Here is a 72,089-nt window from a genome sequence, read left to right as displayed (position 1 = left end):
CACCTAATCTTGTGTTTTTACCTTCACCACGCGCCAGCAAGCGCCAGGGCACTCACCTTCATTTAGTACTACAGCGAGCAGCGGACCTAGCGCTCACTCGCTGTCTGATACATTTCCCTGCAGAAACCGCCAAGCCGGCGAGAACTCAGGCCACGCCCCCTGAAGGCCACGCCCCCCTGACGCGGTATTTAAAGCGCTGCCTACAAGCGACTTTGAACCACGATCGCGCACTCCTGAGGCGGAAGCCGGGAGATTTTTAAAACTTGCTCATTTCACTGTTGTGTCACCTAATCTTGTGTTTTTACCTTCACCACGCGCCAGCAAGCGCCAGGGCACTCACCTTCATTTAGTACTACAGCGAGCAGCGGACCTAGCTCTCACTCGCTGTCTGATACATTTCCCTGCAGAAAACGGCAAGCCGGCGAGAACTCAGGCCACGCCCCCTGAAGGCCACGCCCTCCTGACGCGGTATTTAAAGCGCTGCCTACAAGCGACTTTGAACCACGATCGCGCACTCCTGAGGCGGAAGCCGGGAGATTTTTAAAACTTGCTCATTTCACTGTTGTGTCACCTAATCTTGTGTTTTTACCTTCACCACGCGCCAGCAAGCGCCAGGGCACTCACCTTCATTTAGTACTACAGCGAGCAGCGGACCTAGCGCTCACTCGCTGTCTGATACATTTCCCTGCAGAAACCGCCAAGCCGGCGAGAACTCAGGCCACGCCCCCCGAAGGCCACGCCCCCTGACCCCTACATCATGTGCTACCACCGGAAGCGCAGCGGACGAGCGCAGCGGGAGCGCCGTTTGCGCGCCGAAGGCGCGCCTAAGGCAAGCCCGTCTGCGCCCGCGCCAGACCGAGCCTAGAGCCCATACCCCTGCCAGGTTCGGAACCGCCTCGATTCAAATACTCTCAAGAAACTCTGCACCTACTCAGAGAACCGTTAAACACCAGATGTATCGGACCTATTACCCCGGAACAGGTGCCTCTCAGGTGCCCAAACTGCGCCTACAGGGCTTCACCCTTATCCCTTTCGGAACCTGCTTGCCTGGAGATGGCCCTGCTGAATTGCAGGTCACTCCCTAAACACCACACGGAAATCAACCTGCTATTAACAGAATCAGACCTGGACGTTCTGTTTTTAACAGACACTTGGCTGTCCGAGAGCTCCGACCCGGACATTATCCAAGCACTACCTCCTGGGTACTTCATTAAAACCCTCAACAGACCGACGGGCACGGGAGGAGGCATCGCGATTATCTACCGCGATAACCTCGCATGTCAATTCAAAGATAGCCCCATTCTCGATAGCGAAAATGTCCTTTTTTCTTTACACCTTCCACCATCTACCACTCTAACTGGGGTGTTAATCTACCGTCCGCCAGGACAGGTAGGATGTTTCATAAACTCACTCATGGATGCCACCTCCTCCCTGGCGTGCGGGACGCCAAATTTCACAATCCTCGGGGATTTAAATCTCCACTTCGACGATCAAGGCAATAAACCTGCCACAGACTTAAAAACTGATCTAAATTCCTTAAATCTACAACTACTCAGCAATGATCCCACCCACACGAAAGGACACCTATTGGATCCCATCTTGTCTAACCTCTCCAAACTCTCTGTTCAAACTCCTCTCCCTCTCCCCTGGTCTGACCACTTCTTGGTCCCTTTCAAACTCCAACTACCAGGGAAGATTGCGGATACTCCCCGCCCCCGGGCCCCGTCACGCCCATGGAAAAAACTTGACACTACCCTATGGGAACACTCTCTGTCCTCCACTCTACCTACTGTCGACCCCGACCCCTCCAAAGCCGAAATCCAATTACACAATTGGATTAGCGACTCTCTTTATACAGTCCTGCCACTCAAAGCCCTTCCTCCCAATAGGAAATCATCCAAACTACCGTGGTTCACTGAGGAACTACGTGAACTAAGACGGAAAGGCAAAAGGCTGGAACGCCAATGGAGAAAGCACTGGAACACCGAAGACAGAAGTGGATACAAGGCTCACATTAGGCTCTACAAAAATGCATTAAAAACGGCTCAGGCCTCCTACTTTGAGGATCAAATAGCAGCCGCGACCAACTCCGCAAAAGAGACCTATCGAATAGTTAAACTCCTCTCCAAAATATAGGAACCCCCTCCATCACCTGACCTGGATGGTACAAAATGCAACCAGATGGCCGAATTCTTTTCGAAAAAAATCGAAAAAATTCTGAACTCTCTCCCAGCGGCGCCAATTGCACTAAGAGACCCCTACCATCCGGCCTCTCAAGACACCCCGAGGTTGCTCTCATTCCCCCAAATCACCACCGAAACGTTTCTCAACATCCTGCACAAAGTCAAAAGCGGCGCCCCATCAGACCCCGCCCCGATCAGTAAACTGAAGCAAGTCGCTTCCACTATAGCCCCTCCTCTCACCAACCTGATCAACACCTCTTTCAAAAATGGCACAGTCCCAGCAAACTGGAAAAAAGCCACTGTGAAGGCTCTCATAAAAAAACCTCATCTTGACCCGACCGACCCATCAAACTTTAGACCGATTTCACTGCTTCCGGCGATTAGCAAAATCGCCGAGAAATTAGCAAATCAACACCTTTCGGAGTTCCTAGAGACCAATCACCTCCTCCGACAAACTCAAACAGGCTTCAGACCTGGACAAGGGACGGACACCGCACTGTTAGCCGTGGTCGAAGAAGCAAGGGGCATACTGGACGTAGGAGGATCAGTGGCAGTGATCCTCCTCGACCTGAGTGCCGCCTTCGACACAGTGGACCACGCAACCCTTGTCCACCGTCTGGGACTGATAGGAGTGGCGGATTCCGCTTTAGCTTGGATCTCATCCTTCCTTGAAGACAGGTCTTTTCAAGTGACTGATGGACACTCCATCTCCAATGCTCAGGCACTCAAGTGTGGGGTGCCCCAGGGATCCTCCCTGAGCCCCACACTTTTTAATGTGTACATGGCACCCCTCGAGGACATTGTCAGACCTTTTGGGATTAAATCAATAATGTATGCCGATGACACTCAGCTTGTCGTCTCCCTCAACCAATCAGACAACGACCCACACCCCTTCCCTGGCCACCATGCATGGGATCTCCACCTTCCCCAAAACCCGAGGTAAAAAGCCTAGGGATATGGTTGGACCAGGATCTGAGTTTTAAAACACAAGCGAGGAAAATTGCGGGAACGTGCTTCGGCCTTATGAAGATGGCACGAAAGATCCTCCATCTTCTCCCCCTTCAATCCAGGAAGCTCTTGATGCAGGGGCTGGTGAACTCCAGATTGGACTATGGGAATGTCCTATATCTGGGGGCCCCAGTCTCTGTAGTACACAGACTTCAATGTGCACAAAATGCGGCTGCAAGAATACTCACAGGAACCGCAGCGAGGAACTCGGCCAAGCCAGCCCTTAGGAGTCTGCATTGGCTGCCAGTTAAGGAACGGATCAACTTCAAGACCCTGTGCATTGCCCATAGAATTCTACACAATGAAGGCCCTCCCATCCTCAGGCCTCTTGTGTCCCATCAACATTCATTCAGACAACTCAGATCCAACTCCCTCTCCCTTGCAAAAGTCCCCAGAATTAGTAAGGCCAGAACAGGCGGTCGCATGTTCTCATACAATGCCCCCAGACTGTGGAATGCCCTCCCACTCTCTCTGAGACAAGAACAAAACCACCTCAGATTTAGGAAGAGATTGAAGACCCTTCTCTTCCCCTGAGCATTCCCCCATGACTTCCCACCCTCCAGGACTGTGGTCACTAGCGCCGGGATGCCCTAGGGTAGCTGTGCGCTCTACAAAACTCAAAATCAAATCAAATCAAATCAATCATTTAATGTATTTGTAAGTCCCTTGTAAAGAAGTACTATAGGGCCTGTAAATTAAATGTTACTATTGGGCCTGCAGCACTCATTTTGCCACCAACTTAAGTAGCCCTTTAAACATGTTTCAGGCCTGCCATTGCAGCCTGTGTTCAGTTTAAAGTGCCATTTCGGACTGGCAAAATTAACGCTTTGCTATGCCTAAACTTCATTTTTACTACACACCAGTCATCCCTTGGTTAGGCCCTGAACCACTCAGAGGGCATGGTGCAGTGTATTTAAATGTCGGACATGTACTTTTAGATTTTACATGTCCTGGTAGTGAACCTACTGCAAGGCCTACCTTTCCAAAAGGATAGCATTGGATTACCTTATTACATTTTTAAAAAGTGCCAGCTTTTAATTGGGAGCAAGAAAGAATGTTGAATGTGGTGTCTAAAGAATTGTAATTTTTTAAAAATGTTTATGGTAAATTCTGATTTTATGACACAATTCGGAAAATGCCACTTTAAGTATGTTGGCATTTTCGTTTCCTAACCATTTTGTGCCTGAAGCGTGTATCCTGGTTCACATGAATTGGGATAGCTGACAGATGGTCTTTGTGTACTGCTCTCAGACAGTGAGACAAAAGGTCATAGCTGTTGGCAGGATGGCTGATCTCTAACTTTATGGGGGAGAGCTTCCACTTACCACACTTACACATCACAATGCCTCCACCTAAGCACATTAACAAAGGGTTGATACTAGTCTTTTGTGCCCCCAGACAAGCTAGGGCCTGTGCAGGGAAGAATGACATTCCAAGCACCTATGGGGATAAAATCCTCCAGAAACTTCTCCTACTTCAAAGATGGCAGAAGATGTAAATATTGGACCCTCCAACCCAACACTTCAGTACTTCTCTGGACCTGTTACAGACTCAGAAGGACTGATGTGCTACTCTTCAAGAAGGTTGACTACCCTGTTGTCCTGCTGCCCTACTGTCAGAGCGAAAAGTACTGGACCAGCTTCCTGAACTCAGGGCCACCAGAGTGCCCCATTATGCGAGTCTCAGGGACAGAAAAGGCTTCAACCATCTTGAATCCAGCACCTGGATTTTTTTGTGAGTGATACAACCCACCTGGTGCCACCCTAGTTCCGGACCCTTGGACGTGAGTTTGAAGGTGATCTGCCAGTCCCACTGTGGTCGTGTATGCAGAACCATTACAGCATGATGCATATCCTCGCAGCCACATCAGAGCCACCACTGTGCGACACATTCCTGACACAGGACCTCGCATCACAGCGCACAGCTTTCTCTGAACCGCTGGCACAAGACTCATCCTCTCATCGCAATCCACTCATCAACGGCATCCTCGATGACAATGCAAAACTTTGCAGAGCAGCCCCGCAGCCTCCTCAGATTTACTTCTATGTGACACATCCTCGACATGGGACCTACCATCGCAAGCACCTCACCCACTGCCACCTCGAGAACAATGCAGGACTCTGCATTGCAGCCCATAGTTTCCTCCAAACCGCCACTGCGAGACGTATCCTCGACATAGTGACTCACAATGCCACACAACTAGGATTTAAAATACCTTTTTTTGTGGGTCTAACATGGTCCCCAATCAGCCCTCCTTTGCCGTCAACATGAACATGTGACTGCCAAGCCAATGGGAAGGCAGAAGGCTCCCCTGGTTCACCTTCCTGTCATTGGCACTCCCTTTGAGAGGATGGGCATTAACATTGTTTGGCCTCTGGACCACAAGGCAGCCCCTGGCAACCGGGTCATCTTGGTCTTGGTGGACCATGCCACCCAGTACCAGGAGACTATACCTCTGAGGACAGTGACTGCACATGCATTGAAGGGGATCTTTACCAGTGTGCTGTTTTGTAAGGAGGTAGTATCTGGTCAGGGTACCAACTTCATGTCAGTGTACATTAAGTCTATGTGGGACAAGTCTGAATAGCATACAGGTTCTCCACAATCTATCATCCCCAAACCTATAGGCTTGTTGAGAGATTCGACAAACCCCTTAAAGACATGAGCATGGGACTGTCTGATTCCTTGAGGCTAAAGCAGGAGATCATCGTTCTATGCCTGTTATTTTTGTATTGACACCCAGTCAGAGGAACAGCCCCCCAAGAAAGTCCCTCAGGTTGTGGTTAGCTACATGTTGGCACTCTGCACCTAGATGAAGCACTTCTAGAAAAGGCAAAGGAAAATCTGGAAGCCATCCAGGAAGGTATGAAACAATGGTATGACCAGAAGGTCACTCTGGTTGAGATTCATCCTGGCAAAAAACTATGAGTGATGGAGCCAGGGGAGCCCCAGGTCCTACCAGACCGATGGACTGGGACCTATAAGGTGAAAGAGAAAAAGGGGGAGCATCTGCCTGGTGATCCTCAAACACCCCAGGAATCCTTTACAGGTCCTGCATGCCAGTCGGATGGGTCAGTGGAGGGTAGCAACCTCTCCCGCACCCTGACTCTAGAACAACAAATGTAGCCAAGTATTGGGACAGTTTATCTCTGTCTTTTCCCAAAACTCAGAGCTCACTACATTATGTACCCATGATATTGACACTGATATGATATGTCACTGAAGAATAAGTTCCACAGGCTATCTTACAAGCCATCATAAAGTGGGAGGTCTGCAAAATGATGGAGAAAGACGTAATTGAGCCCTGAACAGCCCTTTGTCTGGTCAAATGGTGCTGGTCCCCAAGGCGTCCCTTCAAGGTACCAACCCTGAATGCCTGTTCTGCGTGGATCAACAGGGGCTCAATTCAGTCGCTAAGACTGAACCTCACCAATTGCCTGAGCTGATTTCAACCTCCTGCACTGACTCCATGGATCTAGGTATTTTTAAGATAAGAGTGTCCGCAAAGGATAGCTGGAATGGAACACTGCTTTATCGCCTCCCCTGTGCCTAAGACCAATTTCAGTCATCTATTGGTAGAACAAACAGCCATGCATGTTCTAGCCTCAAATACATTTCTCCTCCTAGGCAACCTCCATTTCCATGGGGAAGAACATACAAACTTGGAAGTTAGGAATCTACTAACAGACCTAGAAACATTAGGACTCTCCCTAAGAGTCAGTGGCCCTATGCATACTGCTGGTCACACACTTGATCTAATTGTTTCCAACATAGAACAGCTAGACTGTAAGACACCTTTCCCCCTTACATGGACTGAACACTTTTTAATCACTTTTGTTGTACAGTCCCCCCAATCCCTGGGTATTGCTATGAAGAGCAAACAACAATGCAGTGCCCATAGACTTTGGCACAAACTTACTCCTGAAGCCTTTTGCATCGGCAAATGATAACCCAAAGGTGTCTGAATTGCTGAACTCCTTCAACGCTGCCCTTACGGTGACGCTGGACGCAGCTGGTCCCTTAAAAAATCACAGTTCCACACATCACCGACCATCAGCCCCTGTGGTTCACGCCAGAACTAAAACTAGAAAAAACTAAGTGCAAGAACTTAGAGAGACACTAGCGCAGAAGGAAAGAGCCCCAAGACAAGGATCAGTACATACAAGCACTATCTTGCTATCACCGTAATATCAAATTTGCTAGGTGGAGATTTATCATTTATCAAATCGAATGAGCCGACAACTTCCCCAATATCCATTTTAACATGGTAAATGATTTTATCTCCCCACAAGCGTGCATTCAGTCTCCCGCAGAATCCCAAGACCTCTGAGACTCTCTGACTAATTTTTTCCAGGAGAAAAGTTCTCACATTTACTCAAAATTCCTTACTGCTCCCTTGCAGGAAATAGAGCTCACCATCTCTAAAGAAGAGCAGTCTAAAGAAACCCTCTATGCATTAGACAGATTTCAGTCCATCACTTTAGAGGAAATACACAGTTCCCTGGTTGCAGCCAAGTCTGGGTCCCCCCAGGATCTCTGCCCTCCAAAAATGATGTCCCTGCTAGCTACCTGCTGCACTCCAGTGATCCAAAAGATCTTTAATTGCTCAATAAAAACAGGCATCATTCCGACAGAGTGGAAGGCAGCATGCATAAGGCCCATATTAAAAAAAAAATTGGACCAAAAATCTCTCAGCAATTATCGCCCAATATCCCTATTACCTCTACTGAGCAAACAGCTCGAAGGCCAAATAAACAAACAACTGGGATCCTATCTTGAACTCAACCATATCCTTGATCCCTCACATTCTGGCTTTTGCCCAGGCCGCAGCACAGAGACGGCGCTTCTGGCTGCTGCTGATTCATTGAGACTGTGGGTGGATGCAGGGAAGCAAGTAATACTGTTGTTATTAGACCTCTCTGCAGCCTTTGACACCATCTCCCATTCAAGGCTTTTAGAAAGGCTGCAAGCAATCGGTATACAGGGTCTAATGCTCAAGTGGCTTCAGCAGTTCCTGACAGACAGACAACAAACTGTCCTCCTGGGCCCGTACTCATCACGTAAAATGACCTTAGAAAAGGGTGTCCCGCAGGCTCATGTCTGAGCCCCACCTTGTTCAATATTTATATGGTCCTGCTAGCGAAGATTGCAGAGCACTTCGGCTTTGAGATAATATCATACGCCGATGGCACCCAGATGATGTTTACTCTAGGCAAAAACTTGATAACAACAAAAAAAGTTTCGCATCAGGCATGTTAGCAATCTCCAACTGGATGACCGAGAACTGTCTCCAGCTAAACGCAAAAAAGACAGAGATCACGCTGTTTGGCAAAGCCCCATCCATCTGGCCAGATGATTGGTAGCCTCACCAATTGGAAGCTACCGCGGTTCCGAAACAAACAGTAAAGAACCTGCGGATAAAACTGGATCCAGATTTGACGACAAAAGATCAGATTGCAGTAACTACGAGCCCCTGGTACTACAATCTGCGCCTTTTGCGCAGCATGTTTCCCTTCCTTCCTACCTTGGCCCAAAGAATGTTGGTGCAGGCCATGGTGATAAGCAGACTGGACTATGGAAATGCCCTTTTGGCATAGGCTAGCAAATCGCTGCTCTCCAAGCTCCTGGTCCAAAACACTGTGCCAGGCATATTCTTAATCACCTCTCTGGAACCTCCTCAGCTCCCGTGCTGAAGGAACTGCACTGGTTGCCATTGAAGAAGCGCTCCTACCTTAAGATCTGTTGCCTTATGTTCAACACCTTAAAAGGCAAAGGCCTGTTATATCTCCAGAAGAAAATAGTGGCAATCTCAGATCTGGCGATAAAACCTTACTGTTTGTTCACCGCATACGCCAAACATGCACCAGGAGAAAGGCCTTTTCCTATCTTGCCCCAGGTACTGGAACAAACTCCCCTTGCCCTTGGGATTCTATCTATTCTGAACCATCAGCTACGTTTTTCCTGTTCTGATCTGCAGCAGCGATGAGATGCCCCCGGTTGAATTGCCCTCTATAGCAAATAGCTCAAGCATAACATAACAAAACATAACATGAGCTCATTGACTGGCTAGGGGATGCTATGTTCCGCAGCACAACTGATCTGTTGTCTGGGTGCTTGGCAAATTGCCTTAATTGAGTGGACCAGAGAGAGGTCTGCCAGAAGGCCACTTCAAGTTTTGGGTGATTTCCTGCTTGTTGAAGAATGCCCCTGCTACCTTCCAGAAGTTAGTCAATCAGATCCCGGCTGAGTTAGATAACTTCAGTGCTGCCTACATGGACAACATTGCAATCTTCAGCTCCAGCTGAGAGGACCAGCTGTGCCTCCTCAAAGATGTGCTTCAGGCTTCAGTCATGACTATCAGGGGCAGTAGGTGTCAGAAAAGGAATCGTCCAGTGATCTACTTGGGTCACCAAGGTGGAGGAGGCAAGGTTCACCCCCCCGCGGCCCAGTTACAAATCATTCTTGTTCAGTAAGCCCCCGCACTCCCCAAGCCTCAGACTGAGGTGAGGTCATTCTTGGACATCTCCAGCAACTATAGGATATTCTTGAAGGGGCATGGGACCATTGTTGGTCCCTTGACAGAGCTGACTTTGAAGAACCAAGTCAGACAGGTGATATAGATGGAGGCATGCAAGACTGCTTTTGACCCCCTGAAGAAGTCCATGTGCACCGCACCATGCTTAAGGCTCAGATTTCTCCTAGGAGTTAATTGTGAAGACAGCTGCCTCAGTGCTTGGAATAGGAACCATGCTTTCACAGATAAATGTAGAGGGCTTTGATCAAGCAGAAGCCTACATCTTCGAAAGGTTACTTTTCAGGGAACAGAAGTGGAGTGCAATAGAAAGGGAAGCATCTGCCATGGTTTGGGCATGGAAGAATTTGAGACCATACCTGTTTGGGGCTCACTTCTGAGTTAAGACAGACCACAGACACTTCAGATGTCTATTGCAGATGAGGGGTGAAAACCTCAAAATGTTGAGATGTCCATCTCCGTACACGAAATAGACTTTACGATGGAGCATAGTCACTGCTGATGGTCTCTCCAGGTTCTTCCGGCTCAGTGACGTGAACTCCTGTGAGATGGGTAATTATTGCTTCTTTCAGCGGGGGGAGAAACAAGTTGAACCTGGCATCCTAAGCTTGGATCTCCCTCAACCTTTTGCCTTTCATCCTCCTGTTTTCACTTACTTCGTTTTTGTTGGCTTTTGGACTCGGAGGGGGATATTCTCAAGTATGTGTGATAATCATCACCAAATTAACTTCAAGCAACTCTTCACATCGCAGTCTATTGCGACAAAATAACACTGTGATAATGTTGTATTCGCAACCTGGCAGCACCATGCGATAGTAGCAGGATAATGCGCCTAATGACCGCCTAAAAATTAATGCGACCCCAAAAAAATGTGAAACCCGAACGCGAAAAAAGATGCAATGCTCCAAATCGTGATACAAAAATTAGCGACAACCAGCGACAGGCCTGCAATTCCCATGCCTCATGGGGGAAAATGAACTATAAAAGGAACAAAAAAAAACACCAAAGCTAACTGTGTAGCACCATGGATGCACCCAGACCGTGTGCAGTGGACAACCTGAAGAGAACAACCCGAACCCCACAAGCCCCACAGAGGACCAGGCCAGGAACCCCGTGTACGGGGAAGGGCAAGGAAAAGAGGAAGAGGAAGACAGGGTTCAGTCCGCAAGAAGACCAGATCATCGTCACAGAGGTGATGGAACACTACCAACAACTGTTCGTCACCTCCACTGCGTCATTGGCAACACAAACGGAAATATGGCAGTCCATCCTCAACAACGTTAATGCATTCAAAGTGTCGAGGAGGTCAATGGAGGAGGTCAAGAGGCGCTGGCATGATGTGCAAAGCCGGACCAAACATAAACTCGCCACCAACAGGAAGGTAGCAAAGGTGACTGGAGGTGGGAGTCCTACGCTACAGGAGGAGCTGGATAAGCTGGAGGAAACGGTGGCCACAGTCATCTGTGTGGAGACGGTGCAAGGAGTTGGAGGTCTGACACAGCTTAATATGACCTGACCCAACAGCAACAGGGTGAGTAACCACCAGGGACTGGGTGGTCAGAGAGATGGGCACAATGGCACATATGCACAATCATGTGTAGCAAACTGCACATGCACAATGATAGTGGTACATGTCCCTGATACCCTTGGCACACTGCAGCACACATAGAAAAACCAAGTAGGCCCCCATCCACAATGTGCACAAATGGGCCCCCTCCATATCACCAATGCACAACCTACCCAAGCACATGTGCAGAATCCATAAAAGCAGCGGCTCTGTGAGCCACACTGACTATGCAAGTGACACTGCATGACCGATAGCATGGCTGCAGTCAAAATAATTGACATGGAGTCGACATTGAGTTGGCCCAGTGTTGATAACATCCATAAAGGAGCAGATCACACTCTGACACATCCACGTGCACCTACAACCCATGATGTCAATAATACATCTGCAGACAAACAATGCACAAGAGCACACAATCTGTCCAAGAGTACAAATGACCCCAGTTGCAAACATCTCAGCACCCAAAAAGCACACAAGTCAAAGGCACACCACCTCAAAGGGATAAGGGGCCACTAAATCAGAGCTGCCGGGCGACTCTCCCACAATGCAGCACACACATATAGCAATCACAGCACATCAACATTGATGGCAATGTGGTACAAAAGTGCAACACTTACACCACAGGACAGAGGACACAACTGGTGCCGCTTGTGCGTAGTAAATGGCCACTCTTATCTGGCATTGCATGACACTGTGAGAAGATAATGTATGAGTACAACCACACATCATCATATAGTACAAGTGTCCACTGTCTGCCATCAAATAGCCAGCTCCACCTAAATAGTTACAATGTACATTGTAATGTAGTCTGTATGTTAACATCCACAAAGCATCAACGTACATGGGACACTCTGTTAACCTGCATCTCCCCTTTACAATTCAGAGGGACAATCAATACCTCCTGCAGAGCAAACGACACATCTCATCAGTGATGATGAAGAGGACACCCTGCACATATGTTCAAATACCCTCCAACAGCTAATGGACATCCTAAGCACCCTAGCCCCAGGAGCAGGCCAGCCTAGCTGCCTCGAGGTGACCCCACCCCCTGTACAGACCACACAGCAGGAAGCACACACCACCACAGCTGTCTCCCAGGACCCACACAACCAACACATGGAATTCCAAAGCTGTGTGTTGGGTTGCCAGGAGGAGATGGCTGATCAGCTGCGTTGGGGTTTGACCTCGGGGCAGCCAAGCTCGATGCCATATGTGGGTGTCTGAGTCCCATCAGGGACCAGTTACAGTCCCTAAAGGACACCCAATGTCAGCATAATGCTTTCCTACAATCCTTGGCTGACATCGCTGGGGCCATTACTCGGATACAAGAACTGTCTAGTTAGACAAACACCAGCAATGATAGCACAGAGTTGGCACAGATGCACGGGACAATGGAGACCATGGAGCCAATGCAGGCTGCAAGGATGGCTGCCACGGCTGAACACCAGCAAGATGTAGCTAGGATCATCCATGCCTTGCAGTTCCTCATTTTGCCATTGCTGCCACAGAGCCTGTCCCAGATAACTGCTGCCGGAACTTCGACACAAACATCTCCAACCCCTGATGTGTCAGTAGCACACAGTGATGCAGCCCTATCACCTTTGCACCCTGATATGTCAGTGGCACACAGTGATGAGGGCATAACACCACCACACACACCTGACACACTGAACACCGCAGACGTATCAGAGGAGTAAGATGTGGATGGTAATGACTGTGTGAGGTAGGAGGTAGTAGCATCCATCCCCGCAATATGGCCTGTCCCTGCCTGATTCAGCCCTATGCATCATGCCCTGGGACAACACCTCCCACTGTCCCCCTGAACACTCTGTGACATTCACCTGGACCCCGACATGGACTGCCATATCTTTTCTGGTTACCAATGACACAGCAATCCGGCTGCGGACTGAACTCTTCCTCTTCAAATTCACTTGTCATTCCCCAAAGGACTCTGGCTGGCCCACCACTGGGCAACCATATAATGTGGGCTTGACATGGCCATGTACTCCTCCAGCACCGGCTTTCCCCAGAATGTGAATAAAACATTCGAAATTACACAGATGTGTCATGTCTATGTTCACTCAGGTATAAAAGTATCGATAAATGTAGGGACATTAATTGCACAAAAAGGTACATAGTAAATGACATCAAAGTGCATGTTTGACCATGAGCCACTTGGCCAATAAGAAGACAGTGAAGGTGTGAACTGGCATCATTGCACATAAACAACAATCTTGCAACCCCCAAAGTAAGCAGATATCCATGTATTTAATAGGGCTGTGTGTAAAAATGACAAAATCGGTTGGCAACAGAACGTCTCTTCGCATACCTACTCACACACATCTGTGTGGACAGAGTCTGTTTTGATAAATAACATTGCTCTACATGGCCAGAAGTCCAGATGTGATGTTTGGCATATGCTCAGTGCACCGTGTCAGGGGACACGACTCACAGCCCATGGGATCGGCATAGTACCACTGGACTGCGCCGACTGTCTGCTTTGCTGACAGTTAGCAGGTGAAAGGGTCCTACAAGGTCACATATGGTACTACATTGTCATGTGTGCTATCCCCCCAGCAGTTTGTATGAATTGGGAACGTTGCCAAATGACACTGTGCAGCTCCGCCCATGGGACTGCATCCCCTTGCACAGGTGTCTGTAAACACGTGTAGTTCCACGCACATGCATGAGTCCAGGTGAAGGCAGACATGTCCACTGTTGTGGCGGGGTATGTGAGCATTCCCCAAGACGCAACAAGGTGTGAGGACCTGTGCTGTGGGTGACAATCACATGTGGCTGCAGGAACGTAGTTAGTCGTCCATGAATAAAAGCGCAGCTTCATGGGCAATCTATACCAGGAGTACGTCGTTGTCGAGTTCAAGGAACATGAGTGAGAGCTAATCCATTAACTGGTCCAGGCAGATGTGCTCAATCCACCCCATTCACTAATCTGCAACACAGACCAATAGGGAAGCGCCTCAATGTGGTCACTGCATATGAGGAGTTGTGAAATCCCCATTGCACAACTGCCAGCACATACGCCAAAGATCAAGGCATCCCGTTCACGGGTATCCCGGTGACACTCCTGTTCGTGGGCAAATAGGGGGCGCAGTGCCAAGTTATAATCCAATTCAGCAACCGTTGCGTTGGATAGGCAGACCTCCATGGGCCACTCGAATGTGAATGATCGACAGTGGAACCAGGGCTGGACGCAGGTGATGTAGGCAAGTCTAAAACTCAGACAGAAGCTGATTTGCAACACTGCCATTGGTAGTGATCCTAACAGATGCAGCATTTGTGCATGGTACAGTTCCACGTGACAGGGGTTGTGCATGTGCCCAGGATTGCCTGCTATTGCGTTTGTTGGTCTCGTAGCACAGGAAATCCTCAGACCGGCGGCAGTTCGGTGGACGATATGCCACAATTCTGGTCAATGAGTCATATGTGTGTGTAACGTTTTGATGTATGGGTTGTTTTTTACCAATGTGTCATGGACATCCCTTCCAGGTGTAGCTTGAGGAGGGACAAGTGTATGTGGAGTGTGGACACGTAGGTCTTTCATTAGCGAAGTTTGTGGTGGGGGTGTCGTTGGAGTCTGGTATGGTACCTCATGCAGGGTCTGCCAGCCGCATTCAAGAACAAGGTCGGAGGTTCGGTTGTCCTTCCGCCTTGTGTTTTGAGACAAAGGAGCTTTCATACCTAATTTTAGTCTGACTACTGCTTGCATTTCTGAAATGTGAGGTGCCATTCGCACTGACATTGGCCGGGCCTTAGATTTGGGGTGCACCAATTGTGAAACACAAGCACCAGTTGGCATGTATGAATGAGCCAAGGACCCGATTGGCCTAGCGCTACTTGCTCCGTCTCTCTCTTTCTTTCTCTCTCTGTCTCTCCCTCTCTCTCTATTGATCAGTGCCTGACACACTTTCTTATCTTGGATATTGGCTTGCAGGCTGTGACTTACAGATTGATGTGTGTACAAAAAGAGGGTATCCCCGACTAGAGTTCCTAATTCGGGATAAGTCAAACAATTTGAAAATACGAGAAAATTAGGAACAGGTTAAGATAATGGACTGCGACTGACATTAGACAGTAAGCATTATGTCTGAACCAAAGTTTGAGTACAAAAATATTTGTTGTTTATTAAGCATAGAAGTTTTTAAAGGAGAAAATTTACATGTGAAGAACTTTCTACATGTATTAAATACTATGAATTACAATTTGAAGATTTTTGAAATGCATTATAGTACATATTAAAACATGGCTATAGGTTACAGAGTACTACGCGCGTTTCGGCTGTGAGCCTTCATCAGGAAGCCATGACTTTTTCCAGTTAGCCTATATGGGGAAATACATAAAATAAAAAATACAAAAATGTGTGTCAGTATCTTTTTGTGCAAATTCATAATGTCAGTCTATTGTCCTATACAGTTAAAATCTAGGAAGGGCGAAAACCTTAACAGTGTCTATTTATATACAATATTTACAAGTGTCTTATACATACTCTTCTTTCTACCTATCTACAGCTTATCTCTACCTATCTACAGCTATACATTTCTGAATACACAGGGCACTAGATTACAGTCATGCGGAAATAACACAACATATTGCTTCTCTTTCTTACATATATATGTACAAATTAACAGATTTACAGTTGTACATTTGCTATGCTTAGTCACACATGTAGGTGAACCTAAGTGGGGGTAGGAGGAAAGGGAGAGGGGGGGGAAACAAGAAGGAGAGCGGAGGGGAGCTGGGGGGCAAAAAGAGGGGGGGGGAAAGAAAGGAGGGCGGGAAAGACAAAGTGGGGGGCTGTGAGGGAAGCCTGCGGTAATGTAAGTGCATGGGCATACCTTACAAGTGGACGGAATTCTGCCTAGAGTTTTTCCTGAGACTGGATGTTGTGTTTGATTCTAGAAAAAGGATAGAACAGGGTAGGAAGGGTGGGGATTTTAGACATATAAAGTGGTCCCTTATAACTGCTCTCTAGACATTGGTGAGGTAAAGAGGTAGATACCAGTCCAGAAGGTGGATGATATGCTCCTATAAGGGTGTCCAAGGGAGACGTAAGGAAACGTAGGTTAAGTTGGGAGATGCAGACACACAAAGGGGTCTAGGGTGATGTCTGCAAACAGATGGAAAAGGTAGGTCAGTATTATCTAGTCAGCAGACAGAGGTAAACATATAGACATGTTGGTGTGCTGGGAGTCACAGAAGCAGGTGACTCGGAAACATACACTTTAATAGTACCTGAGGTGACACTGTAGATGTTTCTATTTTGATCATTCGGGTTTTAGAAAGTGTCTGTAGCCTTCTATTGAGGGTCCGCTATGTTAGTTCTGAATGTAAACATAAGAATATTGCATTAGGGCTAATGGGATTAAGAAATGCTTTTTCATCGAAATGGCACAGGGACAAGAGCGGATAACGGTGAGTACCTGTTAAAAGAGGCACCAAGCGATCCACTCCTGGATTCCATGTGGAGTAGTCCAAGGACAAACCCGGGGTCAAATGCCTCAGTTTCGGGTCCGAGCGGGTGAATGCTGGGGAGACAGACGGCAGAGTTGTGTTAAGTATGGGCAAAGCCATATTACATCCGGGATGACAATGTAGGACGTGTGCACCAGGAGGGGAGGGGAGGGAGCAAATGGCGAAGCAGCCGGTAAATACCTTGATAGATAAGTCCGTTTAGCGATCCGATAGTGGGTTCTGCGTTGCGTCTCTGGTGGAGTTCCCGGTGAGACGAAAGCGCTGAGAAAGGGCGTATTTAAGTTGGTGTTTGGCGCGCAGTGGAGGAAGGGGGCGGGGTGCCTGGTCAGAATGACCGAAAGGGAGAAAGGGCAATTGCTCTAAAAAATAGAGAGAGAAGCTGGACTCTATCGGATGTTTTGCACAACAGAAAGGAAAAAAGGGGCAAGTGCCTTACAGTGAAGCTGTTTAAAAGAATAGAGCTTCATGGCCATTTCATGCTTAAATATTTGCAAGCTGGAGTCATCCCCCAAGGCCTCAGAGTCAGGAACATCCCAGGTCTTTTTGTACAAATAAGAAGATTCCTAGAAAGATGGTCCTTTATAGCAAATAGATGCTCAAGGGACCTTATGATGTTGATAGTAGAAACTGCTAAACAACTAGTTGACACTCTACTACAAGAAATAGCTGAGCTTGAACTCAAACTTAAAAACAACACAGCAGTAGATGACGCAGTAAAAAAACTACAGGACATGGAACAAGAAATGCAATCGTATAGCGACTATCTGCTCAAGAGAAAGATGGACAAACTAAAAAAGGATGTCCAATATTTCAGCAATGAGAAAGTCTATCCCTATCTCGCTGAAAATTATTATCAACCTGAACCCATGGGTGATACTTTCAATACCCCAAATCAACAAACTATCGCCAAGAAAATAATCACTTTCTCTAACACCTCGGGATCTGACAACGAAAGCAAAAACAGTGATAATGACTCAGGAGCCCAAAGAGGGGGACCCGCTAGAGGCAATAGACCTTTTTTATCCAGGGGCGGGAACCCACAGGGACGCTGGAAACCCAGATACCAGTCCCGCCACAGAGGCAATTTTCAACACCAAAATCAACATTACCCTCCCCCTCCACCCAACCAGCTCTACCCTGTGCCTCTGATGCATGCCTACCCTCCACCTCAAAATTACCCAGAGACATATCCGAACCCCAACCAATACCTGGTGACCCGACATGCACAATATTGGCGCGACTAGAGGAAATCCCCATTTTCAATTTAAGCAACACCCTACTAAATCTTGAAACAGAAAAGCTTCTAACCAAAGGGCTTTCTTTTGTACCCCACTGTACCATCAATAAATTTGAACTTTTCAAAGACTTGATGACCTTTTTTAGGAAGGTTAGACTTCAAAACTTCTTCGAAAATGCTAATCATGACACAGAAATCACCAACAACTTATCAGGCCTCAAACCAGTATCCACTTTTCTACCAACATTGGAACAAGTAGCCCCCGAAATAGCGACTTTTGAACATGTAGTGTTCAACAAATTAACTGCCGCCACAAAATACATACCATGTCCCACCTATAATATATCGCATGAAGAACACCTAGCCCTACAAGCCTTGAAATCAAACAAAGACATCACCATAAAATGTTGCGACAAAGGTGGAGGAATTGTGGTGCTAGACACTGCACAATACATATCAAACATGGAGAAACTTCTAAATGATCCCAACCATTATATCTCCATTAAGAAAGACCCTACCAAAAAAGTCCAAACCACCATCCTAACCCTGACCACCAAGGCATTAAACGAAGACGTCATTTGTGAACAAGAATGGAAGTTTTTAAATGTCCATCAACCAAAAATGGCGGCAATTTATGGGGTCCCCAAGATCCATAAAAACAGTGAGGATCCCCCATACAGACCCATAGTTACCACCATTGGGTCCACAACTGAACCATTATCCAAGTATATTGATACCATTCTGAGACCGCATGTTTCCAAAAATCCCTCACACATCAAGGACACCAGAGATATCATAAATACCGTAGAATCATTGTCCTTTAACCCAGATACACAACGGATGGTCACTATGGATATAGAGGCCCTCTACTCAAATATCCCTCAATCAGGAGCGATCTCGGCTGTGTCCTGGTTTATTGATACCTACTCAATAGATTGCCCCAAAACTTTCATCCTTGACTGCTTGGCAATAGTTCTATCTGAGAACACTTTTGACTTCAATGGGTCCTTCTTTCAGCAAACGAAAGGGGTAAGCATGGGGGCATCTTGTGCACCCACTATAGCCAACATATACATGGCCAAATATGAAGCTTCATTCATATACAATGAAGTTGCCCTTTTCAGCGAGTCCATTACATCATGGGCTCGCTATATAGATGACATCTTTTTTATTTGGACCTCAGAAACTACGCCCCTCTCCAGTTTTGTATCCTGGCTAAACTTATGCGATGAAAATATACACCTTACAGCTACATCTAGCCAAACGCGGGTAGAATTTCTGGACATCAATATAATCAGTACCAACAACCACTTAAGTGTAGACCTGTTTGTGAAGCCTACCGCTCGCAATACACTTCTACACTATACAAGTTACCACCCCAAATCCCAAAAATCCAGCATCCCCTTTGGCCAATTCCTTCGAGTTCGAAGGAACTGTTCCTCTCTCACGGATTTTGACAAAAGAGCATCTGAAATGCAAAAGAAATTCATTTCAAGAGGATACCCTAAAAGATTGGTCCGTGATGCATATAAAAGAGCCAGGTTCTTTGATAGACAACACCTACTGACACCAAGCACCAAAGAACCCAATCCTAAATTAGTCTTTGTGACAAGACATTCTACAATGAACGCCAAACTTCAACAAATAATCTTCAGTAACTGGCACATTCTGAATGCCACGAAAGCCAGAGAAAAACAGTTGCCCAAACCAGTCTTTGCTTATAGAAAAAACAAAAACCTCAAAGACCTGGTTGTCCGATCAAGAATGGAACCCAAAACTAATCTTCCAACCCAACGTTCCCTCACTGGCATGACCCCAGTAGTAGGCAATTTCAAATGTCTCTCCTGCTCAGCCTGTGACTCGGCCATTGAGACTAAAGAATGGATGTTCAATAAAAAACTACTACGATCCCAAACACTAACCAATTGTAAAACTACGAATATAGTTTATCTATTAGTATGCCCGTGTGGCATGGGATACGTAGGCGAAACATCCCGCATGATGTCTACTCGTCTATCTGAACATAAATCAGCCATACGTACAGGCAAATTGCAAGCACCTTTAGCCAAACACTACATTGAAGAAAAACATGATCCAAACCACATACGCTGGTTTATTTTGGAAAAAATATGCAAATCATCTGGAACTTTAAGCACACAAGTGCGTAAGTGCAGAGAAGTGTTTTGGATTTTCACCCTGGATACATATGCCAAAGGACTGAATAATGAGATCCCCTGGGACCAGGTACTCAAGTACAACTATGGCTGAATGCAACTAGAATATAGGTCCTTCGGTTTCCCTCTTCCCTCTCCTCTGTGCTGAGCCGCAGCCCCTCCCCCTGGACTAACATTTGACTGGTTCTGCTATCAACAGAGTCTAAATTTTGTTTATATACACACACATATTTATTCCCAACACTATCCATGCCCATAAATATGTGTGTATATATCTGTTTGACTATCCTCTCCCCACCCAAGATGTCCGACAGAATACAGCTTCACTGTAAAGCACTTGCCCCTTTTTTCCTTTCTGTTGTGCAAAACATCCGATAGAGTCCAGCTTCTCTCTCTAGTTTTTTAGAGCAATTGCCCTTTCTCCCTTTCGGTCATTCTGACCAGGCACCCCGCCCCCTTCCTCCACTGCGCGCCAAACACCAACTTAAATACGCCCTTTCTCAGCGTTTTCGTCTCACCGGGAACTCCGCCAGAGACGCAACCCAGAACCCACTATCGGATCGCTAAACGGACTTATCTATCAAGGTATTTACCGGCTGCTTCGCCATTTGCTCCCTCCCCTCCCCTCCTGGTGCACACGTCCTACCTTGTCATCCCGGATGTAATATGGCTTTGTCCATACTTAACACAACTCTGCCGTCTGTCTCCCCAGCATTCACCCGCTCGGACCCGAAACTGAGGCATTTGACCCCGGGTTTGTCCTTGGACTACTCCACATGGAATCCAGTATTGGATCGCTTGGTGCCTCTTTTAACAGGTGCTCACCGTTATCCGCTCTTGTCCCTGTGCCATTTCGACGAAAAAGCATTTCTTAATCCCATTAGCCCTAATGCAATATTCTTATGTTTACATTCAGAACTAACATAGCGGACCCTCAATAGAAGGCTACAGACACTTTCTAAAACCCGAATGATCAAAATAGAAACATTTACAGTGTCACCTCAGGTACTATTAAAGTGTATGTTTCCGAGTCACCTGCTTCTGTGACTCCCAGCACACCAACATGTCTATAGGTTTACCTCTGTCTGCTGACTAGATAATACTGACCTACATTTTCCATCTGTTTGCAGACATCACCCTAAACCCCTTTGTGTGTCTGCATCTCCCAACTTAACCTACGTTTCCTTACGTCTCCCTTGGACACCCTTATTGGAGCATATCATCCACCTTCTGGACAGGTATCTACCTCTTTACCTCACCAATGTCTAGAGAGCAATTATCAGGGACCACTTTATATGTCTAAAATCCCCACCCTTCCTACCCTGTTCTATCCTTTTTCTAGAATCAAACACAACATCCAGTCTCAGGAAAAACTCTAGGCAGAATTCCGTCCACTTGTAAGGTATGCCCATGCACTTACATTACCGCAGGCTTCCCTCACAGCCCCCCACTTTGTCTTTCCCGCCCTCCTTTCTTCCCCCCCCTCTTTTTGTCCCCCAGCCCCCTCCGCTCTCCTTCTTGTTTCCCCCCCCTCTCCCTTTCCTCCTACCCCCCACTTAGGTTCACCTACATGTGTGATTAAGCATAGCAAATGTACAACTCTAAATCTGTTAATTTGTACATATATATGTAAGAAAGAGAAGCAATATGTTGTGTTATTTCCGCATGACTGTAATCTAGTGCCCTGTGTATTCAGAAATGTATAGCTGTAGATAGGTAGAGATAAGCTGTAGATAGGTAGAAAGAAGAGTATGTATAAGACACTTGTAAATATTGTATATAAATAGACACTGTTAAGGTTTTCGCCCTTCCTAGATTTTAACTGTATAGGACAATAGACTGACATTATGAATTTGCACAAAAAGATACTGACACACATTTTTGTAGTTTTTATTTTATGTATTTCCCCATATAGGCTAACTGGAAAAAGTCATGGCTTCCTGATGAAGGCTCACAGCCGAAACGCGCGTAATACTCTGTAACCTATAGCCATGTTTTAATATGTACTATAATGCATTTCAAAAATCTACAAATTGTAATTCATAGTATTTAATACATGTAGAAAGTTCTTCACATGTAAATTTTCTCCTTTAAAAACTTCTATGATTTAATAAAGAACAAATATTTTTGTACTCAAACTTTGGTTCAGACATAATGCTTACTGTCTAATGTCAGTCGCAGTCCATTATCTTAACCTGTTCCTAATTTTCTCGTATTTTCAAATTGTGACTTACAGATTGTCCAGGGATGCTCTGCCATGTCTCTTCAAAATAGTTGTTCAGAGACAAATTTAATTGTGATATTTTGTTTGGACTTTCAATGGTGAATGAATGATTCAGATTTTCTGTACTCACATGTATGTTAATTTTTGTAAAGTTGCGACATCAGGCGAATGCTTTTGTTCATGATTTAGTGACAATGATGTGTTGGGGCTCCCATCTGCATGATAACTGGCTCCATGGCATCTGTTGCCCTTCAGGTGTGGCTCGGGCCTGGGCTCCCTTTTCTGGTGCAGGCTGTCGCCCGACTTTACACCAGGTCAGAGCAGGTGCTAACTTCCTGCTTCAAACGCGCCTTATCGCCTGTTTTGTGATCTTATTGCAGATCTGGCTGGTCTTTGAGAATGTTGTGACTTGGTGTTGTTTGCAGCTTTTGCACGGGAACGCCTACTCTGCATCTCATTAGCCAGAGTTGCTGGGGTCATCTGTGGCGATGTTTTTTGCGGCTGCTATCGCAGGTAAACTGGTGATATGGGGTGTTAGCACCAGCTTGTGAATGGGGAGATAACCTTATCAAGACTTTGGCTGTGATAAAGTATCGATAACTTGGCAATAGTTCTTTGATAATATGCCCCCCGAGTGTTTTACCACAACTAACCAGTGCTAAAATGCTTGTGCTCTCTCCTTTAAAAATGGTAAAATTGAATAACACCCAATTTGCACATGTAATGTATTTGCAAGGCCTTAGTAAAGTGGTACTACATGCACCTAGGGCCTATAAATTAAATGCTATGAGTGGGCCTGCAGCACTAAATGTTCCACCCAGTTGAGTAACCCTTCAAACATGTCTCAGGCTTGCCATTGCAGCCTGTGTACGTTGTTTACACTTCATTTCGACTTGTCAAAATGTACAATTTTTCATGTCTAAACCTTCTTTTTACTACATATGAGTCTAATAGGTGATACGTTTGTTTAAGGTCAGATTTAGAGATTGATTACTAGTGCTCTATAAGTTAGACAGAATTTTCCAACTATCAGGTTTTTCTCTCACTAAAAATCGGCAGGCGAAACCTGTAAAATCTGCTGGGTGAATGAGGTCTAGTAAATATCGGTACAGATTACTTTTTTTGGCTATTAGCACCACAATCCGCATGTTACGTCTTTTTTGGGGGGCAATACTCGTCATTGGGGTTATTCATTGCACCAGGCAAATAAATCGCAGGCCATCATTATTTATCAATCAATGAATAGCAATGCAATTACCGAGGACTCGTAATCGAGGCCTTTGCCTCATATCCTCTGACGGGCGTTTGAGAATAACTGAGAACACTGCCTTGATTAACAATGTCAATGATTTCTTCTGCGTGCTCGATTATCTTTTCTGTTCCCACTTCCATCCCTGCTGAGATGACAGCTAGGCACTGCGGCAGATAAAATATGAACCGCAGTCTCACTCACAGGATCGGAAAATTACAGACAGATGGTCCCATCTTCAAGCAACCATCCCACAAAGACGGTGCTTTGATATTTATTGCTTCTGCACACGAAGCATCTGATGGGTAGAAATATGCCGAGGCTGCAGCTTTGGCTCAGCCTTACGTTCTCGCTATCAGAGGCTGAAAGTGCTAACATGGTGTTAAAATGTTAGTTTTTATTGTTTCATTCGGATATCTTGGAAATGAAATATATCACTTCATTTGTCGTGGTTCTTGTAGTAGCCACTATCCTCTTTCTTCGTCCTCCTGGTCTCTCTACTCCACACCCCTGACACTCTCTTGCCTCTGTACTCCAACATTTATACCACATAACTCCTCATCTGTCCTTGCAGTTATTATTAAGACATCCCCTTCTCGTCTTTCCTGGTTATGCTTACAGCACAATCATTCCCTTCACTCATTTCCAAGTTCTCTGAGTCTCTCCTGTTGCAATTTTGTTGAATACTTGCGTCTTTTCTCTTCAGAGAGTCCCTCACTTTTTCCTTATCTGGGCTCCTCACAAGTTACCACCCTCCCACGCTTCTTGTGTTACCTCCACACTAATATCCTATTTTGGCCTCTTCGTTTCTCACTCCTTATTTCTTCACCTGCCTCTCTCTCCCTTGCAGCTTCCTGTCATGTTACCTCTCTGAAATCCTTCTCGGTCTTCTTTTCACCACTAATTCTTGCCTCCCCTCCTCTGCCTTTGTCTATATTATGATTTCTTACTGTCATGCCCCCACCCCTTGTCAATATTAATATTCTGTAAACATTATAAGGGCATGTTCTAGGATTTTTGGGTCGTGACAGAAACAGTTAATTTGAGACCCTTTAATTTGCGTATCGCTTGATATGGCAGGAAGTGCCAGATACATGACCTTCACTCAAAACCCTTGACGAGAGGACTTCGATTTAGTACATAACATGCAAGTGGGCACAAAGGCTTGCCCACTGCTGCCAAGGATGCCCGGCAATTGGCATGCGTGGTCAATGTATGCTCAGAATGCCAGTTCCCTGATAGAGATGATCACCACCTGCTAGGGATTGAAACACCACAACATAATGAACACGAATATGCAAAGTTTAAAGGTGTGCCCTTGGAAAGCTAGTGCTATGATGACATTTAAAAAAAACGTATTGCAATCATTTGCCACAATCTAAAATAGGCTGCAACCTAAAAGTGGTGGTCATTGAAATAAATAAATACGTTGTGTGCAATTGTATTAAAATAGTATGGGGCATTCCAGTAGGACGGCGGACGTACAGCAGATACAGAAATCCTTTTTAATTTGAACATATATCAAAAGAAAATGTGACCCTTATTTCGAAAAAAAATGTACTTTCGGCTTTGAATTAATGGTACCTGAACCCAGGGTCAAAATATTTCAATACACATGTACGATTTCAAGTCTCTGGTAATGTACTGGACCGCCAGTTCTTTCACGGAAGAGCGCTTCTTTTTAAGTAGATATGCAGTTACATATAATCCAAGAGCGCAAATGCCTGGAGAGGGCTTGCTTGGTGTCTCAGGCTGTATGCTCCTGTGCTTTGAAGCATAATGTGAGCGATAGTTATGCAGACCAATGGTTGCGGTGGACTGACCTACAGTCCCTAATGTATATATTATTATTCATTTTTTGCTATTATCTGAGGCCGCAAAGACACCAAAAGCTTTTTTGTAAAAGTCTGTTACGCAGAATGTGGCAGAGCTGGGGCAAGACCCAGGCAAAAGAGCGTAAGGTGTTATCTTTGTTTTACAATGCTATGGAACTTCCGCATTCAACTATGTTTGCCTGCAAATGGACAGTAGTCGGGGAATTCAATTACAAACCGTTTTGTCATCCTTATTCCTTAGTGTATCTTTTAAACTACTGGTGTGTGTACTGCCTCAAGGTTCTTGACTGGATTTAGTGCCAGTGACAGTGCCAGACTGATGACACTTGTGTGAGACGTCTTCTCTTTCACTGCATGTTGCCTAATGCTAACTTGGCAGGGTATGTCCAGACCTGGGTCCCTTGCTCACTTTGAGAAACAATGCGTGAAGGTTGAGTCGCCTTTCACATAAATGTGCGCTTAGTTAAACGTGAAACTGGATAGTTTCTTCTCTGGTTATTTGTTCATTTTCAATAATATGATATCAACAAGTATATCTTGAAGTTATTTCAATTTTTATTCGCTTCTTTTTCTTTTCCTTATTGTATATCATAATGGTATTTCAACATTTCTTTGGCAATCCATTTTTAATTATTATTCTTCCGCCCAATGCATTTCGGGTCGGTGTGGATGACCCTTCGTCAGGGGCCTGCAAAATGAGTTAATACAGGACCTTAGCAAACATTGTCAATCAGAATATTTCACATGTTTAACTTAAATAATACGATAAATCAAGCATGCATGATCAGCAACATGATAAAAAACAAAGATAAAAAACAGTTATCGACTTTTAATGTAATGGATAATTGGGGAGTAGATAGAAAAAGTTGATATATGGAGAATGAAATTCTCTATTCAGTTTTTTTATGAACAGGAGATAGATAGATGTGGAGAAGCGTGGCTCAGTGGTTAGAGGCGGCAGACCCGGAAGCTGAGATTGGCCGTGGACCAGGGTTCGATTCCCCGCCTCGGCGGGTCTCGGGCTCAAAATTCCACAGAGTCGACAATTCTCGCTCCGGTGCCTACTCGACTCACGGGGTCACACTCTGCGACTCTGGGCAATAGCTTGCTTAATCTCCACTACGGCCCCTCGCGGCGGGATGCCTGGCTCTCACCTTGTGGATACCCGGCCGGGGTATTTCACAGGGGAATACCAGGACGGGTTCCCTAAGCAAGCACCTTGAGACCCCTGGGTTAAAGTGTTGCGCTATATAAATCGAAACACATTTACATTTACATTCACATAGATAGGAAGTTTAAGCTTGGTGCAAATGAGAACATGTTACTTAAAGAACACAATACACCTGAACATTCTGCTGTGATGATGAAGATTGTAAGCAGGTCACATTAAGGTTAAGCTATCAAATACATTTGTGCATAGTTCTACAATTTCTAAAGCTTCTATATGTAAAAGAGAAATAAAACAGCAGCCTACCAGTAAAAAGACTTCCTAATATATGTTGCACATTTTGACTGCGTGTCATTTTACAGTATGTTTTCACGTTAATTTTTAAGACACTTTATAGGCTGCATTAATTTATTTTAATTTTGGTTTTCATCTTTCACATTTCCCTCATCCAGTGGTTATCGTAACCATCTCATTAATTTCATTTCACATGAATTTGTTCAAAGAGCACTTTCATCTGCTTTTGAGTCTTGCCTTTTTTCTTTTCTGTCCCTGAAATTTTAATGATTTCATGTAATCATCATTTATCAAACGATTTAATCCTAATTCTTTTTCAAATATCCTATTTTGTTCTCTTTCCCTTCTTTTGCAGAAATTAAACCTAGAGCTCACCAATAAAGCATATAGAAATAGCAGACATAGCTCTGTGATTATTGCAGGCAAAAAACAGCTTTTTAAAATACCTCCTTCTGCTGTTGCACACCAACTTCCAATTGTACGAACTCCTTTTCCAAAGTTTTCAAAGACACTAGGGGATTTACTTCTGAAAAGCTTGTGCCACCGGAGCATCACTTTTTTTAAGTTCTGGAGGCCCCACCCCTTCAATCTTATCTATGAGGTGACACAAACCCACCCTGCGTGGCTTTGTATGGCCTAAAAAATATGGAGTAGGATAAAGCAGAGCAAGTCTCTGTGTTGCCTTACTTTGTGTCTAGGTGTCTTTCCATCTGCTTTGCGGTGGGTGTCCCCATGCAACACCCTTGGGTATTGCAGCTGACCCAGATTTACTTAATCAAGTGAACCTCGGGCAGTGCCAAAACCTTACGCCTCCCCAGAGCATGTGTTACAACAAGGAAATGTTTTTATTTCTCCTTGTTTTTTACTTTTTCCATCTGTGCTGCATTCAGCACACATAACAAGAGGAAAATGCCTCTTGGGATTATTTTTGTGCTGGAAGATGCCCCTTCCTGCACAAAAACAATCCTGCATTCACTGTAGGCCCCCTTCCACCATGGTACAAGGTGGCCTACATTGGTGCTAGGTAGAAAGTTGAGCACCAGCGAAGGGGGAAAGGACAGCAATGCAACGTATTTCATAAATATGGTGCTTTCCTGCCCTTTCACATTGGCGCAAGGTGGCGCAGTAAGAAGACTTGTAGCCCTATGCCAATTCCTCATAAATAAGGCCCTAGGCATTTCCAACTCTTCTAACTCCCGTTCCAGATCAGAAATGTTCTTTGCAAAGCCACACATTTTCGCACTTTCCTCAGCTATATAAGAGGAGCAATGGGTTATTTTAAGGAATTTACAAAGTCTGTCTATTAAAGGCCTGCTGCAGCGTTAAATGCCTTAGCCGAAGGTGAGGGACTTTAACAAAGCAGCGGGACTTTACTTTCTAGTATATTCCTGCTACGAGGGGCTATAAGGCTATTAGAATATTCTGCCACTAGAGGGCAGAATGTTCTAACAAATAACACAAAGCCGTCAGGGAGCGCAAGGGGATTGAAATCCCCTCGGGCTCCCTGAAGCCTTTGTTCACAGCCAGAGCTGTAAACAAAGAAACATTGGAATGTTGGAGCTCCAGGCTTATACCAGCCATTATAAGCCCGGAGCTACTCCATTGTTTTTTTTTTTTTTTTTTTTATATATTTTTATTTTTCTCCTTTTTCTTGTTAACTTGCACATTAAGTTACAAAACAAATTTTTTTTTATACATTTTACAGATTATCACTGGTTTGAAGCTTTTCAAAACAATACAATCAATAACCAAAGTACATTTATATCACCAAATCATATATGAAAAAAAAAACCCAACCTTTGATATTCATCAAATTACTATGCCATCCTCTCTTTCCATTTGTTTATTGGTTTCCAAATTCTCAACCCCAGTCTCCTTCCCCTCTTCCCCTTCCGAGCATATATAGCTCTCTCAAGATTATAGCTAGCTAGCAAATTTGACAGCCATACTTGTAAATCAGGGGGTACCTTGTCCAACCATACTCTTGCAATTATTAGTCTCAATACTGCCATTGCTACAAACATACATTCTTTATGATCCAATCCAACTTGATTATCTACTCCAAACAAGATCATCCTAGATGTTAATTTAACTCTTATATCAATAGTATTGTTAATAAAATCTTCTATACTTCGGATCAAGGTATATAACTGGGGGCAAGTGGCAAACATATGGATAATGTCGGCAGCTGCTGCATTACACCGTGGGCAAGTAATTCCAGTGGACCCTCCCCACTTGGCTATCCTAGCTGAGGTGTAATACAGTGAGAATAGCGTCTTATAGTGTTGCGATTGCAAGGGTCCAGAGCGCAAGATGGTACATCCCAAATTTAATGATTCTTGGAAACTTCCTGCATCCACTCCCAACTTTCCGACCCACTTAGTGCTAACTTTCTCCAAATCATCCACCTTCCCTTTGGTTAGTATTGCATAAAAGGATCTAATTGTGCAATCCCCTCCTGCTTTTATCTTTTCCAAGAGTTCATTTTTATTAAACCCCTCCCTGCCCCCTTGCTTGTGTGTTAAAAAAACTCCTTACCTGCAAGTATTTGAAGAAATCCTTTCTCTCGACCCCATATTTAACACAAAGATCGAAGAACTGTATTACCCCATCCCCATCTATTATATCCCCAATCTGCTCTATCCCTTTCTGTGTCCATCCCAACATTGTTGAATCACCAAAAATTTCCATCGGAAAGGAACAGTTTTTGTAAAGCCTTACATACCTATTATATCTGCCCATTCCCATTCTTTTAAGGAATGTATTCCATATTCTAGTTGCTGCCATCATGGTCTTAAACCTTGTTCTTTTGTAGTATCCAAATTCTACTCTATTTAGCAAATTATTTTCTGCCTCCGCCCCCAGTATAATAGCATAAACTTCCGTGGACATGGTCCCAACTCTTGTATCACTTCCTCCACCCCATATTATTCCCTGCATATATTGTAATGCAGCAGCCATCTGATACACCCGAAAGTCAGGGGCTCCCCAGCCCCCTCTCTCTCTGGGTAAAGTCATGTACCTATACGCTCTACGAGTCTTTCCATGCGCCCAGATAAATCTGTTCAGTATCCTTTCTATTAAATTAAACCATCTGGCTTCGAAAACTAAAGGAATAGTACGAAAAAAGTATAAAAATTTGGGTAGGATTAGCATTTTGACAACATTTGTGCATCCCATAAGGGAAAGGTGTAGGTTGTTCATTCGTTCAAGTTCTTTTTTAACTTTGCCTATTAGAGGATCCAAATTCAGTTCTACTACTCTCTCCAAACTCGCAGTTAGTGCTACTCCTAGATATACTGCTGAGTAGCTACTCCATTGTTTTAAATAGAGCTCCCAACATTAAAATGTTATAATGCAAGATATAGCATATGATGGTGGAATGTGATAATAAGTAAAAGGGAAGGAGGCCTCCTTATTGATCCAATGGGGGACAAGGAGAGAAGGAGTGAAGAACTTAAAAAGTCCCAGTGATCAACTCTTGAAAAACCTTTTTGTATATTACCCCTATAACTCAAAAAGCCAACAGAATAGAAATGTGTACTATATTAAACATACAATGAAAACAAGAGATTCACACAAAATTAATAAAACAATATTTGTTTGTGAATTTTTTTTACAATTTATTACAAATCAATAAAATCAGTAATGGATAACATCAATACAGTGCCGTACAATAAAGAGATTTTTCATGTTGTTGTATTTAAAAAAAGTGCCAATACATATATGTAACAGATAAAAACCATAAAATTCAGAATGTATCAAGGGTATAAAAACCACACAATTCACACAAGTGTTGATTCATCTATAAGATATCCATTCAGGGTTCAGAGTGCCATTTAGTCTTTTGGACCTCTTGTAGGCCATCCTTCTAAAATTACAGGGCAGGTTTCCCTCATTGTTTGATACTGGACTTCTCCAGTTCCACCTGTGACTTCCAAGAGTTGGGTACAACTCCTCGCCGAATTCCTCCTTTAGGCGACAGGTGTTTTCCACTGTTTCTGAATGGGAGCTAAATAAAATCATATCAATAAACATGAACATTTATAAGTTATCCAGTTCTGTCAATAATGATCGTTTTAGATTGGTTTCAAAAACCTTTTTTTCTCTTAAAGAGATTAGTAATCTTTTTATCTTTATTCAACCAGTAAGTCAGGTAAATCAGTGTACAGAAATTTATAAAGAAAAATATGGTTAGAATTAATCATAATGTAAAATGACAAGTGTGATCCTTGTAGGAATGAATCTCTATTCTAAATTAAGTCTAGATTAAAGATAACAGAACCCATAAAGAGTTCAGTAAAGGAGTAAGATCAAAGGAGCATAAAGTTGAAAACTAAAAAGGATTAATCAAACTCCACATAAAGAGTAGTTCATGAAACTCAGTCGAGTCTCAATAGCCAAAGAGTGCCAGCTTATAGTTGCAGTAGCAATCTGCACAAATAAGGCCTCAATTGGGAAAATATGGGGCAACAGAGGCAAATTAAAAGTCTCCAAAAGAGTCTAGGAGCATCTCCTCAGAAATAAACCAAGCCTAACCCTCCTGCCAGAAACTGTTATATTCCATATAGGTACCATAATATCGGCCTCAGTAACCTCATTCATTACTCTTCACCTATTTTCCCTCCTAACATTACACTTGTCACAGTTTACAGGGACTGATCTTTTACCTAGAAAATACACTGAATTCAGAACGCGAGTTTTGCCTAGTTCGAAATCTCATTTATTATGCCTGAGGATTCTTGGAAGCAGAGCAGGACTACCATCTCCTGTATAAAATATATGTATAAAGTTCATGCCCAACGTCATCCTTAGGCCGACACAGTAATACAGCAAGGTAGGACCCCAGGGGAGACTTATGGGTATATATACGTCACATCTTGCTATGATAGACAGAGGAGACCGAGACTTCGCGTCCGACACACTGACCAGAGACGCTGATGTTCCTGCATGCAGATACTCCAGCTCGCAGTGGTCTAACATCCCTTGTGGGGTGTCCTATTCGAGACCAGGACGGAGTCCCATATCTCTCACTTCAGATAACGGGGTTGACTAAATCCTAGAGGGATTCTTGGCTTAACACCTACACCCTTGCTAGGTGCACTTAGGTACATCTAGTTAGGGAGGCATCGTAGGAGTAACATCTTTTATCATGTGTTTAATATACTTGAATGTATTCTTGATTATAGTAAGATGGTAGAACTATACCATCAATTTACCTTTATACTACTGTTATACTACTGTTACTCATTTATATCTTATACTGTCTAACGGTTGTTGCAGCACATCTATTCTACATCGGAATAAGCCCTGCTCATCACCTTGGTAGCTTGGCAGAGCATTCCGGCTTATCGCAGAGGCAATGTGTAAAGAATTTGCACAACACACACACCAGTGACACAATAAATACACCACAAAAGAGCCACAATCCTGTAGTATATAAAAATATGTATCTGTATTGTATATAAAAATAGACCAAAACAACAGAAAACAGTAATCACTTTGCCAACTAGGCAAGTGCCTAAACATCACAGTTACTGAAATAAGATAAAGGCTTATTTGTGCACACATCATGTGAAACACCATCAGTGTACATATTATCCAGATCCTGAACTAATACTCATTATCCTGTAACTCCAAGGCATAAAATGACACATATAAGATTCGTAGCATCAGTACATGAATATGAAGCAGTTGGAATAGAATGAAATCACATAAATCACCATTTGGTCCCCAAAGACAGAAATCATGGAGCCATGACATAAATACACCGGGAACAGCAATTTGCTCTCCTTATGCGGGATATAAGGCACTTCTGTTCCCCAAATGTAGGGCACAGGAACACCGGCACACCATCGCGGATTCACCGCTCTGACTATCAGAGCGATCAACAAAGTGCTCCAAGGTATGAGCTTAATGCAGGAAGAAGGCATAAAGGTAGACCACTGCAAAATTCAGATAGGGAAGCCCCACTGGGACCCTCCATGCACTACATAGAGAAAGGCAACTGCTCAAGAACATGTGATGCAGCTGCTGTTGCCAAGGCAGAGTCGGGCTGACCCTTTTCACGCCACTCTGTTTGCCACAAAGGTCTGGCATCCCTCCAAGACCTTGCGATGCAGACCGAGTCTGAGAATGATCCTGGTCTCGGGTGAGCGTACCTCTGAAAAGCACGGGTCACTTCCACACTGCCTGTCGTGTCTCTCCTTACCAGAGGGGCTGCATTCAGGGGTTCCTGGCCATGCAGTGGTAAAACCACAACTGGGCACATAGTATGGATATCTGAAGCAGTGGAATTGTGCCCCAGCTTGATGTTTCCCCCTTTTTTTAGCCGGTGCATGTCACAGCTTCCCTAGGATGGGGGCCATTCTGAAGACAGCCTTCGCCGGCATTGGCGACACTCAAATATCTGTCCCAAGCAAAGCAATGTAGCGCTCACCACACACTAATGTCACCGCTGCAAGCAAGCCAAATAAAGCGTTCAGCACATAGCTACTCTTGCTGCCAAATTGAAATCCAAAGAAAGCGATCAACACAATCTTCTCTTGTGGGCAAGGACCAAAGGAATAAAGCATTCACCAGGTGCCAAGTTTTCAAAAACACAGAGCAAGCCACCAAGCCCTGGAAAATCATTGGGGACGCCAAAGCAGGAGTGCAGGCAGTATTCCAGCACACAGGGTCCTTCGAGGGTGAAGAGGAAGTCCTTCTTAGCAGGTTAGCACAACAGAGCAAACTTCAAGTGGTGGTTCCTCCTGACAGCCCAGCAGTTCCTCATGCCAATGTGCAGAATGTAGAGCCAGCAGCGTTTGGTTACAATTCCCACACAGTGTCTAAAATCATGGGGTCAGAGCTCCTAAAACTATACTCAAAATATCTTTGATATGTAGGTAACTTCAAACAAACTATAAAAGTGTACAGCACCCCCAATAAATCCTAGGGCCTGGCTCCAGACACACTATAGGGGGCAGCATTGTGAGAGGACAGTCACAGCTCTTTTCAGGTGTTAGTGACAACTCCTCCTACCACTCTAGCTCAGAAAGTCCCATCAGGTTCTGTCGGGCTGCGGTCCATTCCCTTTATGATTATCTAGAGTGAATGCACAAACAGGCCCCTGTTAAACTAAACGAGACATTGATTGGAGTCAGGCTGCAACGCACAAAGAGTATTAAGCACACAGAGATGCCCTCTTTCTAAAAGTGGCACTTCATAAATCGTAATGAAAAATCCACTTTCACCAATAAGCAGGATTTATCACCACTATTCCAAATATCCCAAATATGGCAACGCTAGTACTTTCAGATCAGAAATTACAACTGAAACACATATCAGAGAATTCCAAATGCAAACCTGTGAGAGAAGCAGCCTCAGAGCAGTGACAAACCAAATAGGCTGTTTGTCACTACCATGGCATGCCATTGACACACAACAGAGACACATGTCCTACCTTTTACCTACACAGAACCCTGACCATAGGGCTACCTAGGGTCTACTTTAGGGGTGCCCTATATGTAGTAAAAGGGGAGTTCCAGACTTTTTAAGTAACTTTAAATGCCAAGTCGCTGTGACAGGTCTGAGACAGGTTTGAAAGGCTACTTCTGTGAGTGGCGCAAGCAAGGTTGCAGTCTCACTACCAGCATTGAATTTACAGGCCTTGGGCATATAGGACACCACTTTACAAGGGACTTATCAGTAAATTAAATATGCCAAACAGGTGTAGACCAATCATACCAAGTCTAAGGGAGAGCGCACATGCACCTTAGCACTGATCAGCAGTGGTAAAATGCCCAGAGTCCTAAAACCATAAAAACAGGTCAGAAAAAATACAGGAGGAAGGCAAAAAGTTTGGGAACAACTCTGCAAAAACGGCCAGGTCCAACAGGCAGAGGATAGGGGGACAACTTTAGATTCCTTTTTGCCTTGTGCAGTTAGTGTTGTTTCTAAGGAAATTGTATTGGCCAAAAGGTGTCTGTCTAAGGATTTTGGTGTTGCTTCCGGCTGCCCAATGACTTCCCCAGCTGGCCAACTTGCTAGCCCATCGCCTACAGCTCCAACTAGTCCTCCGGGCTTATCAATTGATTTAGCCAGTCGCCCAGTACACCTATCCTAATAAGTAATGGCAACTTGGACCCTACACAACATAGTAATAACGAACCCTGGGCCAAAAGGAAACATCGAGCTTGGCGTGGGGTTGTACCAAATCACTACCCAATAGCAAATGTGAAGGCGGCTCTAAGGAGCATGTGGACTCCCTTTTGTACTCCCCAAGGCCGCCAGCAGGGCAAGCTCTAAGTGGGTCAGTTGCTGAAGTTGGTAAACTGCTACCGTCTGACTGGAATTGCCTTTTGGACAAACCTTCTTCCATTGTACATGTTTGTCTTTCCCCTCTGTTAAGCAAAATGTGATCTTTGGTGAATATTATTAGACAATTGGCTTCCCCTCAATTGTAATTTTTGGTTAGTTGGCTTCAGTGGAGCCCCATTCGCAGCCCCCCAGCACTGGTCATAATAGTACACATCCTACTACTCCTTTACCTAGTAGCATGGGTCTTGCAAAGCCCCCATAAGCCCTAGCTACAGGTGCATATTGCCCCGAACAGTCGGGATCTGGAGGAGTTAGTGCCCATAGGGCACCTATCTCGGGCCAAGGTGACTCGGGGATTTCCCCCTCATCTGCAGTCTTGCCTGAACCCCACACCGGTGTCCCTATGTGGCCATTTCAAAAGGAGTTCCCTTGCTCCAGGGTGGTGGTTTTGAACCCTATGTACAGCTTAAGAGAAAGGTTTGTCATTGGCTGAGCAGGCACACATATTTCAATTTATGGTGATATTCTGTTGGTAAGGAGCGTGGGATGGGTGGGTCAATCTTCTAAAAGCATTGGAGGGGATTGTGTGGCTGTTAACTGCAGGAGTGCTTATCTGGCCCAGAGGTTGGTTAGGAACAGGGCTGGAGCTTGTATGGGGAGAGATGGCATAAGACTTGTTCCCTTTGTTTTTTTTTTACAAGCATCAAGCACCAAGAGAAAGGTTGGGCTCTAAGCCCTTACCTCGTGGCAGTACTAATCGAAAAGAGTTTCCTGTTCCAATTTCCAATAGGTTCTCCTCACTATCTGACTTGGATGGCCTAGAAAAACGTTCAGCTTTGTCAATTAGTCATGGCAACCCAATGGCTGTTGGGACAGTGATTCTCAACTCCACACTTTCCAAGGTTTGGTCAGTCATAACTTTATCCCCCGCGTCACTGCCCCACCAAGCTCTGAATCTATTTCTCTAGATACAGGTTCGCCATCACAGTATTGGGTCCCAAGCTGAGTCCCTCACTGTGATTGTGCCCCTTGTTTCAGGTGACTCAGCCTCTCACCTGCCTTCAAATACTAAGATTGTCTCCTGTAATGTTGCTGGCCGGGTGTCCAAACCTGAGTGCCTCAATGGAGGCTCATTCATGAATTTATTTCTTATATGTGTGTTTCAGGAAACCTGGTCAGTTGCTGCAAAGTACCAAGCTGGGTTTGTTAATTTTTTCCTGACTGCTTCCTAATGCTTCTTCTGGGAGGGGCAGACCTTCAAGTCAATTAGCAGTTTCAATTAAAATTACCCTTTGTTTTTCATCCCAGATGATTGCTTTGGGTAGGGCTGGTGTTCAATGTGTCTCCCTCTCCTTTCTGTCAGGCAGGGTGAATTTTTTGTACAATGTATATTGCAGGCAGAGCTAAAGATTGTTGTTTTTATTGGAAACCACTTGGCTAACCTGCCCGCAAAGACCTTTAAAATAGTGGCAGGTGATTTTAATTGTAAGTTTGAGCCACTGTCTGTTCTTCAAGAGGACCCTATGGATGATGAGGATCAAATTTGGGTTGACTTTTCTCTTGCTCCGATTTGGAGGGGGACTGCTGCCATCCTTAACCTTCATATATAGTAATGGCCTTAGGGCATGTTATGGGAGAGCGGTCTCTGACCAAATGGGAAATCACACGTATCATCGCCATCATCGCCATAGTATTTGGATATATTCTATTAGATATAAGGTTAAAGCAATTTCTGGTAGGCATGGCTGTAGTTCCCAGGTAAGATAGTGATCACAGTGCCCTGGGACTAACGCTGGCGCCTTTGGCAACTCCCTTTCATATTCCATTATGGACCATTTGATAGAAGGTTGGTTCCTACTAATAACCGGTGAAGGCTTAAGTGGTGTTCCATGGCAGGATCGGAGGTGGCCTTGGATAAAGTGCTTAAGATCGTGACTGCAGGCCTGGATGCTGCAGTCTCTGTAATTGGGAGCCCAGTTGATGCAGGTTTGTTCCCTAGCTTGGGTGAAATCAATAATTGCATGTTTTCATCACTTAGGCACATGTTCAGGGTAGAGTCTTTCCCTAAGAGGAGGAAAGAAGCTAGCTAGTATTCAAAATCTTGTTGGTTAGCTTGGAGTGCCCTTTCCTGTGCAATTAAGTCTGGGTCTAAAGCTGGCATTTGGATGGCCAGGTCACTGTATAAGGGACAGATCTATGTATCTAAAAGAAATTGAAACTAGAAGTCCCTGTTAAGCTCCATTAATGGTAAACATTATCAATCTTTCTGGCACATTGTTGCTAATAAGGACACCAGTACCCAGGTCCATTTGGATAGTAACATGTCTGCAACTGCATGCCTAGGATACTTCTCCCAGTTATACTCGTGAGCTAAGGAACAGGGATGAAAACAGGCAGCCCCCAATGCCCTAGCTCTTAGGGTGATGAGTTCCACTCCAACTCCTGCCAATGCGATTGAATCTTTGATTGAGCCACCATTGCAAGTAGATCCCGGTGTCTCCGTTCCAAGATCTTAAGAGCTAAGGATCGGATTATATCTAATAAAGCCCCTGTGTTAGACAAGGGGATTGGGGATCTTTTTAAGTCTTTTAGGGATGTCTGGTGCCCTTATTTCCCAGCATATTTTAGTGCTTTAATGAATGGTGCATGTATGCCTTTTACCTGGTCTGGAGCAGAGATCCTTTCAATCTTTAAAAAGGGTTCTAGGTAAGCATGGGCGGAAAATCCGTTCTGCTCGCTGATTTTGCGGATTTTCGGTAAATTCGCAATCTGCGAACTCTAGCAAATTTACAAAAAATCCGCAAATTCGCACGCAGCGGATTTTTTTTGCTTGGTGATACAATATTGCGGCGTGCAGCGTTCACTTACCGTCATTCAGCGTTTGCCGAGTTGTTTTTCTCGATGTTTTGCAAGTGCTGCGCCATTTTGGATCTTGCTGCGGGATCCCGCGGGAGTTTGGCGACGCATCGCGTGAGTTCGCAATTGCGAACATGTAGATGCGGTGGGCAGCAACAATCTCGCACTCACGAAATTACAAAATTTGCAATTCTGCACAAGAAATCCACCAGCAAGCAGCATAAACCTTCTGAAAATGATGATTTTTATCAGAATAACTCCTCAGGTTGACATTTGCCTGCACTTTTTTTGATTTGAGGCCTTTTTGACTTTCTTTGGATCACATTTGGATTAGAAATCAACTTTCACAAGTAAGTTTGTTTGGGGCATTACAGTTGCTGTTCTGCAGAAAAACGAGTTTTGCAAAACTGAAAGCACTCAGCAGGTGCAAAAGTTCACTCATCATTAGTAACCATTGCCTGTAGTATATTTTTATTTACACTGTACATAAAATTCATGACTGTTTTTTGTAAATAACTATGTGTATATATATGTATATATGTATATATGTTCATGATTGTCTTTTTATGATTTTTAATAATCGAAATAAAATGCTTTGACTGACTGACTGACATTCCCTGTAGTGCTTCCTGAGGGGCCCCTCCAGAGTTCAGTTGCCTACGTTTGTTTGGGGCATTACAGTTGCTGTTCTGCAGAAAAACGAGTTTTGCAAAACTGAAAGCACTCAGCAGGTGCAAAAGTTCAAACTCATCATTAGTAACCATTCCCTGTAGTGCTTCCTGAGGGGCCCCTCCAGAGTTCAGTTGCCTACTTGCAACTATTCTATGACCCTTCTCTGACCCTCACAGCAGGCTCATAGAATAGCTACAAGTAGGCCACAAAGGTCCTGGGAAAAAAAAATTGCACTGCAACAGAAAGCAAATTATAGATAAGGAAGCAGGTGCCAGACAGGAAGTTAAAATTCAGTGACACAATAATCAACCCCAAATTAATTCATGTCAGTTGAAGCAGGGCAGATGTGCTTGCTTTTCCCCCCCATAATCTACAGTGATGAATCAGAGGGTGGCAGTGATGTACCAGAGGGTGGCATGGGTGAATCAAAGGGTGGCAGTGGTGAAACAGAGGGTGCTGTGAACCTGTGATGATGAACCAGACGTAGAAACAACAAAGTCGCAACCGTTGCGAGCTGACAAGGAAGTTCGCAATTGCGAACTGGTACAAAACCTTCGCGAACTGGCAGAAACCCTTGCGAACACAAAAAAAATCTGCAAATTCGCGAGGGTTCGCAGATTTTACGGATTGCAAGTTCGCAAATACGCAAATTCGCGAACGCCAGATTCGCAAAATTCACCCATGCTTAGTTCTAGGCCCCTGCCCTGAAACAACAGGCAGATCAGCCTCATTGACAGCACACAAAAGTTGTTTAGTTGGGTCATTTTTAATGGGTTGAGTGAGGGGATAACCAATTTTAATATTTTAACTCCTCTGCAGGCTGCATTTTGCCATAGTATAGGGACTTTGGATCAGGTGTTCTACCTGTTACGGTTATATTGGAAATATGTGCTCTCGAATGGAGTCTGACTGTACGTGGTCTTTGTGGATCTGCGGTCTACTCTCAACCTAGTTCCCAGAGACCTGTTGTCAAAGGTTTTGAAGGAGGTGGGGTGCCAGGATATCTTATACAAATTCTTAACTGATTATGTTCGATTTATGCTCAATTCAGATGTGGACCGCATGGTGAACTGTCAGACCCCATTCCCGGGAGTCAGGCAGGTGTGTGTGTCAGACCTAACTCTGTTTCTTTTATTCATGAATGATTTGGTGTCACAATTGGAGAAATGTGAGGAAAAAGACCAATGGCTTTCCGGGGTCAATATCTCAGCACTCCTGTTTGTAGATGATACCCTTCTGTTATCCAAATCCACTACGGGGAATCAGAATCTTTTTGATTGCTTCCGGTCTTTCTGCAGGCAGTGAGGGCTTGGGATTAACCTCGGCAAGATGATGTTCATGGTTTTTAACCCATACCCAACCACTTGTGCCAATCCAACAATTGATGGAGTGGCCCTGGAAATCACCAAGTGTTTGAATATCTAGGGGTTATGGTCATAGAGAGCTTTGATTTGTCATTCCATATCTGGGTGCCTTACACTAGAGCAGCTCTGTGGGGGTATTTTGAGAGCACACATAGGTTCTCCCTTCTGTCCAGTGACTCCTGCCATCGAGATTTATAATAATCAGGCACTGGGGGCTACCCTGTATTGTGGAGAACTTTGGGGTTTTCAAGATTCCCGCTTTTTAAAAATAATAGATAATCAATTTGTGAGGAATCTTTGTGGTCTACCTGTGAGTATCCCGCTTATCCTTCTACATCGTGATTATGGCCTCAGGCAGGTGAAGGATTTAGTAGGACTGATGCCACTTTTGCATTTGCAAAGTCTGTGTGTTACCCCTGAAGTTTGTCCTTTTTGTGTGAATGAATGAATGAATGAATGAATGAATGAATAAGAATTTTATTTGTGATTACTCAAAACCATTAAATATAGGATCACACAACAGTAAAACTTTTAAGTAAAACTAATTAAAAACAAAAACAAAAATTAAAAACTTGATTCGTTAGTATATTTCTGTCAATCACGAAGGTTTAAGAGTCATTGTTCCAGGCTAATGAGCTAACTGTGTGGGATCATCAGTTTGTGGCGTGCCTGTTGGATAAATTTACTAAACACAGCCACGTCCTTCACTGTTTCCATTGTGAATAAATGGTAGACGGCTTCCTTTATAGATCCAATTCCATGTCTAAGTAAAATTGGCTTTAAATAGCGGGTCCTTTTGGTGTGGCCCTAGAAGATTTATGAGGCAACCTGGGGCATGCAAGATTCCCTGACATCGGTCTATGAAAGTTCGGTTGGGGCAGACTGAGCATTCCAATCTATAGTTCTCCCCTGGCAATGCTGGGTTAGTCCCCAAATCTAAGTTGAAAAGTGCCTACTGGAGATACATAGATAATCAAGCCTTATGTTTCCTAGGGGCATGATCATTCCTTTCTAGAATTTAAAGCAGATTACTGTATGGAAACATATTTGAAGGAGACCAAACCTTCAATGGCAAAGACCTTATATGTTAAATTCCACTTAAGGTTTCTTCCTGTACGCGCTTTTACCGCTAAATGGACCTATTTCATCAGTGATGGTGATAGCTCTTGTCTTTTTTGCCCTCAGGTTGATGAGATGGTTGAGCATGTCATATGTTTTTGCCCATGTTATCAAGCAATTTGAAATAAGTGGAGTTTACCTGTTTGTCACAGCCTGGGAACAATAACTGAAGGATTGCATTCAGAATTGTGAGACGTAACACCAGTCAATGTATTGTGTTCTCTGTCTCTCAATTTCTAGTGCTTATGAGGAGGTATCGACAGACAAACTTATTAAAATAGTGGGGGCAGATTTTATCTTGAGTTGCCCCTGTTTTTTTTGCTGTTCATTGAGCAGGGTGCTTTTAGGCCTTGATTATTTTTACTCTGTTTGTCATGTTTTATGCACATTTGATTGCTAAGAAGTATGAAATGATGTATGTAAAGTGCCTTGCTAAAAGCCAGGCTGGATTATTTCATGAACTGGAATTCTGTGTAAATGTTTTATTCTTTTATTTATTGTATCATGTTTTATCTATTCTTTAACCTCTTCTGTGCTCATGACGGAATGGTTCCATCATGAGCATTCTTGCAAAACATCCCTCTGCTGTGCTGATTTCCAATTTTCCTTTTTTGCCGTAGGAGGTGAGGAAGGGCTTCCTCAATTTCCTAAGGCATATTTTTAGTTTTCCCTGCAATAACGATCGCGCGCATGGCACGCTGTCATTATTACAACGAAAATGCAACTGAAACTTTGTTTCAGTTTCACAGTTTCGGTGCTCATGGGGCTATCTCGGCCCCCCGAGCACTGAAACACATGGAAGAGGTATCCGTGGAAAGGGAAGAATCTCCCCTTTCTAAGTACATCTCTGATTAGGGATCGCCCTAGGAGGCCCCAGTCACAGGACCTTGGCCCACCCACAACAAATGAGGTATCATTTTACTCGAGAGAACATGGGGAACACTGGGTAGTAGGGCATTTGTCTGGGTAGGGAAATGTTGGGGGATCCACGTTAGTCATACATCTTTGGACTTCCCAGGGTGTCTATTTTGAGAAATGTGTGGGTTGGGTAGGTTTCACTAGATGGCCATTGAGCACGGAGCCAAAAACCCAGGTGCCCCAATGCAAAATCAGGTTGTTTTGTGATAGGTAATTTTGATGTCTCCACAACATGTTTTAGGCCCTTGCTTGTTGCGGGATCTTGACCCACCCACATGAATGAGGTACCATTTTTATCAGTAGACATGGGGGAACGCTGGGTGGTAGGAACTTTGTGTCAGCCTGGTGATCCTACAACTTTCCCACATAGAAAATTTAGAAAAAAATGATTTTTTCAGAACAATTTGAGGTTTGCAGGGGATTCTGGGTAGGAAAACGTTGGGGGATCCATGCAAGCCATACCTCCCTGAACACCTCTGTTTGTCTAGTTTTTAAAGATGTCTGGGTTTGGTATGTTTCCTTAGATGTCTCCCGAGCGCAGGCCAAAAACCCAGGTGTGCCCCTTTGCAAATCCAGGTTATTTTGTCAAAGGAAATTTTGATGTATATACAAAACATTTTGTGCCCTTCGCTGCCATGGGCACTTGGACCACCCACACAAGTGAGGTAGCATTTTTATCAGGAGACTTTGGAGAATAAGGGGAGGGTGGAAGTGTGTGGAGTCACACAGATTCCAGAACTTTTCATCACAAAAATATGAGATTTCTTTTCACAAATTTTGAGGTTCTGAGTAACAGAACCTGGTGTGAGCCACACAAGTCACACCCTCCTGGATTTCCCCTGCTGTCTAATTTAAAAAAATGTATAGGTTTGGTAGGTATCCCAGGGTGCCGGCAAAGTTAGTGTTCAAAATCCAAAGCTCGGCACTTTGCAAAAAAAGGGTCAGATTTCACTGTAAAAATGTGGTGTGTCCATGTTGTGTTTTGGATAGTTTACTGTCTCGGGCACTAGGCCTACCTGCACAAGGGAGGTATAATTTTTATCAGAAGACTTTGGGAAATGCGGGGCGGGTGGAATTTTGTGGATCCGCAAAGATTCCAGAACATTCCATCACAGAAATATGAGGTAAATGTGTTTTTATGACAAAGTTAGTGGTTTGCAAGGGATTCTGGGTAACACAAACTGAAGAGAGCTACACAAGTCACCCCGTCCCGGATTCCCTTGGGAGTCTTGTTTTAAAAAATGTACAGGTTTGCTAGGTTTCCATAGGTGCCAGTAGAGATAGGGTTCAAAATCCACAGCTAGGCACTTTGAAAAAATAGGGTTAGTTTTCATTGTAAAAATGTAGGGTGTCCATGTTGCGCTTTGGCCTGTTTCCGACAAAAGTGAGGTACCATTTGTATTGAAAGACTTTGGGGAATGCGGGATGGGTAGAATGTTGCAGATTTGCACAGATTCCAGAACTTTCCATCACAGAAATGTGAGGAAAATGTTTTTTGTGAAAAAGTTTGAGGTTTGCAAGTGATTCTCTGTAACAGAACCTATAGAGAGCCCCTCCTGGATTCCCCTGGTTGTCTAGTTTTTTTAAAATGTATAGGTTTGCTAGGTTTCCCTATGTGCCGGCAGAGCTAGGGTTCAAAATCCACAGCTATGCAGTGTAAAAATGTGGTGTGTCCATGTTGCATTTTTGTCCACCATAAGCGTGGAAGGGTATACTCAGATGTGAGTCCCTTGCTCATTGCACCATCAGGATTCAAGCAAGCCGGGCCGAAGACGGCTGAAATGCCAGAAACCGGTCCCCGGAAGCTTGTTTCCTTCCCAGTATAAGAATTGGCTTGGTAGTTTGGTCTGCCCTGTTCCCATGATGCACTGGGCCAGGGTCAGACTAATTTGCATATAGCCAAGTTCTGAGCTGGGATGGTGCAGTGAGCTAAAAAACGGTGATGGATCAAGCCCTGATCTTTGGACTGGGTAAGAGTGGTCTGCTTAATTCAGACACTCTGTTCATCACCACCCCCTTTTCTGAATCATTTTTGTCCACCATAAGCGTGGAAGGGTATACTCAGATGTGAGTCCCTTGCTCATTGCACCATCAGGATTCAAGCAAGCCGGGCCGAAGACGGCTGAAATGCCAGAAACCGGTCCCCGGAAGCTTGTTAGTTCCCAGTATAAGAATTGGCTTGGTAGTTTGGTCTGCCCTGTTCCCATGATGCACTGGGCCAGGGTCAGACTAATTTGCATATAGCCAAGTTCTGAGCTGGGATGGTGCAGTGAGCTAAAAAACGGTGATGGATCAAGCCCTGATCTTTGGACTGGGTAAGAGTGGTCTGCTTAATTCAGACACTCTGTTCATCACCACCCCCTTTTCTGAATCATGTTGCATTTTGGGCTGTTTTCCCATTTCGGAAATAAATAGGTGTCCTTGATACCTATTTTTCACTCTTTATATTTTACAAAGTGAATTGCTATATACCCGGTACACAATGAAAAATGATTCCAAGACACAGTTCAGTTATTGGCTCTGGGTTCCTCGGGATCTTGGTGAAAGTACAAGTCTCATATATCCGCATAACTAGAAGGATCCAGTCGATGTAATGATATATTGCTTTTAAAAATCTGCCACATTTGGAAGAAGTTACAGGTGAAAACGTTGGTACAAATGACTGTTTTTTTAACTCATTTTCAATTTTTCGTATTTTCAACTGTTAGTTTCTTTGAGAAAAACCTTGAAGGCTCTACACAAATGACCCCTTGCTGAATTCAGAATGTTGGCTACTTTTCTGAAATGTATAGATTTCCAGGATCCATTATAACTTCTAGACCCATTTCTGGAAGGAGGTTGAAAGCACAAAAAATAGCAGAAATAGGCTATGTCCCAGTAAAATGCCAACACTGTGTAAACAAAAGTCTGTCTGTCCCTGAAAGCTGGTAAGATGGTTTTTCAGCACTAAAAAACCTTTGCTGATACCATTTGCAGGGAAAAAAACTGACACTTTCTTCTGCAGCACTTTTTTCCATTCTTAAAAAAAAAAACTAAATGTAGCTGTATTTCGGCTAATTTCTGGGTACTTTTACCATCCCCATGATGTTGGAAGAAAATGACACAAATTTGACGCGGATACCTTATGTGGCAATCAGTTACACAGGCCTAAGCGCAAAGTACCCCAAATAGCCAAAAAAAGGCTTAGCACAGGGAGGCGAAAGGCCTAGCAGTGAAGGGGTTAATGGCCATGTGCCGAAATAACGAATTATTGATAATGATTAGAAGTGCTAAAGATGGTAATTTTTTTTCTGATGAAGTCACAAATATTACTATAACATGATAAATAGTTACTTGAAAAAACAAATCTTTATTTAAAAAAAAGCAATGGCAATGTGGTAGGGAAAGCAGTTCCCCTCGAGTGGCATAGCAAGGGTGTAATGGTCCCTAACGCAATCAAAGGAAATGAGTCCTCCCTCTCCTGTTTTGATAGTAAAAACAGCAGTGCCCCCTCCCGCCCTGATCCTTTGGCCCCAATGCTACTTCACCTTTTGCATCATTGATTACTAAATTCCTGTGCTCCTAGGAATATTGTGCCAGCAATAATTATAACTACGGATAAAGTGGCCACTTGTTGTCTGCCATATTTGCATTAAGCAATGTATTCATTACTTTACATTTATCGAGTAAAGTAATGGGAGAACAGTGATTTGAATCCTGTCTTTTGTAATTAATTGTGTGATTCTAGGCAAATTGTTCTGTTAATCAGATCCCTTAACTTAATGAAAGCATTGCAAAGTGTCTCAATTTGCTTCGTATGCTAAATAAGAGCATTAATTACCAGTGGACAATGATTTAGCCACTCTGAAAGCATAAAGAGCAGATGCAAACAGGAATACAAATTAACATTGGTGGTTTTTTCTTTAATTTGAATTTGCCTAGTTTACGCTCAAGCATTTCAGGACTGATGTTTAAATAGAACTCTAAAACGCTGGTTCTAACAATCTTTCAGGTCCTGTATAATGAGATGCCAGAACTCCACAATAGAAAAAAAACACGATTGCCTTGAATTTCCTAGAATGAGTACTCGTTTTAGGCAGCAATGGCAATAATAAAGTACGGTACTTACTGGGTATTTTAAACTATTCTGTACGCCTTGTTTTTTAAGAAGTTGAAATTAACTTTTATTTTAAATCTGAAATGAACTCTGCCATTCTGGCCCTGTCTTTGTCAGCTAATTTTTTACTCATCTCCAACTCTGTGTGATTCCCCAGCCATAGTGCTGACCCTGAATTTATCACATCCGGACATACGTCTCTTAAAAAACCACAACTTGCTAAATGAAGATTATTATTTTTTTAACTCAGCCAGCCTTAGCAATATATCCCACAACCCCTCTTGCTGTTTTCGACTGGCTTGTCTCGGGCTCCTTCGCTACAGCCACTGCTTTGAAGTGTCCAACCTGGATTAAGTTCTCCCTGATCGTGGGGCAGTGTCCCCTGTGCGCCAGGCCACCTTTGAGGCCTGTCTCACTGCACCTCCTTCACGTGACTGAACCCCGAACCTTACAGGTGGCTGCCTCCCCTCCATAATGACTTTCCTCAGCCTTTGGGTGACTCTCTATCCCGAATGTAGCTTTCAAGAAGAGCTGTGTTTTATGAAAATCGATTATTCCATCTCTTCTTTGTTTGGGTACGGGTGAAAGCCTCATTTTCTTGGTGTGCAAGAGCTTGAACCAGATTTGGGGGTGACATCTGAATTTTTGGGGGTAACATGACAGGCATGCATGCATGCAGAGAACGAAGTGGGCAGAGAAACAACGTTTTCGAGTTCTGCTAGTTTGATCAAAACAATTCTCATTCTTTTTATAACAAAACACGTGCGTTCCTGAGCGGCTGAATTGCCACTGGGCGAAAGGGGAGGAGAAGGGATTCCTCTGCCATGAAGTGATAGAAGAGAGAGGCATCTAAAGAAGGACCAATTCTCTGTGGGCCCTGGTCAATCAGCTAGAGTGCTGCCCCACCCGTGCAGCTGGTAATAATGTCCCACAACTTGCTCATTTTGAATCATTATATCATATCAAGAACGAGTGTATAAATAACAAGACGGGCATTTCAGCACTTGCCCTCCCCAAGCCACTATTGTGGCGAAAATATGGAAATTAGGGGGAAATGGGGTGCCTGGCACAAATGGGGTTCCAGCCTAAATCTACAAGCAAAATACTCTGCCAACTGTCTAACTACTGCCTCAGTAAAAAAATCCATTCCAGAGTCTTAGCGAGGGTCAATCCTCCACCCAATCTACAAAAAGGGCCCTTATTCGGCCCCAGATGTTTGATTGCATCATAAGATACTGATTCAATGATCTTTGCCAGCATCATACTGCAGGAATTGGAAAAATGGGTGGAGAAACCGGGTCGGCTCCCAAGCAATCAAACAGGTATCCATCCTTGCTCACGCACGACAGACCACTTTGTAGCCCTTTGTTCCCATTCTGCCTCGACAGCCGTAAGGGGAACAGCTTTGTTTCCTGCAACACTTCTACTCTTGCCACCATCACCAGCTGTGAGGGGAATGGCTTAGTGACCCAATGCCATCAGGCCACGTCGTGAGGGGAACCGCCGTAAAGAAGACTCCTTATCCCAGCAGGAGCTGGGGGACGCTTGCTGATCGCATCACCAAAGCGTCAACACAGCGCAGGAGCCTCATTAAAAATCGAGCAGCCCTCCTGCACCGCGGGACGAGCTCACTATTCCGCCTTGGTAGCAGTGAGGGGAACAACTTTTTTTCCTGCAACACTTCTACTCTTACCGCCATCACCAGCCGTAAGGGGAACGGCTTAGTGCCCCACTTCCATCAGGCCACGTCGTGAGGGGAACGGCCGCAAAGAAGACTCCATATCCCAACAGGCGCGGGGGGCGCTTGCTGATCGCGTCATCAGAGCGTCACCACACCGCAGGAGCCTCATTAAAAATCGAGCAGCCCTCCCGCACCGCGGTACGCGCTCACCATTCTGCCTCGACAGCTGTGAGGAACATCTTTTTTTCCTGCAACACTACTACTCTTGCCGCCATTACCAGCTGTGAGGGGAATGGCTTAGTACCCCTCACCCATCAGGCCACGTCATGAGGGGAACGGCTGTAAAGAAGACTCCATATCCCAGCAGGCGCTGGGAAACGCTTGCTGATCGCATCACCATAGCATCACCACAGTGCAGGAGCCTCATTAAAAATTGAGCAGCCCTCCCGCACCGCGGGACACGCCCGGGCGTGCTTCGGCGAAGCCCAGGCTGTGGGCGGCCCATCCGCGTCCGTCATAACCCAGAAGAGGCTGGGCTGGGAAAACTCCCTAACATCTTGCTTCTGAGACCCACGGATCGAAAATTTGCTGGCAAAGGAAGGTAATGTTTATCTTGGATCCCTTAGACATTGTTGCTCTGTTCATTGTTTTGTTTCCTGCTGCTCGTATTATCAACTGAGACTTACTGAGACTTACTATAGAATGGAGAAACCTAAGGTAGTGGTGGGGACATTAGAAGCCTTCTTGGTAAGGGCAGAATAATTACTGATCCGCAAGATTGAACTAACTGAGTGACGTCTCTCTCTGGATCCATCAACCCAATGAGACAATCATTTAGCGGACACCCAGGCAGTTGGCATGGGCATCAGTGTGGATGACGGCTTGACTATCAATTCCCCCACTAATGCTTTATTCCCGCCCTGTCTTCCTCTTATCGTTTCAACCCTAGAAACAACGCCAAAAGTGGCGGTGGGCAGAGTCACCAGGACCAGGGTATTGAAAAATGTGGCAACACGAATAAGCAAAGTTTTGCCTGTAAAAAGAAAACGGGGGACACCTACAAAGAAATCCAAACTTACGATGGGCCCCCAAGCAACAGATGGCTCAAACATAGTACATGACATAACTACATGTCAACCCAAAAGCATTTTCGTTGGCACACAGACAGATATGGGCCACTTGTTCCTTGATCCTAGCTGTAGTAACACCAAAGAAGTTGCCACAGGAACTGATGCTGCCATTAATGGTGCAATTACTGGTGTATTGGTTAATGATGTTCAAGATTTTTTCAAAAAGGGCTTAACACAGCTTTGGGATAAATTGAATCTTCTAGAAAAAGTAATAAAAAACCTAGGCCATAATAAGGAGGGCAGAATAGTAAATGAGATAAGCTGGGAAATTATGAGAGGGCAGATAAAATCACATACCACGATAGGGGAGCTCAGGGTGGTAACTCCATTAAATCCATGCATGTTAGTACGGGAGACAGGCCCCAGGAGTTATCAATTGGCCCAAAACCTTTAGGCATACAGAGCAATTCTACAGTACCCTCCAACGCAGACAGAAGGCTAGATATCCTGACCCCTGCCCTGACCCTGAACTCTAGCAAAACTGCGACTAATGATCAACTTAAGCCCAATTTGGATATCCTAAATCTGCCCCCTGCTTCATGCCCATACACGTTAATACTAGCTGGTGTCCCCGCTCTTAGAGCGAGCGAGAGAGAAAGCTGGGAAGACCTACTGAACAAAACCATAGATGGGCTAGCTAAACACAAAAGTTTCCAATTAGCAGATACTAAGAAGATAATAATGGTCCGTAGGGTAGGCTGGATAGGACACTCCACTAAAAATATAAATGGAGATTGCATAGTGGTAATTTTCGTAGGCCTCAGCTGGTCCGCCATATTTTGAATAAAATTAAGACAACACACTTGACGAATACTAACATTTGCACACTCCCGTTGGGGTTCTTTTATAGAGCGCAGCCATGGCATTCAAACACTAGGTTATTCCCTGTACCATCAACAAATGGATACCCCCCACTTTCAGATTTGGATGCCCAAGACTGATAATTATTTACACCCCAATCACCGGGACCATTGGCAGCTGAACTACAAGTCCAAGAGAAGGTGCTTGTTTTGGCCAAGGCCACTAAGTTGAATAATGAGCCAGCTGACCCACCTAAGAATATTAGAAGGGACATCAGAAACCATCTCACTAATTCTAAATGTGGTACAGAAGATGGGCGTAAGGAACAAAGCGAGGCGGACTGTCAAGGAGAGATAAAACTGATCTCCTGGAATATTGCAGGGCTCAGAAGGAACATAGAAGATGTTGTATGGCAGGAATACACTGAGCAGAGTGACATAATTTTGTTTCAAGAAACTTGGGCCCTAGAACCTCCTTATAAAGTAGGTTACAAAACCTTTAGTAAAAATTATATCCCCTCAATTAGAGGGAGGCCCTCAGGAGGCCTCTCTATCTGGGTAAAAGAGACTCAAGGTATTGATGTCAAACTAGTTGAAACTTGCTCTCAGGATATCTTGGGAGTAAAATTCTTCACACCCGACAAAAAGGAAGTTTACATACTAAACATATACTCTAGGCCATATTCAGAAAGTAAGCAATCAAAGGTTCATTGATCAGTTAGACAATCTCCTAAGCTCAATTGACTCAAGAGCCCTGATATTCTTGGGGGGCCATTTTAACCCTAAATACGAACCGACGGTTGCACTAGAAAATATCTTTGAGGAAGAGGATCTGGCTAATAATATCCCACTGTTGGAAAGCACCCTGGTAGTGCCCTGTACAATAGCAGTCGCGCAGTTATTAAGACTCGTCTCGGCGTACTGCTTACAAGCCTGTAATGGTCATTTACCTTCCAATAGTCTACAAGCCCCCACATTTCCTAGAAGAAATCTGAAGAGCCACATAGATAATATATAAGTTTCCATTGAGCTGTGGTCGATGGCCTTCAACTTAGTAGTCGATGACAGAACTAGGAGTGACCATTACCCATTATGCTTGAAATTGGCAGTACATCTTTTCCAGCTGGTTACACTAAGGCCCAGAGAACTTGATAGCGACAACATAGACCCACTAATAAGTAATAATTGGAGAGCTTTGAAATGGCCCTTGATAGGGGTAAATATAGAGGCAATCAAGCAGATCTATGACATTTTTGCACACAGGGTCTCCCCGTATGTAGACCGACCTGCTTCGGAAATTCCGATTGTGGAAATTCATTGCAAACTAGTCAAAGATTTGATACCCATATTGAGTGAAACCCCGAAGAAATCTAAAAATGGGATTCTAGCCACTACGGAGTTGAAAAGCCCGTGGTACGAGAATGCCGTACTGTGAAAAACTAGCTTATTTTGGCTTCAAAAAGTGGTATGTTCAGATTATTGGAATCATTGCTGGAAAAATCTAAACTGGTCCCAAAAGGTGGGCCAGGGTGGATGCCCGCAGCTCCAGCAGTGACATCAGCCACGAGAACAATCCAGACGGTAGCACCATTACTCTAAACCTGACTTTAATTCCCAGCACCATGAGGATACCGAGGCCTTTAACGTCTTGAACCAATTATTTCAGAATGCTCACACAGTCCTGATGATTGAGGTGCCGGGTTTTTAGGGACCCGGTGGTGCCAGGGGACCACACCCGAAGACCTCTGAGTTCTCCATGTTCTGGACTACAGAAACACAGAGTCTTCTAGTTGAAGTCAGAGATCGAGGTTTATTGGTTGCAACCAAGTAACATGTGTCCTAGAATTACAACATCACGGGCTGTAAGTTCTCAGGAGACTGTTCGTTTTTACAGAACCAGCCTTCTCCTTATATACAAAAATAACAGCTGCGGGCAAGAATTCTTGAGTTTATGATATGGTTATACACATATTTCTACAACAATACAAAGAGCGAAGTCATGCTGGTCAGCACATATTTTAGATGTCCGGATCGTGATGGATTACCCCGCCAGACCCAGAATTCCCATCAGATATCGATGAAACACCAATAAGGTCGGGCACCCTCCCATCGTAAAACTGGTCATAAACAAGAATCCTGGACAGGTGTATGTGTATGGAAAACATGGTCTGTATGTAGTGAATGGTTTATGGCATGTTGAGCCTTGATGATATCTTACTCGGCCACTGGGCGAGGAGCTGCCCAAACAGGTTTGGCTGGAGGCAGTGGAGTCAGCTCGGCCAGGTCATGGAGAAGTCAGCTACAGTGGACGTGTCCTTTCAAATCAAACTCGGTCTTAATCAATTGACTATATGAGGGCAAGTCATAAGATGGATGCCGTTTAGAAAATGGAGTCTGAGGGTTCGGAACGGAAATCATGATTTAAGGGTGTTAGCATCACTCAATCATGACGCAAATACATAGGGGTGATGTCCTAATCGTTACCGGTCCGTCGATACCAAATTCGTCATGGTACGACGATATTTTGTGATACGAGTGTGTGGACCTCGATACTGGTGGAACAGCAGGGTCCGGAATTACAGTACCACAGACCTCCTTTTGCCCTCATATTAGGCAATAACTCATGCTAATCTGAGTCCAAATCCGTATTGATGAATTTATGGAGATGCTGCTGTAGCATCATTCTGTTGCTCAATTCGTCCCTTGATACAGGCTTCCTTACACATGAAGTAGCGCAGAGGCCACATATTGCACGAGCGCACTGTACAAACAGGCAGAACATAAACAGAATGGCTAAGATCATCCCAATGAAGATCAGAGTTTTCCATCCCCAGGCAGATATCAGTTCCCAGAACCACCCGAGCAAGGACCAATCCCCTTTTTCCAATTGAAGGGAATCAGAGATTTTGTGTAATTTGGAGATGGCCTGGTACACTGTCGGAGCATTATCGGGGATGAAAATGCAGCAACTAGATTGGATCACTCTACACACACCACCACGGTCTGCAAGTATGACATCTAGGGCAACCCTGTTCTGAAGGGTCATAAGTCGATCCGACTGAAGCTCAGCTGTCAGGTTGCTAAGGGCACCGGCCGTTTCAGTCACGGCGGACTCAACTATCCTCGTCAATTGTCGAATGTTCCTGCTGTTCACCATAGGCCCCCAAAATGGCAGAAAACCCTTTGCGAAGTCTCCAAACTCTTGACCCACAGTGTCGTCTTGACTCACGACACCCCTAACTGTCCTTGTCCGATGGTAATCTGCCCCGGCCGTGTAGGTGGGTGGCAGCAGAAACGAGATAAAGCATGTGCCCGAGAAGTCGGGGGGCAACCATGTATAGGCTTTGTCATGGCAGACGAAATAGGTGCCTTTAGCCGCCAAGAATGGAGGGGAAGTTCGGGAGGCAAACACATATGTTTCCGTGCATATGCTTTTCCCCAACTGTGCTTTGGAATCCCTGCCAATACCTTGCAGACATAAGTGACCTCGGTGGGGCACTATCCAGACTGGGGATGATTTCTTTGTTTTCTGGCTTTTATTCAAAGAGATCCCGTATTTAGTCACATTCCAACGGCTGTAGGGAGTGAGTTCATCCTTAGGAATCGTTTGATACGTGTCAACATCCCTACTCATATTTCTTATTCCTACCACTAGTGCCTTGTTGCTGGAATCGCTCTCCGTGGAACGGGGCGGGTATGGTTCTAGGGCAAACAGGAACATGGTCTGGGTCTGGAAAGCCCACAGAGAACCATAATAACTGAATGGCAGGATGAAGTATGGAATACCCTTATCTGTCGTGTGCGGCATGAGTCCACAGATCCAACAATTCGATGTGTTCATTATAGACTGGTGCTGACAAACTCTAGTCTTCTGGCAGACTCGTGTTCAGGAAGAGGGTGAAAGGAGTGTAAAGAAACAGTTGGAGGAGGTGTGGGCTGAGTGTTGTTTACAAAGGTGACTTGGAACGTGAATAGAGTATAACCAACCAAGAACATCGTTATGCTACATATCATCAAAATACATGTTATCAGGAATCTCCCTCTAGCCATTACAGTGCATATTTTCTTGTTAAAGTTCATGTGTCTAGCAGGTCTCTCTACCCTCGGAAACTCCATCCTCTGGTTGCTGCCCGCGGTGGGAGGTTGCTTCTGCCAAGATGTGCGCTCTGTCCAGTCCGGGGCAATTCCCTCAGACTGACCAGAACCGTTGACCTAGGCGTCCCCGGCTGCACTCCTCAGACTTCAACCGCGGCCTTAGCAGCAGAACCGGATGGCGGTTCGAAAATCAAAAATGAGCTAGTTCCCTGGGCAAGAGAGCTGTGAAATCAAAAATAGTTCATGGGAAAAAGGGAAAATCGCACTAATTCGATTATGTCAGTTCCTTGGTCTTGACCTCAGATTATATCGTTCTTTCCCAGGCACGGTGTGATCTTCAAACAATGTTTCAGGTTCTGTAGTGTCCAACTGCATTGCTGGTGGCACAGATCCTTGCAAAATGCAATCGCTCTCTTTGTCAGTATCAGTTCCTTTTAATCGTGCATCGCTGAAGGGGACAAAACGAGGTATGAACTCTGTTTCGGAGTCAGCGACTCCTTGCTGGACCCACCAGTCATATGGAAGGGGCAGCGGGACCCTTTTGCAATGGGCGCCGTGCACCCAGTGTTTTTTCCCGTGGACACGTACTGCAGAGCGGGTAGATAGCAAGACCTGGAAAGGTCCGGTCCAGCGAGGCTCCTTGTTCTTTGTTCGCCTGAAGTTCCGAACTAGGATCCAGGAGCCAGGTTCGATGGCGTGGCCTGGATCGTCAGACGCCGGTGGAGAGGAGCTGTGGACCTGTTGATGTAAAGCATGCAGTTTAGTTGTCAATTCGTGCAAATAGTCAAACAGTGCAGGGTACTCTATCTCACTGAGCTTTCTGGGCCTTGGTACTCCCCATATATTTGCTGGGCGCCCGAACACGATCTCGTGTGGGCTAAGTCCCAGTCTAGAATGGACAATCATCCTGGTAGACAGGAGTGCTAAAGGCAGGGCGTCTGGCCACTTGAGACCTGTGCTGGCTTGGATCTTGGCCAGTTTCAATTTTAAGGTGCCATTATAGCACTCTACCAATCCTGCCGATTGGGGATGATTTGCAGCATGGAATTTCTGGTGGATGCCTAGACACTCACACACTCTCTTCATCACTCGTCCCACGAATTCACTTCCATTATCACTCCAGACAATCCTAGGCATGCCAAATCGAGGAAAGAATTCTTTGACAAGGGCTTTGGCAGTTGACAATGCAGTGTTGTCCTTAAGGGGGTACGCTTCTACCCACCTGGAGAAGGCGCAAACGACAACAAGGACATATTTCAGGTTATTGCACCTCTCCATGTGAATGAAATCGAGCTGCAAGACCTCGAATGGGTATGTTGGAGGCGCAAAATGACCAACTGGGGTTGGGGTCCCCCTACCGGGATTGTGCTTCAAACACACCATACAATTTCTGACCAGATTCTCTGCACATTTTGGGATACCACTATTCTGCCATACTGGGGCCAACAGCTTACATTGATGTGCGCCACTCCATGGGCCATCGTCACCACTGCGAGCACATAGGCGTTAGGTAACATCCATCGCTGATGTTCTGACAGTTCGACCCAACAACCATTCGCATCTAATCTACCCTTGCTTTCTCTCCAATCATTCACCTCTTTCTCAGTCGCATTAGCTTGTATAGATTTCACGCTTTCGATGGTGTCCTCACACATACCCACATCAGGGGTCCATTTAGCCGGACCTACGACATACATCCGACTCATTGTGTTCCTTGCAGTCTCTTTCCCGACCTCATCGGCAAATGCATTCCCTCGACCAACATCATCTTGAATCTTTCTGTGTGCACTGCATTTCACAATTGCAACCTGTAGGGGCAAGGTCAGTGACTCGAGAAGGTCGTGTACTAGCTGGCCGTGTTGAATTTTCGCACCATGTGACGTCAGGAACCCACGTTCACGCCATAATCTTCCAAAACTGTGGGCTACGCCAAAGGCGTACTGACTATCAGTATACACATTCACTCGTTTTCCTTTCGCCAACACACACGCTCTTGTGAGTGCGACTAACTCTGCTGCTTGCGCGGAATTGTGGGGGATGCGAGCTGTCTCTACAATCGTGCGTAATGTTGTCACGGCATATGCTGCAGTCGTATCACCATTTGGCAACTTGAAACATGAACCATCAACCCATAAATTATCATTACATTCAGGGAGGGGAGTGTCCTGCAAGTCTACTCTCCCTTTTGTCTCTTCCTCTGTCCGAAAGCAGCAATCATGTTTTTCAACCTCATCTGTCTCTGCTGGAATGGGTAATAACGTAGCAGGGTTGAGTGTATCACACCTCTTTATGTGAATGTGACTTGCTAACAGTGTCAATTCATAGCTGGATAGTCGAGCACTAGTCAGATGTTGTGTTTTCGTCCTGTTTAGTAGGATATCTTCTGCATGTGGGACCATAACGATCAGGGTATTATTCATGACTAACCCAGCAGACTGTCGAATACAGACAGCTGCTGCAGCAGTGGCCCTCAAGCAACTTGGTAATGCCTTAGCTATAGGATCTAGAGTCGCAGAGAAATAGGCACATGGGCGTTGTTTGTCCCCAAAGTGTTGCGTCAAGACTGATAATGCGCATCCTTCCTTCTCATGGACATATAATGTAAAAGGCTTGCTGTAGTTGGGGTTGCCCAACACAGGAGCCAAACATAATGCCTCACGCAACTCATGGAAACTCGCCTGACAATCTTCAGACCAAGGCAAAGGATTGGGTGTGTCTTTACGCATTAATGCCAGCAAAGGTTTGGCCAACAGTGAGAAGTTCGGTATCCATTGTCTACAGTACGATGTAATGCCCAAGAAGGCACGCACTTCTCTTTGTGTCCTTGGGACACTCAGTTCTGCAATTGCCTGTACTCTTTCTGGGGTCAGTCTCCTTCCCTCCTTCGATAAGATGTGACCTAAGTAGGTTACTTCTTGTCGGCAAAATTGCAGTTTTGAAAGAGAGACTTTGTGTTTCATGTCGCATAAATGACGCAACAATGACAATGTGGCTCGCTTGCAATTCTCTTCAGTATCTGCAGCGATCAGTAAATCGTCTACATACTGGATCAGAGTCGCGCCACCAGGTAGAACAATCGTATCGAGTTGTGTTTTCAGAGCCTGACTGAATATTGATGGACTCTCGCAGTAGCCTTGAGGAGCGCGTTTAAAACAGAAGCTTCGTCCTCCTAAATTGAAGCTAAAGATATCTCTGCTCTCCTCGGCAATCGGGATGCTGAAGAAAGCATTCTTCAGGTAAATCGCTGAAAACCAATTGGCTGAAGCTGGAACCATTGTCAATAAGGCAGTAATGTCGGGGACGACTGGAAACTGTGGTACAACGATCTTATTCACTTCCCTGAGATCAATCTCAAATCTGTACACAGGGGGCTGTGAAGGATCGGTACGCTTTAAAACAGGCAAAACAGGACTGTTACAAATGTTGCCTGTTGTCTCTTCGATGACATCTTTCTCAATCAGATCGTAGACGATCGCTAACAAAGCCTTTTCACATTCGTTTGATATTCTATATTGGGGAATGCGTGGTAACCTAACATTAGCTTTCAACGTTATGACATATGGCGCTATTTCCAAACGACCTACATCATTAGAACCATTCGCCCAAAGTTCATCCGGAAGAGATGACAATTCGGTTGGAATATTCTCCTTTGCCAAATACATTGGAGAAGTAACTTTTCTTCCTACGGTAAGCTGTACTCCCGAAGGGGAGCAGTACAGAGTTGCATATAATCTTTTTAACAAATCCAAACCTAACAAGTTTTCGCCACAACCTGTTGTAAGAATGAGGGGTGCTTCTAATTCGCATGGGCCAACAGAAAGAGGCATGGGATTGGAGATCGGATTTCTAATAGGGGCGCCAGAAAAACCTACTGAAACATTCATTTCGCCAGACAAAGGTGCGCCAGGAAGTTTTGAGTGCATAATAGAACTTTTTGTAGCACCAGTATCCAGCAGAAATGGCTCCGACACTCCGGATGTAATCACCTCGACATAAGGTCCATTCTGATCTACTGGAACTGAAACAACTCCCTCTCTTTGTCCATGGCTGTCCTAGCAATTATTACCCTCATTCTCGTTTTCTGCGTAATAGTCATCAGCATAGTACTGAGCTGTCCTGGAAGACGCATTATTCTGTTGGTCAAAGCTATTCATGGAATTTTGAGGCGTAAAAGAAGTGGTATTCTGGGGGAAATTTCCACGGCCCCTACCTCTAGGAGCCTGTTGAACACCTCTACCTCTTGCGCCGGAAACACCGTTTAAACGTCGTGCAAGAGCTGGACAATTACTTTTGAAATGACCCTCTTCTTTACAATAGGCACATTGATTCGGGCCATATGGAGAACGCTGATGGGAAAACTCGTTTCCTTGCGCGTTTCTCGAATACTGCTGTGGTTGCTGATAATTGGGCTGACTAGGAGTGCGAGGCGGATAGGCTTGCTGGAGAAGAACTTTAGTTTTTAACTCTTTAGTCTTTTTGTCTGCCTTATCTAGCTCGTCTTTGCGTCTATTTTCGTAGTATTGGGCTGTGTCTAAAATCTGCGCTGACGTGGAAACAGCCCAAGCACTCTCTGAATCTTTCAATTTATTGCACAGTTCAGGAAGCAGATTATGTACGAATTTGTCTACAAACAATCTTTGGCCACCCTCGGTAGCCATATCCTGACCACTATGATCGACGAAAGTCTCTTCAAATCTCGTGAAAAAGTCAGACACATTCTCATATTTCTTTTGCTTGCATGCAGATAGCTTGTCCCAATTTACGCGCAATTCAGGCATTAATGTTTTCATGTACGCGATAATCCTACCGGGAAGTTCTGCTATTAAAGGCTCGGGTTTAGAACCACCAATTTGTCTAGCACCAGTAGCAGTAATATTAGCCCATGAGTCACCTAGTTCTTGATCATGATCTGCATGACGAATTTTACTCCATAAAGGATGCGGAACAACATTCCCAAACAACATGTCTACATCTGCTAAATTCATTATACATGAGCTGGCAGTCTGTGATAATTCCTTGTAATATCCAGCTGGGTTTTTACGTGGATCAGGTAATGTCTGTTTGAGTGCTAAAACTTCAGATCTTTTCCAGGGGACATGTACCCATACACGCTGAAAATGCGGCAAAATTGGTGGATTTACATTCGCATCACCTTCCCTCCATACTGGAGGAACCTCTCTCATGGGGTACTGTCGCGCCTTTTTCCTATCTGGCACGTCATCTTCATACAATGATCTAGAGACATTTCCCTTACTCCTATAGGATAACAATAAATCTATCGCTTTTTCAACATCAGCACCTACAATCATACCTTCATAGAACTTAAAACGCATGCGGAATAATTCCTTCATTTTGCGCTTGGGATCGTTTGTCTCCAAATCTTCACAAAGATATACACACATCTCTTCAAATACGTATCTCTGAGTGGGCGCATCCCACTGACGGAAAACATCCATAACGGACTGAACATCATATTTAGCAGTGTCAGTAATCCATTTGCGTGCTAACTCATTTAGCACTTCTCTTTCCTCGTAGTCGGGTAGTTGACTACGCAACTGTCTACGTCCCGTTTTAGGGGTCGTTTTAGGCGACCCAAAGAAGGGCGTGAATAGACCAGTGACAGTATTTGCCACTCTCTGTCTGACAGAAGGAGAAGCTTGCGGCGAGGCAGATGCGCCAGAAAAGACAGGCTGATGTAAAGAGGAAGTCGAGGCAATAGCAGAGGAAGTGGAAGCAGTAGCAGAAGTAGTATCATAGTGAACAGTTGGAGCAGTAGGCAAAGTTGTAGAAGTAGATGGAGTATGTAGCAAAGGCCGCGGCCCTTGAGAAGGCTGCGCCGGAGAAGTAGGAACCAGCTGAAGAGGAGCTGGTGCTTGTGCAAGAGCTGCATTTCGTGCGCCAGGGCGCGGTATAACGAAACGCTTCGGGGGTCCAACAATACTCGATGTATATGGGGGTGGTGAGTTCAATAAGTGGGACATTAATGGATCTTTCTCGGATGTTCCCTTTGAGTCTTGTCCTTCATGGGGCAACATCGGGTAGCATTTATCTACTGCTAGCTTCTTGCTCCTAAGCATTTGTTCACTTTCTTGTTCTTCCTCATTATCCCTGTATGCAATGGCAGCTTGCACCATCGACATACCTCTTTTATTTTTCTTTGCTAATTTTATTTCTTTCTGTTTGGCTTCTTTGCGCCATAAGCGAAAAGAGTCAAACATCGCCGGCCGGGCTTTCTTCTTGAACAATTTGACCTCGAGGTTGTTTAATACTTCTGAGTCAAAACTACCATATTGGGGCCATTTTAAAACACCATCCTTGCGGGTGTATTTTATCCACACTTCGTTATACGTGATAGGACCTACTCCGTGCTTTATATATAACTCATATGTTGGAGTTCCAATCGGAGGAACCGGACACGAATCCTCTAATCGGGAGTCCTTACTACAACCAAGACAAAACAAGTTTCCAAGTCTGCTAAGACCAGGCATCTTCGCTCACTAGTCTAGCTTCAAACTTCAAGGGATTATCTAATTATGATATTGTCGTGAATACACAAATCCCTCGGTTTTGGTGCTTGCAAGAACCAATACAAACCGTATCTCTGGGATACCAAAACTAAGAACCAAACTAAGAACTGGGAGACGCTCCACTTATACTTAACTGAATATTGAAGATCGGTGACGTCACTAGAAGACTCGTCTATCGTTTCGCTCTACCAAGGATCACTGGGTCCAAAACAGGGCGATAGTCAGGGCAGCAGTCCTTCGTAGCCGTCGGGACGCGGGGAACCTTGCACCAAACACCTTCGGAACCACGTCGACATGCAGGGGTCGCTGAAGTGGCTGGCCTTCCTCCGGAATTTTCACACGAAGCTCCTCACGAACATCTGGCTTGGACGGTCACCGCTTGATATCGCCTCGAGTTGGGCGCCAACTGAGGTGCCGGGTTTTTAGGGATCCGGTGGTGCCAGGGGACCACACCCGAAGACCTCTGAGTTCTCCCTGTGGTGGACTACAGAAACACAGAGTCTTCTAGTTGAAGTCAGAGATCGAGGTTTATTGGTTGCAACCAAGTAACATGTGTCCTAGAATTACAACATCACGGGCTGTAAGTTCTCAGGAGACTGTTCGTTTTTACAGAACCAGCCTTCTCCTTATATACAAAAATAACAGCTGCGGGCAAGAATTCTTGAGTTTATGATATGGTTATACACACATTTCTACAACAATACAAAGAGCGAAGTCATGCTGGTCAGCACATATTTTAGATGTCCGGATAGTGATGGATTACCCCGCCAGACCCAGAATTCCCATCAGATATCGATGAAACACCAATAAGGTCGGGCACCCTCCCATCGTAAAACTGGTCATGAACAAGAATCCTGGACAGGTGTATGTGTGTGGAAAACATGGTCTGTAGGTAGTGAATGGTTTATGGCATGTTGAGCCTTGATGATATCTTACTCGGCCACTGGGCGAGGAGCTGACCAAACAGGTTTGGCTGGAGGCAGTGGAGTCAGCTCGGCCAGGTCATGGAGAAGTCAGCTACTGTGGACGTGTCCTTTCAGATCAAACTCGGTCTTAATCAATTGACTATATGAGGGCAAGTCATAAGATGGATGCTGTTTACAAAATGGAGTCTGAGGGTTCGGAACGGAAATCATGATTTAAGGGTGTTAGCATCACTCAATCATGACGCAAATCCATAGGGGTGATGTCCTTATCGTTACCGGTCCGTCGATACCAAATTTGTCATGGTACGACAATATTTTGTGATACGAGTGTGTGGACCTCGATACTGGTGGAACAGCAGGGTCCGGAATTACAGTACCACATGATGATCTAAAGTAACAAAAGATCGAAACGCTGTCGACCCCTTGTTGAAAATCCCTTCACTTGTACATATCGTCCTGGATTTCTATGTCTATTTTGTGTGATACTTCATGTATTGTCACTTTCACTCAGTCAGGTTACGCACACTTGTCACTTATGTGATCACTTGTAAATATGAATCTGCATATACTATGACTAAATGATTATCTGTTGCCCTATGAAGCTTGCTCCCATAACCGCTTTGTTCATTTGATCAAATAATACTTAACCTTGAACAAATAATACTTAACCTTGTGTTACTGGACCTTATCAGGTCAACTTTGAACCAGTGCCCTTACCATAAATGGGCACAAATAAGGGCCTAACAGTGGTGGTCAGCATTGGCTCATGGGTGGCAGGCAGGGGGGGGGGTCACGGGGAGGGGTGGAGGCACTCATGTGTTTGACTGCGCAATATTTAGAAATACATACCTTGCCGCCGGTCCAGGATCTCTGCTCCTGCTTTCCTCATCTTGGAACAGGGAGCACAGCCAGACCCAACTCACCAATCACAATGTTGCAAAGCAGCATTATGATTGGTAAACATCCAGGCTCCCCTGACAAATCACAATGCTGAAATGCAGAGTTGTAATTGGTCTGAATGCCATGACACGGCGCTCAGCCAGGGGCTGGAGGGGTGAGCATGTTCTCCACGCAGGCTGTAATGCAGCCTGCATGGAGAACACGGAAAGTGTGCATGACAGATTTTGGCGGTCTGAGAGGGCCCTGCCCTGCTCTCAGAGCAGCGGTACAAAAGGGGGTGGTGATGGACGGAGCATCTGAATCAATCAAACACGCACACCCAGTCTAAAGATCTGGGTTTAATCCATCACCGTTCTTTAGCCCACTCTGCCACCCCAGTTCAGACATGGCTATATGCAAATCAGTCTGACCCTGTGCCTCATGGGAACAGTCCAGCCCGAACTGCCAAGCCATGTCTTCCCTGGACCGGAAACAAGCTTCCGAGGACCGGTTTCTGGCATTCCAGCCGTCTTCAGCCCGGCTTGCTTGAATCCAGTGGAAAAGTGAGCAAGGGACTCACGTCTGAGCATACCCTGCCACACATATGGCGGCCAAAAGCGGTACAAAAGGGGGTGGTGATGGACGGAGCATCTGAATCAATCAAACACTCACATCCAGTCAAAAGATCTGGGTTTAATCCATCACCGTTCTTTAGCCCACTCTGCCACCCCAGTTCAGACATGGCTATGTACAAATCAGTCTGACCCTGTGCCTCATGGGAACAGTCCAGCCCGAACTGCCAAGCCAAGTCTTCCCTGGACCGGAAACAAGCTTCCGAGTACTGGTTTCTGGCATTCCAGCCGTCTTCAGCCCGGCTTGCTTGAATCCAGTGGCAAAGTGAGCAAGGGACTCACGTCTGAGCATACCCTGCCACACATATGGCGGCCAAAAGCGGTACAAAAGGGGGTGGTGATGGACGGAGCATCTGAATCAATCAAACACTCACATCCAGTCAAAAGATCTGGGTTTAATCCATCACCGTTCTTTAGCCCACTCTGCCACCCAAGTTCAGACATGGCTATATGCAAATCAGTCTTACCTTGTGCCTCATGGGAAGAGTCCAGCCCGAACTGCCAAGCCATGTCTTCCCTGGACCGGAAACAAGCATCCGAGGACCGGTTTCTGGCATTCCAGCCGTCTTCAGCCCGGCTTGCTTGAATCCAGTTCCAAAGTGAGCAAGGGACTCATGTCTGAGCATACCCTGCCACACTTATGGCGGCCAAAAGCGGTACAAAAGGGGGTGGTGATGGACGGAGCATCTGAATCAATCAAACACTCACACCCAGTCAAAAGATCTGGGTTTAATCCATCACCGTTCTGTAGCCCACTCTGCCATTCCCAGTTCAGACATGGCTATATGCAAATCAGTCTGACCCTGTGCCTCATGGGAACAGTCCAGCCCAAACTGCCAAGCCATGTCTTCTCTGGACCGGAAACAAGCTTCTGAGGACCGGTTTTTGGCATTCCAGCCGTCTTCAGCCCGGCTTGCTTGAATCCAGTGGCAAAGTGAGCAAGGGACTCACGTCTGAGCATACCCTGCCACACTTATGGCAGCCAAAAGCGGTACAAAAGGGGGTGGTGATGGACGGAGCATCCGAATCAATCAAACACTCACACCCAGTCAAAAGATCTGGGTTTAATCCATCACCGTTCTGTAGCCCACTCTGCCATTCCCAGTTCAGACATGGCTATATGCAAATCAGTCTGACCCTGTGCCTCATGGGAACAGTCCAGCCCGAACTGCCAAGCCACGTCTTCCCTGGACCGGAAACAAGCTTCTGAGGACCGGTCTCTGGCATTCCAGCCGTCTTCAGCCCGGCTTGCTTGAATCCAGTGGCAAAGTGAGCAAGGGACTCACGTCTGAGCATACCCTGCCACACTTATGGTGGCCAAAAGCAGTACAAAAGGGGGTGGTGATGGACGGAGCATCTGAATCAATCAAACACTCACACCCAGTCAAAAGATCTGGGTTTAATCCATCACCGTTCTGTAGCCCACTCTGCCACCCCAGTTCAGTCATGGCTATGTGCAAATCAGTCTGACCCTGTGCCTCATGGGAACAGTCCAGCCTGAACTGCCAAGCCATGTCTTCCCTGGACCTGAGAGCAGAGCAGCCCTGCCCACCCGTCTGCCTGCAAAGCAGCTCGAAGCATAAAATGATAACAAAAAGTTATCATTTTATGTTTTGTGCATTACACTGCTCAAAAGCCATAGCAGAGGAGCCACCAGTGGGGCGTAACTACAACAATTCTAACAAGACGAGGCCAAAAACAGCACTGTGTCCTTGCTCTTACACTGTGTCTGTTCATCTCAGAACTGAACACAGTACTGGATGTGGCACACTCACACTACCCAAAACTGGGACAACATCCCTTGACGTCAGTTCAATATGAGGACAATATTGTTCTCATGAATTTAACTCCCATTGGCCTGCAAAACTTGCTGAACACTCCAGTTCTTTACTGCAGAACAATTTTGATTACAGTTAACTTAGACAAAACTAAAATCGTCATCTTCAGCAATGATCTAAAAAAGAAGAGCAAATGGTACCTGGGAAGTAGCACAGTGAAAATGCGTCACAGCTATAAATACCTTGGGGTTTGGCTACATAAGCGTTACTCACCCAGGCTCCATCTAAACTCATTAAAACCTCACCTTGTTTCACTGATTGTCACTTTTCAAAAACAACCCAACAAATTTCCTATGCCTATTTGGAAACCAACATTGACAGCAATCAAAGCAAAAGTGATCCCAACTATGTCTTATTGATCAGTAGCCTTCCCAGGAAGGCTTAGTCTATTTCTGAACAATGCCCAGAGTGACGTCTGCAGGGCCAGACTGGCCGTTGCGGGTACCACGCGTTTCCCTGGTGGGCCACCAGGGAATGGGCCAGTTTTTGGCCCCTGGGGGGCCGATTCGTTACCTGGGGCCGGCAATATTGGCCACCTGTAACAAAATCGGCCAAAACCAGCCCTAGCAAACAGTTTGGCCACATCTCCCAACCCCCCACAGGGGGGGCGGCCAAGCAGTCTCCGGTCCTCAGTCCGGCTCTGCATGTCTGCCACCTGCTATTCCATCTCCCACAATACACCTCACTTGCATAAATCCGATTCGAATTTGTGCTCCACGAGCAAGGACTAGCACAGCAAAGTGCTCTCCTCAAGTACCTGTTATCCTTGAGAATTGGCCATCCGAAAAACAGTTATTTGGAAAGAGATTCAGGATAACAGTAAAAAAACTTGTTTGGCCAAGGTGAGAAGTGAAGCTTTAGAAGCACTGGCCTCTCAATATCTGTTTGAAGCCCACTTACCTCATCACACTTTTAAACTCACAGTGAACAAACACGCAAGGCTATTATCCAGGGCACAAGATAAGGAATGGTTCCACAAGCATAGACACTCATGGCTATGCATCAATACATACAGATCAGCAATGTCACAGAGCTATCTTTTCAAAACCATCAACGGCTTTTATAAATTTAGATTTTTGCGTTAAGACTCAGCCTGCTACCAACAAAGAATGCGATCCCGCCATGGGCCTCAGAACCAACTTCACCGTAATGCAAGCTGTACCAGGGGCAGACAAATCTTTCTTACACATATTATGCATATGGCCCATTTTGCGACCGGTTTGCAGACAGCTTTTATGCAATCTCTTTAATGCTAATGGATCAAGAACATGCCCCCAAGCCTTGTTGTTCGGCTTGCCGTGTCGGTGCCCACAAGTAATAGCATGCCTGGTAATACTTACTACTACTGAGGAAAAACAATTTAACCCCTTGGGTGCTCATGACGAGGTCAGCTCGTCATGAGCCACGGTGCTCCGGTGCTCATGACGAGCTCAGCTCGTCATGACCGTGCCCGTTCTGTGGAACGGTCGCATGCTGGGCTGCTTCCCCTGCTGTGCTGAGCGTTCCATTGGAACGGGTGTGGCCATGACGAGGTCAGCTCATCATGAGCACCGGAGCGCCGTGGCTCATAATGAGCTGACCTCGTCATGAAAGGGTTGCACTCTCAACACTGAGAGATGTCCTCTGGGTTCCAGAAAAGTCCTAATATAAAGGTTTCATAAAGGATTATGGCTTTACTCGAAACGTAGTTGTTTGAATATTTATTCAAATATATTCATAGCTTGTTATATTCACAAGTATATTCTGTTATTCATGTTCCGTTATCACTTTTTTTTGCACTCATATGATCCCAATGCATTTCGGCATTTCCATTATGCCTTCATCTGGGGATATGTTTCTGTAAACGAAGAAATGCTTATATTTTACATAAAGAAAAAACTGTTCATAGGCTAACAGGTACATGATAACCAGCGTTAGTATTGTTGTGCCTAAACGTGCTCAGAGGGCGTGATTGCTTAAATTGTGAAAAAACCGAGACAAAATCTGCAGCGGTCAAATCAGAAGTGCAACATGATCAAAAGGTGGTATGACGTGAACGGAGGAAATTATTGGTGAAATGGCACGGTTTGGAGCGCGTGGTGAAAAGCGTGTGACTCGCGCTAAGGTTTTAATGGAGTTCGTGCTTTAAAATCAACTGGTGCATTTCGAATCCTTCAGTAAAGAGATAACGTGGATTTAAGCCCATAGTGAAAAGCGCGCATATCGCGCTGAAGATTTCGAAAGGTTCTTTTCTAAATTAACACATTAGTGCCTTACAAATCATGCAGCAAGAGTAGTGCTTACCGTGAAGGTGCAAAACACGTCCGTAAACGCCGACAGTCTGAACTGTGACCGGGTTCAGGAGAGGATGTAACCCGGACCCGGGCGCAGCCTCCAAGGGACCGTGTATAAAGTGTAATACTCGAGGGTAAAAGTAGATTGGTTAGAAAACGGTTAGGGGTGGTGAGAGAATAGTGAAATGTGACATGCAGTTCGGCAAAGATAAGACTGTAATAAAGATATTGTGATACATTCAAAATAGTATTTCTTAAGATAAAAACGATAAGAGTCAAGTTATAACGTGCAATGTATATGCATTAGCCTATGAGGGAAAACATAAATTGCTTTAAGTAAAAGTATCAAGCTGTAAATGGTATAGCGAATTAGCCACTCTGCGGATATAAGGAGTCATTGGCTGGAGCCCCAGCTGTTCAAAGATAACATAAGTATTCCATTCGGTCATTTAGGCCGAACGGTTTCATGCTGCTTAATGTGAAAATCCAATAGTTTTCTCTTCTCAGTAGTTCTAGGTGATTGTCTTTGCCCTCTTGTTGTTTGACTGTTTCCAAAACACAATATCGTAGCTGGCTGATGCCATGGCCTGCTTCCAAAAAATGTTGTGCTACAGTGGATTTGAGTTGTTTATTCCTTATGTTGGATTTATGCTCGTTAAGCCTTATTTTTAGTTTCCTTTGGGTTTGTCCAACGTAAATTTTGCTGCATGGGCATTTCAACATGTAAACTGTGTTGCTGGTATCGCAAGTTGCTGTAGCTCTGACTTTGATTTTGTTGCCCTTCATTGGGTGGTTAACTGTAATCCCTTGGATGACATTATTGCAGTGGTTGCAGTTTCTGCAAGGGATTGTTCCTTTGTGTGCAACATTAATTGGAGGCGTTTTCAAAAGTTCTCCTAGGTTTCTTGCTCTGGTAAATGCAAAGGTAGGCTGAGTATCGAAAATTTTGTTAAAGTCAGGCTCTATCCTTAGGATTTCCCAATGCTTTCTGATTATTTGTTTGAATTTGTAGCTTGATGTTGAGTATTTGGAATCTACGGTGATTGAATCCTTATCAGATGTGGGAGTGTTAGACAGTAGTTGACTTCTGGTTTTGGTTTCAGATCGTTGTATGGCCTGATCGAGAACGTGGTGTGGGTACCCTCGGGCTTTGAATCTCTGTAGAGTGGTTTGCATCTCTTCTTGGAATTGGTGGTTTTCCGAAGTAATTCTTTTGGCTCTGATGATTTGGCTGTATGGTAAGTGATCCTTCAATGGTTGTGGGTGGAAGCTGGAATAGTGTAATGTGTTGTTTCTATCAGTTTTTTTCTGAAATAGACTGGTGGTAAATCCTGTGGGAGTGTTGGTGATTTTGACATCCAAAAAAGTTATGGATTCATTGTGAATTTCATATGTAAATTGGATACGTTGATCAATGGTATTGAGTAGTGCCAGTTGTTGTTGCAAAATATTTTTAGGGCCTTGCCATATAAGAAAAATGTAATCTATGAATCTTACAAATATCTTTAGATGATCCTTCCATTGAGTTTTGTTGAGAATGTGATCTTGTTCAAATCTGTGCATAAAAATATTTGCATAGGCCGGTGCTGTAGAATTGCCCATAGATGTTCCTGTTAATTGTTGGTACCAATCCTCTTTCCATGTGAAATAGCTGAAAAACAGTGTGAATTGTAGAAGTTCCATTAAGAACAGTTTTAAATGGTTGTCCAAGTCGCTTCTCAATAAACAGTATTCAATAGCTTCAATCCCCATTGAGTGTGGGATAGATGTATATAGAGATGATACATCAACTGTGCACAACAGAATTTGACTATGGTCATCTATTTGCACTTGGTTCAGTTTATTGATGAAATCTGTGGTGTCACGAATGAATGTTGGAAGAGAGACAACAATGGGTTGGAAATATTTGTCTAGGAATTTTCCCACAGGATCGTGGATGCTGCCACATGTAGATACAATAGGCCTGCAAGGAGGCGTTTGTGGATCCTTGTGTATCTTGGGAACTAGAAAGAATTTCGGGCTTTTAGGATGCTTAGTAGTGAGATACTTGATGGTTTTCTCAGAGATTGTGTTGCTCTCAAAGGCTTCGTTTAATATTTTATCAAGTCTTTCCTTGAATTGGATGGTGGGATTATTGGGTAATTTCAAATAGGTGTTAGTGTCCGAGAGGTGAACCATTGCTTGTTGATCATAATAAGCTGTGTTAAGGATTACTATGGCGCCACCCTTATCAGCTTTAACACAGGTAACTTGGTTGTTGTTGGCAATAGATTTGACGGTACTAATCTCCTTGACGGTGAAGTTTTTATGTTTGGATTGTCGATTGCAGTTGAGTTTGGATAAGTCGTTTCTGACTAAAGTCTCATACGTGTCGAGTGTCTTATGTGAGACTGGTGCAAGAAAGTTGCTTTTAGGACGTAAGCCCTTGAGTTGATCTTCCTGAGGGTCGATAGATGTTTGTACAATGTTTTGGAAGAAATGTTTTAAGCGGAGTTTCCTCATGAGTTTGTAAAACGAAATTTCCAACTCGAGTTTATTGGTTCGGGCAGTTGGTATAAATGAAGTGCCTTTTTGTAAAATTTTCATTTGAATATTACTGAAATGATAATCCGAGATGTTAATTACCAGGTTGTCGGTTACTTCGCCTTGGTTTTCCTGGTGGTCACTGTTCTGGTTTGTGGAGGTTCTTTTGTTTTTTCTTGTTCTTTTTGGCCTCCTGGGTCTTCGCGTTGATCCTAGCCTACCTCTAAAAAAGGCTCGACAAATGTTGAAGGTACTTCTGAGGTGATTACACTGCCTTGAAGATTGGATGTTGGTTTCTGAGGTGGAGGTCGGGTTCGTCTTCCTTGTAAGTTCATGGTGTCGTCTTCAGAAGAAGAGGTTTCGGTGTTGGCTGTGCAAGGTTTGTTTTGCCGTCTTTTAGCGTAGATATCCGCCCATGTATACACCTCGCCCATTTTATAATCTATGGTATCCCTTTTTAGTTTGCGAATCTTGCGTTCAGTAACTTCAGCAGTGTGTTTGGTCAGTTGAGCGTTAATATCTTCCATGATTTTATTAAGTTCTTCTGTTGTGTAGCTGCTTTCCAATTCTGTCTTCACATGAGAGATTTCTGTTGCGAGTTCTTCCAAAATGGTTGATAATTCTTCGATGATCAACAGTATTAAGTCAAGGCTGCATTTATTAAGGATGGCGTACCATCTATCCTTGAATCTTTGAACATTTTTGCATAAGGATGGTTTTAATGGTATTCTTAAGCCTCTCGGTATTCTCTGTGCCTTGTGGTACTTAACCATGGTGCTCGCGTGCAGGCATTGGTTGATTATTTTCTTTGACAGGTATAACAATTGTTTGATGTTTTGCTCCTTACTGCGGTTCGTGGTTAATTCGGTGGTTTCTTCGCTAATGAGTGCGTATATTCTGTTGACTTCCTCGTTAGAATACACAAAAGTTTCCGCTCTTGCATCCGTGAGATTGAATATTTCATCCATGTTCCGTGCGTGCTGTCCAGCAGTTGGGCAGACTGATAGATATAGAGGAGGATTTATTGCTGGGCGCACAGCGTATTTTAAAGGTTTTTAAGTTTGTGTGGATCTCCAGAGTATCGCCTTCTGTCTGGAGGCGTAGTGAACTGAAATGAAAGGGTTGCACTCTCAACACTGAGAGATGTCCTCTGGGTTCCAGAAAAGTCCTAATATAAAGGTTTCATAAAGGATTATGACTTTACTCGAAACGTAGTTGTTTGAATATTTATTCAAATATATTCATAGCTTGTTATATTCACAAGTATATTCTGTTATTCATGTTCCGTTATCACTTTTTTTTGCACTCATATGATCCCAATGCATTTCGGCATTTCCATTATGCCTTCATCTGGGGATATGTTTCTGTAAACGAAGAAATGCTTATATTTTACATAAAGAAAAAAAAGAAAAAACTGTTCATAGGCTATCAGGTACATGATAACCAGCGTTAGTATTGTTGTGCCTAAACGTGCTCAAAGTGCGTGATTGCTTAAATTGTGAAAAAACCGAGACAAAATCTGCAGCGGTCAAATCAGAAGTGCAACATGATCAAAAGGTGGTATGACGTGAACGGAGGAAATTATTGGTGAAATGGCACGGTTTGGAGCGCGTGGTGAAAAGCGTGTGACTCGCGCTAAGGTTTTAATGGAGTTCGTGCTTTAAAATCAACTGGTGCATTTCGAATCCTTCAGTAAAGAGATAACGTGGATTTAAGCCCATAGTGAAAAGCGCGCATATCGCGCTGAAGATTTCGAAAGGTTCTTTTCTAAATTAACACATTAGTGCCTTACAAATCATGCAGCAAGAGTAGTGCTTACCGTGAAGGTGCAAAACACGTCCGTAAACGCCGACAGTCTGAACTGTGACCGGGTTCAGGAGAGGATGTAACCCGGACCCGGGCGCAGCCTCCAAGGGACCGTGTATAAAGTGTAATACTCGAGGGTAAAAGTAGATTGGTTAGAAAACGGTTAGGGGTGGTGAGAGAATAGTGAAATGTGACATGCAGTTCGGCAAAGATAAGACTGTAATAAAGATATCGTGATACATTCAAAATAGTATTTCTTAAGATAAAAACGATAAGAGTCAAGTTATAACGTGCAACGTATATGCATTAGCCTATGAGGGAAAACATAAATTGCTTTAAGTAAAAACCTTAGCGCGAGTCACACGCTATTCACCACGCGCTCCAAACCGTGCCATTTCACCAATAATTTCCTCAGTTCACGTCATACCACCTTTTGATCATGTTGCACTTCTGATTTGGCCGCTGCAGATTTTGTCTCGGTTTTTTCACAATTTAAGCAATCACGCCCTCTGAGCACGTTTAGGCACAACAATACTAACGCTGGTTATCATGTACCTGTTAGCCTATGAACAGTTTTTTCTTTATGTAAAATATAAGCATTTCTTCGTTTACAGAAACATATCCCCAGATGAAGGCATAATGGAAATGCCGAAATGCATTGGGATCATATGTGTGCAAAAAAAAGTGATAAC

Source organism: Lissotriton vulgaris, chromosome 2_1 (assembly GCF_964263255.1).
Source record: "Lissotriton vulgaris chromosome 2_1, aLisVul1.2, whole genome shotgun sequence".
NCBI classification, from domain to species: Eukaryota; Metazoa; Chordata; class Amphibia; order Caudata; family Salamandridae; genus Lissotriton; species Lissotriton vulgaris.
Note: the sequence above shows the minus strand (reverse complement) of the source record.